The 72089-nt window shown below is 42.4% G+C and overlaps 1 long non-coding RNA gene and 1 pseudogene across 1 annotated transcript; both read right to left on the reverse strand.

The window, feature by feature from the left end:
- Nucleotides 1-8282: 8282 nt before the first annotated feature.
- On the reverse strand, nucleotides 8283-8437 carry LOC112840109 (U2 spliceosomal RNA; annotated as a pseudogene).
- A 32893-nt stretch (nucleotides 8438-41330) lies between these two features.
- Nucleotides 41331-50841, reverse strand: LOC141370787 (uncharacterized). Its single transcript, XR_012375127.1, has 3 exons — nucleotides 50689-50841; nucleotides 42654-42819; nucleotides 41331-41430 (listed from the first exon to the last, which is right to left on the reverse strand). It is a non-coding gene; the product is annotated as an uncharacterized lncRNA (long non-coding RNA).
- Nucleotides 50842-72089: the final 21248 nt, after the last annotated feature.

Here is a 72089-nt window from a genome sequence, read left to right on the forward strand (position 1 = left end):
TAACTGACACAACTATGTGGCAAAAATGGAAAAACTGAAGGGTGACCTATCGTGGAGTTGACCTGAAAGAGTCCTCTATGGTCTCCAGCAGTCTCTCCTGCTTAGCTGGGAGGGAATCATAGGGCGGCATCCTCTGTGCCTGCATTTCTTCCCTTCACCGTCTATCAGCCGGCGCCCAAGAAAGGATGCAGAACCGGTGAGGAGACAACCCTGTGTCAGCGGTCAGTGTCCTGAGTCTATGGCGACAGACGTGCAGGCAAGGCAGTATCACGTCTGATGCATGAGCGTTCAGGCTTCTTTCCAGGAGGATGAGGGAAAGAAGGTGAAAGCAGCCCCACTGATCTCAGATTGCTCTTTGCCGTCAAAGGAAAGTACATAAAAGGCATTGTGTGAGAGGCCAGGAATGCTAGGGCATTCTTCAGGGACAAGATAACTATGGGCACAGAGCACCAGCTGCCCTGTGAATAGGGCAATACCAGTGGAGCCGAGCGCGTTGGTGCTAAAAGTTTCAGTAATCCTGCAAGGGCCATTCGTTGGCTCTTTGAGATATTGGGCTTCTGGTTTTTTTGTTTTTTGGGTTTTTTTTTTAAGATTTATTTGAGAGAGAGAGAGAGCACAAGCAGGAGGGGCAGAGGGAGAGGGAGAGAGGGAATCTCAAGCAGACTCCTTGCTGAGCGTGGAGTGCAACGCAGGGCTTGATCTCATGACTCTGGGATCATGCCCTGAACTGAAACCAAGTGTCAGATGCTTAACCAATTGGCCACCCAGGAACCCCTTGGGCTTCTTTTTTTTTTTTTTTTAAAGCTAAGTTGGTGTGGCCTTTGGAGTCCACTGGAACTTGATTCAAATCTTGATGGAGCCACACCCTAGCCAGGAGGTCAAGGAGAAGTGACTTAATCTGAGTCTCAGTTACTTCAGCAGAGATGTGGTGATGATTCCTATTTCCTAAGGGGACTGAGATGAGATGGGTATGCAAAAGGTCTAGCGCAGGGCCTGGGGCAGAGTAAACACCTGATAACAGGTAGTCGGTGCCCTTCCAGGTTACAGTGGAATCGAGCAGGGGAGACGTGCCAGGCTTGGTTCAAGTATCAGGACTCAAATCCCGGCTCAGCTACTTAACTCACTATGGGATCTTGGGCCGGTTAACTTCTTCATATTTCAGTGTCTCTACCTATAAAATGAGAATTGTTATATATGTCCACTACCCATTATCCACAATTTCCAAATCCAAATGCTTCAGGGCACCAAAGAGTTTTTCCCTGTAACTCCGTTGCTGACAAACCCTGACCTCCACTGACAGGAGGCTATTTCCCAATCTGTTGTCTATCCCGCATGGTATAAATATTCACACTGATGATGGAGTGCTGCCCCAGACCGCACGGGGGTGTCACATTATATATAGCATATGAATTGCACTACCTTTCTAAAATTTGAAAACTCTGAATTCTGAAAACCATCTGGCCTCAAGGAGTCCTGGATAAGAGACTGTGGACCTGCGTGGAGAACCCAGTTCATGGGGCCGGAAGACCGATGGGAACAGCCGTGGAGAACAGTAGTCAGCACACAGAAAGGACTCAGTGAGTGTGAGCAGGTTCACAGACACCAAACTGCAAAAGTCAAAACCAAGTTCCACTGTTTTCCTGCATGACCCTTGATGAGCTACTAACTTTTCTCAGTTTCCCCACTGTGAAACGAGAATGATGATGATGATACTAACTAAATCAATATATGTAAACTACTTGGTAAATTGCCTCATACATAATAAATACTACTAAGTGTGAGCTTCGATTATCATTATTACATTGTTATATGTAGGTGAAAATCCCTTCTTGATAAAGGGCATTACAGCAAACAAGGAAGTTGAACTTGGGTTGGTATTCCAAGAATTTTACAGGGACTAGAAAGGTTACTCAGTGTATTAATCTAAGCTGACCTTTTGTGCCTTCTTTAATCAGATCAAAGCACTTTTCATTAAAATCGTTTTATTTTATTTGCACATAATGTTCTTGATGGATTTTCCCCCCTAAGAGTTCTGATAAGACAAAAAATAAGAACAAAATAGTTACTTCTTGCTTTTAGCAACGCCAGTTATTTCAGATAAACAGGTGAGGAGGAAGGCGCTGTTGAGGGACCACTGGAGGAGGGTTCTGTGGATTGTTGGGCCCAGTACCTGTTTCTACTGCCTTCTGCTGTGGTCACGGATGGGTGCTGCTCAGATTTCCAAGAGGGCTTGCGGTGGGGTTGGGGGACAGCATCACATGCCCCCCATTTGTGTCTACTACCTGTGTGGCTGAGACCACACTCCCCCCACGTGGCTGACGACTGGTCACTCAGTGCCTCATGGGTCCCGGAGCCAGCCCACACCTGCCACCGACTTGGGATTCCTTTAATGGGGAACTGTTGGCTTGGTTCTGCGGGGTGAGATCAATCCTTTCCCCTCTCCTTGTACAGGTGCAGGGAGAAGACTCTCCCTGCCTAGTTGTGCTTTACCCCCTTTATTGTTCAGAGACAGGTACTCTAGTAAACCTCTTGCACATCTAATCTTCTCTAATCCCATCTTGGTGTTTGTTCCCTGACAGACCCTCACCGACACACCCTGTTTATTTCCCAGACTCCTTCGCCTTGAAGGTTCAGGATGGTGTTTAGGTTCTGCCTCTGAGATGTTCTGGCAGGAGATGTGGAAAGGGGAAGAAAGGGAGACATGAATCCCTCTGTAATGGGGGTAGCTGACAGTTGGGCTGAAGCAGATATGGGTTTTGCAGTAGCCAGACTCTGCATTCCATCCTCTGATCACCAGCTTCATGGACTCGGGCTGCTGTGACATTAGCAGCAGCAGCAGGGAGTCCAGGGTCACAGCTACTGTGGCAGGATTTTCAAGCCAAGTAGCAGCTCCTTAGCTCCCTGCTCTTACAGCTATTCCAATAAATTCATAAGCACGTATTTCCCTGAACTGGGTTTCTCTCTGCTTAAAACACCTGAGGTGATTTCTGTTTCTTGCACCAAATGCTAACTGATACGGCAATGGATTTGCAAAAGTTGATTTTTTTTTTTTTTATACTCAGGGAAAAAAATATCATAAAGCTGTTACCTTCTCTAACTTGGAAGTGAAACTACAGATCCACCAAGCCAGTAGCTCAAGAAGAAGGGATTATAAAAAACTAAAGGATTAGTTTGTGTTGGCTGCTCCTCGAAAGGTGTCTCAAGAAAAATTGAGCTCCATTAAGGATTAGCCAGTGTGCAAGCAGAATGGAAGGGAATGGAGGGTCCAGGGATTAATAGGTCTTCACTGCATTGGAAAGGCACCTGCTTTTCTACCCAGTTTCCTTGAGACATTCAGTCCTGGAGATAGTCTTTCTTTACCCAAAGATGTCTGTTTAGATGATGGATTAAATGGCCATCCAATTTACGCCCCAGATAGCTGGAGAGAGGACAACCGTTCAAAGACCTATTAAGTCCTTCTGGTCAAAGTCAAACAAAGGCATTCATCACTGACCCAGGATGGTATTGAAGGTGTTGGCTTCCACCCTTACTCTTCACAATGTCTGCCTGCAGGCTTTCCTCTGTTCTGGACAGCCATATGCTCCCCAGCCTTTCCTTTTCTCTTTGAGAGTTTTTATTGTTGCCCTGGTCCTGCTCGTTTATTGAATATTGAGGGGCGGGGTTGCAAGTAAATTGTCTTTTTGTTTATAGGTTACTGAACCATGAAAAGCCGAAGTCAAGCCTGAGATTCTTAACTTTTGAGCTTAATTCAGAAACTGCTGGTACTTCAGACTGTCTCCCTTGGGTAGAAGTGATTGTGTTTGAGGTGTGGGAAGAAAAATACACATGGATATTTGGTGGCCAGAGGGGCGGGCTGTGTTGGAGACAGACTGTTATGCATAAAAATCCATTCCCACCCCCTTCTTCTCATGTATTTCGTTCAGGGTCCAATCAGGAAAACACAAACCCCACCAGGTCTTTCAATCGGGAGGGAATTTAACACGGAATTGGTTTCACAAGGGATGGAAGAGCTGAGAAAGCAAATGGGAAGATCAGATAACACAGAAATGAGAAGTGTCAGAAAACCACACTTACCTCTGGGGTTAAAGGGACAAAGTGAGGGGTCAAAAGCCAGAAGCATGGTGGCCATGTCTTGGGAGAGCTGGGACCATGGAGGGAGGAGCTGTCTGGCAGGAGGTGTAATGATGGCGAAACAGTGAAAGTAGATGAGGGGGACTGCCCAGCCTTCTCTCCTGCTTCCGCACATCTTCCACCCACTCCAACTTTACCCAAAGCCAGGAAGTAAGGAAGCATGGAAGATGGGGTTCCCTGTGACACATATCGGGGCATGAGCCAGCCCCTCGGGGCATCAGGCTGGACTGCATCTCCCGACATCCCTTACAGTGAGCTGGGTCACGAGATTAAGTTCTCTCCTTTGAGGGGTGAGCAGAAATCATGTGTGCCCTTTCAAAGCTTGGGGCTCCCATCAGTGGGCATGCCTCCTCCATGTGACCGTTCTCCTACACCCCGGCTGCCATAAGGGGGTTTTGGAAATCACTGAGCAGACAGTGACATGCCCTAGCAGAAAGGAGAGCAATTCATGGAACAAACTGTGTTCCCTGCGTGACCAAACCTGGAGCAGAGCTACCTAATGACATGGATGATTCACCTGGAAAAGGTACAAAAGAGAAATATAAGCCGTGTTCCTTAAGCCACTATATTGTTGGGTCTCTTGGCTGTTACAGCTTAGGTCTTTATCCTAATAGAGCTGTTTCTGTTCTTCATTTATCTGTTTATTCATTTATTCAAACTTCAATCATCACCCCTGATGTAGGCACTCAGGTACAGGAGATAAAAATACACACAAGTCTTTGCTCTCAGGGAGGTCACTACCTCCTAGGGGAAACTGAAAAATATACAGAAGGGGATAGCATAGGGTGGTAAGTGTATATAAGTGTGACACACTGAGGATGAAGAACGGACACAGCTTAGGAATTGTTCTTAAAGGACAGAGTTGACAGATGGGGACTTGGAGGTGGAATAATGACCAACATGATCAGTGAAGGCAGGTCCTTTATCAGTCCCTCAAACATATGATCACTTAAGGCTCACGACACCTCTTGAAACGTGTTAAGACTTCCGATTTTATGGGTAGAGAAACAGAAATTCAGAGAGTTCAAATTATTTCTCCAAAGCCACACGATTGTCAAGACTGAAAAACCCAGGCTGGCCTGACTTTAAAACCAATGCTCTTTCCACCGTGGTAAGTCATCTCTCTCTCCAGTGAGCTTCAGTTTCGTGATATGCTTCATAGTGCCTCTGCTGGATAGATGGCTGCTTGTCTGACCTGCCCTAAACATTTATCGAACACATCTTTCAAGCCCACGAGGAGAAGATGGACAGAAAGCATGGCGAGGAGGAGCTGCTCTCATTACTTGATTTATTTGCTTTATTTCTGACCAGAATAAGGTACTCACCACCGGCATGACTGCCCTCCTTATTTCATATCAGATTTGTTCTCAATGACTTCAGGCCGTTTCCCAAAAAAAAGCCGGAGATTTACCACCATGAAGGATATTCAAAAGAAACACTTCAGGCCCTGGCCACATTTAATAGCTCTGTCTCTGAAAGTTCCCGGGCAATTGAAAGGATAAGATAACCACTTTCCACTGAGTCTGAAGACCCTGTTTTTAGCTAACTGAAAAAGAGACATTTTGGCTCACATTAACTCTAGGAGACATCTTCCCATGACCAAGAAGATGTGACAAAGCCGACACTCACCTCCAAATCCTAGATTAATAATTGAACAAGATTACAACACTCCGTGGAGCACCCTTATCAAAAACTTAAATAGGACTGACAGATATTAACAGGGATTTTATCTAGGTGTCTGTTTGACATTGTAAGAGGCAATGAGACCTGTAGTTGTCTACCGGAAAGGAGCAGCAGAAGACTTTTCAAGGTCCCAAAGCTAATCTTGTCCCACTTCAAATGATGTGAATTACCAGTCTCTGCCCCTTTTGCAAGTGGTGGGTTTTTCTTTAAATACATAAAGATATTTTGAAGGCAGCCACGTTTGCAAAACAGGAAAAGGTAAATACCGTCTCAGAGCAACAGCGTCATAAATTATGTCCTGTGATAGCCTAGCCATGGTGTGCGTCTGCGTTCTTATGGAGAAGTCATTATTTTACAACAAATAACGGGTAGATCAATGTTTTCTTCCAGGAAGTTCGCAATGTTCGACTCGTTCTTTGTGCATACAGCATTCACAAAAAGAAGTATGTGCAGGGCATGTTGAGGCCAATTATGCAGGGACAGAGACCAAGACAAGAAGTGATTATGCCGAAGGTGACAGAGAAAACCCCCCTTGTGGGTACAGAGTCTAAATCTCCTGGGTCAAGAGCCCACTGAACATCATCCTTTCTCTCCTTGCCTATTAGGCATTTTTGCTAAAATTCAATAATGATCGGAATGACAAATCTAATCAAGATCGTACACAAACCTGATTGGATATTGAGCTTGCTGATAAATGTACAAAATAAATCAGCTCACAAAAAAAATAACACAAGAAATCAGATCTCCCACCCTCTTCTGGAACACTCCATAAAAACCAAACTAAATCAAATCAAGTCTGTTCACTGGGCTTAGATTATTAGTAGGCACAGATACATCCTGATTAGCTTCCTTGCTCCTTCAGATCCTAGGAATAAACTGAAAACTAAGAAGAAACTTTCTGTCCATGTGAAAATGTTCATCTTTTTTTCCGGCGTCTTGAAAGAGGCTTCAAGCCTAGTTGAGAATTTGGGGAAAAGAGATAAATCTGCCTGTTTTTTTTTTTTTTAAGAATGAGAATACATTGAAGATATGAACTGCCAGAGGCCTAGAAGAATGTATTTTGTCACTTGTCTGTGTTGCTGGCTCACGGCCTTCGTTTTCAAGGCAATCCCAAGAATGCCAAGCCCTGTGCTTGCAACATCTCACTGTTAGGATCGTCCTCAGTAGCATATCTGAGGACATCTATTATCCTGGGCAGTCCATGTTTTCCTAAATGCTTGCACTCCCAAAATGAGGTGATAGGGAGACATAGCAAACAATGTATTATATATCCTTGTGCTGAGATGCTCAAAATTTTCTAATTTTCACTGGGTGCCCTTCCTGTACATATCTTCATTGCACACCCAGCCAGAGAAGGCAGAGAAGAGGGAAGGAGGCCTGGAGCTAGTGTGGCAGAAGGCCTCCTCTGCTGGGCTGCTCTCTGCTCCCAGCAGGCAGCCTTCGTACTGTCCATCCCTCCTCACTGTTGGCTGGTCCCCCTGGCACACTGCCACCAGGGGAAGAACTGTCCCATCCCATCATCCAAGCGCTCTTTGTCCCCCCTTCTCCTCCTTCCTCATCTGCTCCTCTCCTTCCCTTTCTTCCTCATCAGCTCTTGTAACTCCCCAAATGTGGCCAACATGATCACCAACTCCCTCCACCCACACAGTGGTCTGGTGAATGTTTCCCACTCCCTGGGTTGCCCTCTACTTCCTCCCCCAAATGGTTTTTGTTTACCCACACCAGTGGCCATCTTTTTTAAATAAATTTTTTTTAAAGATTTATTTATTTATTTAAGGGGGGCATGAGGGGAGGGAGGGGCAGAGAGAGAGAGACAAGCTGACTCCTCCCCGCCTAACAAGGAGCCCGATGCAGGACTCGACCCCAGGACCCTGGGATCATGACCTGAGCCGAAAGCAGACACTTAACCTACTGAACCACCCAGCTGCCCCCACACCAGTGGCCATCTTATCAACAATGAAAAAATTGAGCCAAAGCAACCAAAAGACTCTGGAGGCCTGAGCATAGCTGTGTCTTAGATGTAATGTCCTCAGTGTAACTTGTAGACTCTTCTGGTTGTGGCAACTGGGGCCAGCATCCACGCCGGCCAGCATGCTACCGAATGCAGCTACTTGCCCCTCTCTGGAGGTAGAGAAAGTGAGCAGATGGGGACTTCCATTTCCTTCCTCTGATCTTCCATTATTTCTTCAACCTGTTTTCTGACCTTCAGGAGGTGGGACAGAGCTGTCATGTGGGCTGAAGAGGGAGGGAGCCTCACAGCTCCAATACCACCTGCCACTCTTTGCACCCATGGCCTCTCCCTTCTTGATTCTAGACCTCTACTCAAGGACCTTGCAAGCCCTTGCTTCACCAAGCCTCCTTCTCCACTCAAAGAAGAAAGGGAACAATTTTGGTCAGACCAAGAACAAGCAGCCAAGGTTGTGGACCTCACATTAGACTTTGCACTGAGCCCAGTTTTACTAGTTTGCTGTGATTCCTAACAACCTTTTGTGTACTAAGATGGTGAAAGTATGAGGTTCCTTAAGGATGAGTATTAACACCTGTCCCTTCTAGCACCTTCCTAAAGGATGAGGAGACAATTAAGATACTACCCTTGATCTTAGCCAAAAGGCCAAGAAGAGATTGGATGAGAAGACAATTAAGAGAGAAAGGTCTGAGATTTCCAATGGCTGATCATACATCAAGTAAATGTTTCAGGACAATAATAATCCAAATTGGAAATATGAATGAAGAACCAGAGCTATTGGTGAAAACAAGCTTTACGAAGACTGCTGAGCTGAGACATAAAACTTATTCCTAACAGAGAGAAAGGTTGCTGGTATCACTTATTAATCCGAATAGGTTATTTGTTTATTTTGGGGAGTTATATGTATACATTATCTACATATGTCATATCATCTGTAAACAAGAATCATCTTATTTCTCCCTTTCCAATCCTTATGCCACTTATTTCCCCTGCCTCATTGCACTGGATAATATCTTCAGCAAAATGGTGAACGGAAGTGGTGAGAGTAGAGGCTAATGTCTGACTCCTGATCTCAGGGGGAACATTTTCAATATTGTGTCATTAACTATGAGATTTTCTGTAAGGTCTTTATAGATACCCTTTATCACATTAAGGAAGATTTCCTCTATTTCTATTTTGCTTAGAGTTTCTATCATGAATGAATGTGAATCATACTGCATACATCATGCACTTATTTAAATAATCATGTGGCTTGCCCTATTTTACCATTTTGGGGAGGAATTGTGTCATGTGATTTTCTATGTAAAACTAACCTTGCATTCCTGAAATAATCCCAACTTAGGTGTGGTGTATGATCCTTTTTATACATCACGAGGTTCTAGTTGTTAACATTTTGTTTAGGACTTTTGCGCCTAAGTTCGTGAGAGAGAGGGAAAATAGGTTTTCCTTCTGATGTCCTTATTCAATATGGCTATTAAAGATATGCTAACCTCCCTCATAAAACAGATTGGGAACAAGTTGGAAAGTTACCTTCTTTTTCTACTTTTTAGGCATGCAGAAAGTTAGCTCATTTCTCTGCAGTCCTTTTCTCTCTGGTTTATTGATTTTTCCAATCCTGACTCCCTTCCTGGCCCTAAATCCCGATTTCATGTTTTCCCCTTCTGCAAGCCTTTGATCTCTGTACTCTGTACCACCATCATCTTATGCTCCAAGGGGAAAAGTGGTGGTGAACGTAGAGCTCACTTTAATTTGGTCTTTTAGTATCTCGGCCCCTCAAAACTCAGCTTCCTTTGTTTCTCTATGACACCTTCAACAGCTTTTTAAAATCCAGATTTTACATTTTTTGGTGCCATTTATCATAAGCAAAAGAGGAAATGCGATCCTCATCTTTAGGGTTGACGTCAGACCTAAAGATGAGGATGGTAACACAAAGGGCTAGCTAACACTGAATTAACATTATTATTTGCACTGATTTCTGTGTCCTTTTTATTTCTCTTTCTTAATGACTTTGAATCACTATTTTACCCAAATGTAAAAAACACTGACCTGCTTTTTCTTGTGCCTGCATATAATAGGTGCTCAGTTACTCAGTTAATATTTGCTGAATAGATTAATTGAAGGGATTTGATTCAACATGTTGAATTCAATATAACTTATTTAATTCCATTGATTCCAAAATAAAGGTGATTTCCATCAGCAGTATTAGGTCATGACTCATCAACCACTTTTCCATTAAGCCAGATGCAATCTCACTCAGTGAAACAATCTTGAGATGCCAACAACTTTTCCCACCTCTATCCCAAACAAAGTGGAAAGAAACCTAGTGCTTCTAAGGTAAATAATGGAGTCAACTACCTCTACGGGCAGAATCATAGACCTGTTAAAAGAGAAATAATTTTCCCTTGTGATTTTATATTGTATAGTCTTTAAGAAAAAATAAATGTTTGTGCTTAGATGATAAGTTTCATAGCCTGGACAAAGGGACCTACAGAGCATTAACTGAAAAGGACACCTGGAGAGAAGGATCTAGTCTTACTCTTGCCCACACAACTGAGCCTATTCTCACTCCCAGTGCCTGTGAAGTATTATCATCCATCTGGCTGGACCCCAGGGAATGTCTCAGAACCTGGAGACTGAGACCAGAGTAATCTACGAGGGTGGAAGATGAGATCTCTTTTGTGGAAGTGGTGGGCTTTCCCAAAGCAGGTGATGGGCTTGTCAGATAGCAAAGGCATAGCACTGCCATCCTGAGGGCAGAAGGAAAGATCAGGTCCAACTTCAGGGGGCAGTTCAAGATTTTAAAGGGTTTCACACATACAGTTTGAGAGTCATTGCTAGAGAAAATGATACATAACTGAAGACACAAAAATTATAGTTCCAAAGGTGATCATTTATTTAGAACGTGGAGAGAAATTAAAACAAATCACAAATTTTAAAAGCATTACCACACATATGTAGTATTTTGATTGTTTGACACCCCTCTTGAGTAGTCTTTACCCATAGCTTTTGATTACATACCTGGGATGATTCTGAAATATCTCCTTTAGAGAGAAGAGGAAGGTAGTCCAGCCTTTCTCTTAGCATGTTAAAGTTACTTTTTACTATTGAGAGTTTAGGAAATTTCCTTTAGCTTCAAAATTGCTTTTGATAATGTTATGTGCTGATTTTCAAGTTGTTATCAATTCCTGAGAAACCAGTATCTACTTTCTTTCTTTTCTCTACAAGCTGTTAATGTTTGGAAAAATTTTCCAGGCTACTATCTGACTCTGTGCATTTCTTGTCTTTATGTCTTTCCCCCAACTCCCTACATACTTGTGGTTCTGGTATGAGATTTTCTCATGATCTTGAGCCATACTCCTTTGGGTGACAGTGCTGAATGAGTCAGCATATTCTGAGAAGCCATTCCAAGACAGAATAGCTACTAGTAACTATACAGCAGTGTATAATGAGAGCAAGGACATAAATATTTTACATGGAAACACAAATGTCTACAGGCACTCTAATGGCCCTGAATCTGAGGGAATGTGTGACAGAGAATAAAATGGAATGGCAATAGCAGATGGTTCTTAATTGCATGTAATTAAAATATCTTATTTCTGCCATTTGTACAAAAACCTATAAGCACTTGAACACATTGCTAGGCCTCCTCCCTGGGCCTTTCCAGGGCTCATGCGGGTGAGGGGCTCAGGAACCAAAGCTTCAGTAGCTTCTTGCAAATACACCCCTGCCAGGACACACTCTTTGCCTGCATCTTCCTTTGTTTGAGGTAAAGGTCTAAATTAGCTGGAACTTTATTGTGTTTCCCTTCTGAAAATGTCCTCCCTTGTTCAGCAAAGAACTTCACATGGGCCCATGCATTAGTCTTGTGGAGATAGAGGGTAGACTTAGGAAAGGAATGAGGGATTTTTCCTCCCAATGAGCTTTCAGCCCATTGGGAGAACTACATCACCAAATTGCCAGTAGAGGATGACTTTGTGGAGTCCTGCATCCTGTAGGAGGGTCCCAGAGAGGGCATAGGTGGGTCACACCTCTCTACAAAGCAGGGTTCCCAGGAGAAGGTGGATTTGGAAGGTAATAAGTGTATTGTCAAGAGAACCCCTTCTTCATCCCATCCCCACACAGTCACCCCACATCTACCATTTAGCCCTCATGGTGTAGCCAAGACAAGGAATTCAAATTCTGAAGCCATTTGGCAAGGAGGAAAAAAAAAATGGAGCTGTGGTCACTGTCTGTAAAAATCCTATAATTTTTTTGTTTAGGTCATTTTTATGGTTAAAACATAGATTGAAGACTGCCCCCTCAAAATGGGTCCTGGCCAGTGAGCCTTTGGCCCCCTCCATCTCGAATACAATTGCTTTCATTGCTAATCAGCATGGAGGATTGAGGCTCTCCACTACTGACTGGACCCCAGTCGGCCCAGAAGATGGAGATTGGCTGCTGTCCCTGTGACACCAGTTGGGGTCAAGTGGACGTGGGAACTGAGGAGTTAAGATAACCCAGACACAAGGGTCTAACGGAACAATGTGTCCCTGTTCTCGATCTTAGGCTGAGGAATTTACCAATGCTGCATTGGACGAAGACCAGGTCCTTTCCCTCGTTACAAAGGCTCATTATCACTAGAGAAAAAGGCAGCTTGCATGAGCCCTCCTGGAATTCTATTTTTGCTTGTGTATGTGCGTGTGTGTGTGTGTGTGTGTGTGTGTATGCACACAAGCACATGCACATATATGGCAAATGTTGGGAAAATACTTTATGGCCTCATACTGGGTCACATTTACTTAGACGTGTTGCCTGATTCTGAGGTTCATAGTTATTCTCCTCCACAGCTGGCTGTCTCATTAAAGAGATTCTCTAGACTGGAAGAAAATAATAGCCTTCTAGAACCACTGAGCTATGCAGACTATGTGATGAGTTGAAATAAAATATACCATCATAGGAATACTTAATAGTTATTGAATGCTATTGACAGAAATGAATGATAGAATAGTAGAGCTAGTGGAAACCTTACAATGAATCACAGAATCAACGAATATTTATTGAGTACCTATTGTGTGCCATGCATTCTTCCACGCACGAGGGATATAAAAATGAATGAGCTATGCAGATTATTTGCCCTTGTGGAGTTTACATTCTAGTAGAGGAAACATATTAACAAGTAAGTAAATAAGATAAATTATGCTGATAGTGTTATGATGGAAATAAACTAGGTGTATGACAGAGAGACACTGTGACAGGTGGGAGATCTTCTTTAGGTAAGGCGGTCAGGTCATGCTCAATACCCTACATTTGGCCCTACAGATTCTACTGTCTGCCTTTCCTCACAAGCTCTGAGGCCCTGGAGGTTGATCACTCAGTTTTTATGATGCAGCAAATCCAGTGATATCTGAAGTGTCTGGGGCAGACAGGGATGCAGTAGGAAGACCCTGGGGAACCCCAACAGGAAAATCACCATGCTGATCCATAGGGCTTGGGAGTGAGGCCACCGACATGGTACCATTTCCTTGGGGAACCTGCTAGTCAACTGGTAACAGCATGTGATAATCATATCCCACATAAATGCCCCCAGGGAGTATCCACACTGGAGGAAGCTATCAACAATTAGATAGACAAGATTATCTGTCCTATAGATGTCAGCCAGGCTCTTTTCCGATCTACGCTGTTTGCTGCGAGGACCATGAACAGAATGGCCCTGATGGCAGAGATGGAGAAAACACATGGCTCAAAAGCCCGGACTTCCCCTGACTCAGCCTCATTCAGCTAGCATCCCTACTGAGAGCCCGGCCTCTCAATGGGAGAAGCCAACATTGAGTCCCTGACATGGGACCATTCCTTAGGGGGATCTGCCAGGCAGTAGAATGATTATATAAGGCCTTTTATGGTGGAGAGAGTAACCTTTTTTTTTTTTTTCACAGTAATAGATACATATTCCAGATATGAATTTGTCTTCCTTTCCTGCAGCAATTCTGCTGGCACTTCCCTTCAGGGAGTTCCAGAACTTCTTTTCCCTCTTGTTGGTATCCCTCACAGTGCCTATGCCAGCAAAGGAAGTGAGGCGGTGAGAGCTTACAGCCAAGACATGGTGTTTGATTCTTAACTGGATCAGTCCGCATCACAACCCCATGATCTAGGTACAATTATTATCCACTGAAATGAAGATTGGGAAGTTTAAGAAACTTACCCCAACTGGTCAGCCAGCTTGTGGCAGGACTAGGACTAAACTCTAGGTTTTCTGGCCAAGTCTGTGTTTAAAAAACAAGCAAACCCACAAACATTGTACTTCTTTGGAGAAATGGCTGCTTCCAGGGTTGGGGAAATGAAAACACAAGATGAGCCAGAAACTTCTTAGAATGTCAGAAAATAAAGAAGTGCCTCTCCCCCCACCAAAAACCAAAAAAACAAAACAAAACAAAACAACAACAACAAAAAAAAAAAAGAGAGAAGGAAGAGAAGGAGGGAAGGAAGGAGGGAGGGAAGAAGACAGGAGAGCTTGTCAAAAAAAATACAAGCCAACCTAAAAAACTCTCAGTGGCCAAAGCTGGAACAATTTGAGGAACAAAATCAATAACAGTAATGTTGGATTGTAACCCACAAAATAAAACAAAATTCCATGAATCCGTACTGATACACAGTTGACCCTTGAACAAAGTGCTTTTGAACTGTGTGGGTCTAGTTATATGCAGACTTTTTCCAACAAATACAGTAAAGTCCTGTAAACGTAATTTTCTTAAATTATGTTCTTTTCTCTAGCTTACTTTATTTTAAGAATATAGTGTATAACACACACAAAATATGTCTTAATCGACTATGTTATTGGTAAGCCTTCTGGTCAATAGTAGGCTATTGGTTAAATTTTGGGAGAGTCAAAAGTTATACGTGGATTTTCAATTGTGCAGGTGGTTAACCCCCCAACCCCTGTGTTGTTCAAGGGTCAACTGTGTAAATAATTGATTGGATAAATAAATACATGGAGGAAAAGGGATAAATCTTTCTTACAGAGGAATTACAAACAATGTATGTAGACTCTCCCTCCCCTAGGACGTGGGACTTCATCCCTCTCCCCTTAAGTTCGGGCTATACTTAAAAAGTAGCTTATAGAAAGAGGAACACACTAACTTGACAAGTGGAAAAACCAAGGGACCAAGGTTAACATCACCAGTAATAAGTCACGTTGATATCTTGCATTGTCTGATACAGCGTAGTGAGAAGGGCACAGCAACTGTATATTTTTCTCAAAAACTCTCAACCTCTGTCTAATCGTTAGAAAACATCAAACAAACCCAACCTGAGGGATGTTCTGCAAAATAGCTGACCGCCACTCTTCAGAACTCTCAAGGTCATGGGGACACACAGAAAGATTGAGAAACTCTGGTGACATATGGCTAAGTGCACTGTGATGTCCTGAATTGGATACTGTAACAAAATAGGGCACAAAGTAGGAAAACTGGCAAAATAAAGTCTGTAGTTTAAAGTACCAAAGTGAGCTTCTTAGTTTGGACAAATATAACATGGTTATGGGTGATAGCAACATTAGGAAAAGCTGAGCAAAAGGTATATGGGAATTCTCTGTACCAACTCTGCAGCTTTTCTGTAAATCTAAAATTATTGCAAAGAAAAATGTTTTTGCAAAAATTAAGAAAATACAAAAGACAAGACCATTGTACTAGATCACCTCTGAGTCATAGCATTTGATAGAATTTCCTGGGTACTTTCCACTTGGGAATGTTTAGCCAGGGGCCAGAGGAAATTTGCCTCTCTGTTCCATTAATAGATAAAATAAAGAAAGGATAAAAAAAGAAACATAAAAAGTTGATTAAATTCTCCAGTTTATAAAAACTATGAAGAGCCTGCACTATTAACAACTGTGCACAATTTAATAAATCCAGTGATGCTACCATCAGCTGCCAGTTCTGTTGTTGAAAATTTCTCTAAGTAGTCATAAAAACCACACGTCTTACATCTTTTGCTAAAATATCCAACTTGACCAGGAAAATGTAGTGTACCACCCCTGGTGAATAGTCACTGGGATAAATCATTTGAGACAATCAGAAGCTCCATTATGCATTTGCCTGAAAAATTGGCCTCTTCGGTGAATATTTCTGATGCATTTCTCAGGTCTGTTTCCCTGCAACTCACCATTCAGGTGAAATCAGCAGAGACAGCAAATGGAGACAGCAAACAAAGGAGGTGAAATGTGATTACTGAGAAGTAAAATCAAGGGCGGTGTCTTCTCCAACGCAGGGGGACTTTCTTTCCTCACGAGTTGCACTGGGACCTACAACTCTTCAAAGCAGTTGGCATGTAATAACTGCGTATTTATTAAACACCTGCCTCTGAAATTCAAAGAAATAACCCCCACCACGGGCCAGCACTGTGCAATCATTATTTTTCCTACCAACCCTACAAAATAGGCATTATTATCATCACTGCTAGACGTGAAGAGATTAGGACTCAGAATCATGATGTCACCTTGTTAACCGGGCACTGAATCTAGAGTCCCCTGGCTTCAGACGTCAAGCATTTCCCCAGACACAACACTGCTTATTCACAGGGAGTAGATCGCCGCTAACCGCGCAACACAGCACACAGCCTGCACACTGCACCCCCGCACAACAAAGGAGAGCCCGGAGGTCATGGTTCAAATAAATCTTTTTTTTTTTTTTTTAATGGGAGATCAGTTAAACCACATTTGGTTATTCCTTGACTCCAATCTTCTCTATTTTTTTCTTTGAAAGGTATGTTCTCCGTTCCACGTAAACATTGGAAGGAAGTGAGAATTCTCAAGGGCAGAGACACCTGTTCCTGATCGAGTCCAGGGAAATATCTTTTTAACTTTTTCCTCCACTCAAGTCACAAGAACCTGCTTTCTTCTTTTCAAAAACAGTAACAACAACAAAAAAGTATGTACGTTATATGAGAGAATAGTCTCTTGAGCAGACGCACAAACAGCAGGTTCAGTGCAAACCTACAGCAGCTTCTCCCAAAAGACACATTAAACACATTTACAAAGGTGTAGGGAGAAGCTTGGTAAACAGAAGCCTGCACAGCAGAAAGCCTCGGAGTCACAACCCTATGAATACATTCCAGAAATGAAAACAAAATTCGAACAGGCAGAGGGGGCACTGGGTGACCGAACTTCGACTCTATTTTTTTATATATATATAAATATTTTGGATTTGTAGATGATATATAATATAAAAAGGCATACAATGTAAAAAGACGTATATATATATATACACATTTTTAAAGAGATTTTATTTATTTATTTGAGAGAGAGAGAGAGCACAAGCAGGGGGAGCTGCAGAGGGAGAGGGAAAAGCAGGCTCCCCGCTGAGCAGGGAGCCTGATGCCTGGCTCCATCCCAGGGCCCTGGGATCATAACCAGAGCCGAAGGCAGATGCTTAACCAACGGAGCCACCCAGGTGCTCTTATATATACATTTTTATATTTTGGATTTGTGTATCTTTATCTCTATATATCCATAAATATGGAATTATAGATAGGAAATACACAATTATATTTATGTATCATATATAATAAATCCAAAGTTTAAAATAAGGCATGTTGTCTTAAATAATAATTTTTTTAAATGAATCCACAGTCTCACTTTTCTTTTTTGACTTGGAAGTCAAGGGTAGGGGCAACCCCCTAACTGGATGAGGGTACCTCTTCAGGACAATGGTATATAACTGGGTGGAAGTTCTGACTCCTTTGAGAATATGATGGAAGCTATAAAGCATCTTCTGTGAAAATTAATACATACCCGTCAATATGGGTGTTCTTTCTGAGATGTCCATGGTCACCTGGTGACTATCCCTATGGAGATCCCAGGGGCCTCCCACACCTGCCATGTTCGCTAATTAAACTTAGAGAAAGAGATTCATAAGCCATCAGGAGTTCTAAAAAATAGCCCATGAATCCTTTGTTAAAGGAGGTTTGAGTCTTATCTATGTGCACATGTGGGGTTGATTTCTCTGCCTTCTGATTTCTAGGTAATATTCCAAGAACACATGCCCCAGAATAACTGAAGTCAGGCAAACAATGAAAGACCAGAGCAGGAGACCAAGCACTCTTAGGCTTTGGTGCATTCACAAAGGTTCCCAAAGCTCAGAGTCTGACGAACATCAGCCAAACCTTGACGGCCAAATAGTCTGGTTCACAGAAACACGGCCAGGGGAGCCAGAATGTTGCCCTGGCCCTCTCCAGGTCCTCTCCAGAGCAGAGTGGAAACAGGTGGAATATGGTCTTGGAGCTGGGATGTTGAAATCTATGTGCTGATCCCAAATAACAGAATGGAGTTGTATCATGTGCACATTTCACTTGCATTAACTCAACTGCACCAACAAGGAAATTAGGAGGAAAAAGCATAAGTAAGGGCAACAGAAAGAGTGAATAGCTTAAATAATGCAGGCTATGAGGCCAATCCATTCAATGAACACATGCCAAAAGGCAGTGGATGCAAGGCTGTTGGAAAAACCTAGAAGAGTAAGAACCTGTGAAGGATTTTAGGGATTTCTTGGCCCCTGACAAGGAAGCAAGCCCATTGTTCATCTAGACCAATGAGTGTTGAAGAAAGGCAAAGAGAAATTAGGGACCAAGGCCACAAAGAAACATTAGCCAGCACAGGATGAGATAAACATATGGAATCATCTGCAAAAGATAGAAAAACCTAGATATCATGTTTGGTAGTGGAGGGGGATAGGCGATGAGTACCCTCTCTCATAGAAATGGACTATGCAATAGTCAGTCTTGGCAGAAAAATAAAAAGGAAAACAAAAGTATGTGTCAACAAAGAAGTATGGCCAGAGACCCAGAGTCACTAGCTGGTTGTTCTTGAGTCAGGCTGGTACATGGCTGGACTACACATTTGTTCCCAGGTTTTGTCACTGAGAGATATTTGAAGCACTGAGTAAATAGAATGGAGATGACGTCACACCTGACCTTGAGCAAGAGAAACGGAGCAGGGAAGTCACTGTCATGGGAAACACTAAACGGAGCCCCTCAGGTATCCATGAGTGTGTGAAAAGCACTCGGTCCACATGACCTCCTGCCCATTACCATCACCGACTGAGCCCCAGTGATGAAAGACTGGGGTCACAGCCCATGGGGGAAAAATTTAAGCCTGAGCTAACATTTCATTTCTTAACTCTCCCCAGGAGTTACTTACCAGAGTGTTCCATGGGCCTCTGCACTTGTCATCCACAATTAAACCTCAAAGAAAATCCATCCCACGAGAGTCACAGTACATGAAGAGGCCATTTCATGGACTCCCAGAGCAAGTGGAAATTACGTTGGCAAAGATCAAATGCAATTCAGGGGCGTTTTCTAAAGGTGAGAAGGGGTAAAGAATCCCTCCTTATCATTGTGACCTACCTTAGAGTTGGCAGAAATGGATCATATTGGCAGGTACATTTGTCTATAAAATTCTGGGTTTTTTTTCTGCAAAATTGCTAGAAAAAGTTATCACTCTCACTCATGTGGTACTTTCCAGTTTACGATATGCCTTAATACATATTGTTTCATGCCATGGTTGGGGCGAGGAGCCTGTGGCTCAGGACATTTGGTGACTTGCCAAGGTCCAGACCTGGAATGGGAATGCCTGTTTGGTTGCAAAAGTGAGGAACCCAATTGAGCCACTAACAATGTCTTGTACTGAGCTACAAAGGAAAAGAAATAACTGTTTGGTTGTCTATTTTCTCAGGATAGCAACTTGCAAGGTTCTAAAAAACCAGTGAGGCTCTTAGGGCACTGGCTTCTCAAATTCCATCACTAACCCAGGATGAGTGGATGCCCAATTTTACAGGCTTCCCTGGAAGTAACACTGGCTCCCCACTCTTGCCTATACCCTTGCAATTCAGGGCTGTTATTCTGTTATTTTAGATTCCTTTCCTCCCTATATTTATTATAAAGTCCTTCCAATTCTTAAGACTCTAACTGTGTGAGTGCAAATGCAGGAGGCATTTGTCATGCACATAACCTTCTGCATGGCTATACCTTCCTCTGGACGATGTCACAAATGTGTGTTAGTCTTCCAGTACCTTTGTAATGAGAATTTTCTCATTATAGAAAACCAAACATGACAGAAGATGGCTTATTTTGCATATAATTTAGGCAGCCTTTTATTTATTCTTGTATAATTGTAATAATGTCTCTGGAACTCAATATTATATCCAAACCTCCAGATCCCTAATGCAGTTGAAAATAAAACAGAAGGAACAACTTCAATTTTAAAGAGGAAAACAAGTGCTGAGCTCATAGAAGGTAATTATAACTCCAGGAAAGTCTCAAGAAGTTTCATGCACCAATGCTTCTCAAAATGGGCCCTCTTCTCCCTTCCGAATCAAAACTAAATCCAGTCTGCTCTCCGATAGCTAGAGAGAGGACAAATTTCTACCTATGAATAAGGCTATCGGGGTGAAATTTTCAAAGTATTCATTTTCCACATGATGGAACATTAGGCACACATTCAAATGAAATTTTCAAATCATTTGTGATGTCATGGGAAGCAAAGATTAGACTATCTATGTTCTGTAATCTCATTGATACAAAATATGTAATATAAAATATACTTTAAGTGGCTGGGAAGAAGCACATGAAATGTTTATTATTAATGATCTTGGAGTTATGCAATGATGACTGACTCTTGTGTTCTTCTTTTTCTTCTCTTAGGTTTCTACAGTGGTCATATATTGCTTTTTTTTTCTTTAAAAAAAGTATTTGTTGGGCGCCTGGGTGGCTCAGTTGGTTAAGCGACTGCCTTCGGCTCAGGTCATGATCCTGGAGTCCCTGGATCGAGTCCCGCATCGGGCTCCCTGCTGAGCAGGGAGTCTGCTTCTCCCTCTGACCCTCCCCCCTCTCAGGTGCTCTCTCTCTCTCTCTCTCATTCTCTCTCTCTCAAATAAATAAATAAATAAATAAAATCTTTAAAATAAAAATTAAAAAAGTATTTGTTCTTTAAGCAGCCCTTCCCATTTTAGAGCAATGATGTGTCAGTTGGCACTCCTGTGATGAACTATTTCCATAGTCAGCTCATCCTACGCTCAGGACTTACTCTAGATGCTCTACCAGCCCCTCTTCCTTTCCCACCCTGTGCGCTCTTCCTAGGCAGGCTTGTCAACTCCAAGGGCTTCTATTACAATCTGTATACTGATGATTTCCAAATGTATGTCCACATTCCAGAACTTTCCTCTGAACTCTAAACCTGTGTGTGCGGTTTCCCATTTGGCACGTCCACCATGATCACTCACTGGCAACTTAAACTCAGTGTGTGCAAATCAGAACTCAGGGCCCTTGCTCCATGCCCAGCCCCCTTCCACTTTCCCATGTCAGTGAGTGTCGCCCCCATCTCCATCATTACATAAGCCAGGAACCTGGCTTGCTGTCTCCCTTTCCATCATACAGCATATATCTGATACATTGGCCAGTCCTAATGCTTCTTCTTACAAAATGTCTCTCAACCTATCTGCTTTGCTCCGTTTTTTAGGGCCATTCCACTGGGTGAAGGCATGACCTCTCCCCTGGAGCACTGCAACATTTCCAAGTTGGTTTTTCTGTGTCTACTCTTGCCTTTTTCCAGTCAAGTTTATCACTTTGAAAACACGAATTTGGTCATGTATTGCCCCAAACTTTAAATCTTTCAATTCTTCTCTCTTCTTTTAAGATGAGATGTAAGATGTTGGTCAAAGCCTACAGGACTCTCAACAATATATCCACTTCATTTTTCATCATCCTCATTTGGTTCTGCCCTTCCCTTTGATCTCTGTGGTCTGACATTATGGAGGGAAAACCCCACAGAATTTGAAAACAAGGCTTCACCTTTTATAAAAACTGCACTGCAGGAAAGAAGAAGGAGAAGTCCTACCTGTTAAGGGTCAAGGACAACCTCAACCCATCATCAAAGTGACAGGCTTTCTTTTTGATCTGGGTACAACAAACAATCCCTCCAAGACTTGCCCTATAGTCAGCGAAGGAGAGGACCTTGTGATGCTCAGGTAGGGAAGAAGAGACAGGTGATGCTCACCAGGGAGTGAAAGGTGATCCTTGACGTAAGTTGTCAAACAGCGAAAGGCTATTTATATAGGGGCTCTGAGAACATGTATTTAAAGAAAGTATTTGTCCAGTACAGCATTTACGATCCTTAAGGGATTACAGTATTTGTCCAGGAGAGTGAGGCATTTAAGCTCTGTACAGGATTCAAGATGTTTGCTCAAGGCAGTCAAACATTAAGGATCTCTTTGGCTGATATTTGCAGAGAATGAATCAAGAATATCTGTTCATCATGGAGAGGCTGATTTCCTCATCCTCAACAGCAACTTTCATTCCATGCCTTGAGGAAGGAAAAAAGTGCCCTTCCTCCTCAGCTCGATTTCACATACTGCCCACTCTATTTGAAACACTCTTCTCCTTCCCTCCTCCCCTTCTCCAGGATAATTCCTATTCTTCCTGGGGATCTCACTTCAACATCACATCCTCTGTGACAGCTGCCCTGCTTAACTGATCATCAGCTGTGAAATGATTAACTACTTCCCTGATTAACTCTTCTAGAGCTCCTGACATGTTGTTCAAGTACTTAATTAATTGACTGATTCATGTTAGCATCTAAGCTCCAGAATATGGCCATCAGACTCATCATCATCGCCCCCACTCTCAGCACGGGATCTTACACATTTTAGAAATATTTGTTGAAAGAGTAAATTAATTCTTTGTGTCATTTAATATTCATTTACAAAATAGTAACTCCCTTGACACGAGGATGTTATCGTATTTCTCTTTGTACCTCCTCATATATGATTTACTTGGCCCACAGTAAATCTTCAATGAATGTTTTTATACATACCTAAATAAGTAAATAAAAAGGGAGGAAAATACATAATAGTTTCTTTTATCACACCCTTATGAGATGTAGCAAAAATCTTAAATTTTTGGTTGCAGGATCCTTTCATTATTTAAATTCATTTAGGACCTCAAAGAGCCGTTTAGCTAATATGCACACACAGACACATTTACATATATACATATATATTTTCATATGTACATTTTATATATATACATATGTGTATTTATCAACTAAGAATTAAAACTGAAAAACTTTTTAAAATATCAACTTCATAATTTATTAAAATAACAAACTCATTACATGTTAATAAAAATACCACATTTTTATGAAAAATATTGTATTTCCAAACCCAAAACAAAGATTTAGTTAGAAGAATGGCATTATTTTGCATTTAAAAAAATCTCTTTAATGTCCAGTTTAAAGAAGACAATTAGCAGAATTCTCATACCTGCAGTCTGCTGCAATACGTTGGTTTGTTTAAAGCATATGAAGAAAATCTGGCACCATATAGCTATGTAGGTGGGAGAGATTTTAATAGCCTTTTCAATAATTGTGGATATTCTTCTTTACTACTACACCAACACTCAACAAGTGACAATTTCTTAAATATTAGTTGCAATATAGAATTTGAAACATTATTAATGAACTTTTAAAATATACTGTTACATTAAAATCTATCAATTTATTTTGTACTTTGAATAGATATTCAGCTCATGCATGTCTTTGTAACATGGTGTAGCAATCATTTGGAAAATATTAATTCACTGAGTTATGCTGATCCTCTAAGTGTCCTATTTCATTATACAATATGCAAAATTACATAATTAACATTACCACCAGTCTCATCAAAAAAGTTATTACTGGAAAGCTGTCAAGCTCATGATGGCAAATACAAATTTTCCAGAAGTCTGATTTTCACCTGAAACCTTAAATTTCATTATTGGCAACAAAAATTCAGTTGTTTTACTTAACGTATACTAAGCTTCATATATGTTTAGAAAAATGTATTCTAAATAACCAAGTCCAGACAACCAGAGTTTATCTATCAGTCATTGTTTCAAGCAAAACTGCCATTTTATTTTTTTGTAAATGGCTACTTTAGCTCTTAACTTTGATAATTATACAAGTGCTTTCCCCCTAGAAAAGCATCATGCTCCGTATGCAGCAGAACTGTTTTATGTGTGCTTGCCTTTTTACCGTGCCATACTCGAGGGGGGATTTCAGTAGCTGGCTCTTAAGAGGTGTCCACTGGCAATCAATATTCCATCCTGGAGTTCAGCCCTCATCCCCTGTTGACTCAGATGCAAAGTTATGCTTTCCAATACCTTCATCTTCCAGACAATGCCATCAAATTCTACATCTATGAATTATACCTCTAAACCTAGGTGATAGTATTGTTATCATTATCCCTATAGGCATGCCTTGTTGTTCACAAGGGGGATTAAGCAAGAGAGGCCAGTTAGGAAAAAACAAAACAAAACCAACTCAAATTCCAGGTCCTCTTGCTGGTGAGTGGGACTATTCCTTCTATATTCATCAAGAGCACATGGAAGTAGGAAAAAGAAAGCTGAACAACCACCTCCGGGATGTCTGGGGATCAGGGAGGATGATGCTGGTACAGAAGAGAAGTAATCAGAGAGCAAGAGTCTGGAGAGGAGGCTTGAAGATGGCATGGAGACTGGGGATCATTTTCTTCCCCATTAAATAATTATAAGGGTTTCCAAAAACACTTACCTCATTGATGCAGTGATTTAGCCAAGAAGTGCAAAACCACTGTCATTAGGGAACAAGTAAATGGTTCAGGAAATTAATAATAGAGCAACCACCAGGAGCCAGAGAGCCCCCTCTGTCCCCAGAAAAGCAAAGTTTCTCCTCCTCATTCCTCCTCCATTGGTTGTCCTTTTCACTGTCAACAAGTGCTTGAAAACATTCCTGAGCATTTTGAGATTAGGTTTTGGAGAGATGGTTAGCCTTGAAATGTATTTTAGAAATTTGGTGTTTGCTGTATATCTACTCTGTGAATTAAACCTCTGTTAAGAGTAGCTTCAAGGGGATAAACCATGAGAAGGAGGGATGTCTTAGTTTCGGGGACCTAATGAAAGAGGCTACTCAAGTGAAGATTCTTCCAACAACATCATTTCTATGATTTTCTTTGTTTTACCAAGCAAAAAGTAGAATTCAATGCAGCTCTGCATCCTTGGACAAGTTACTTAACCTCTCTGAGCCTGTTTTCTCCTTTGTAAAATAAGGATAATAATAGTATTTATTTACAAAGACAGCTATGAGGGTTAAATAAGATACTGCACCCAAGGTATTTAGCACTGTTTGGGACATACTAACACATAATAAATAGTGGCAGGGGTGACGGTGGTGGCAGTGGCCATGGCAGAAGTGGTGGTGGTGGTGGTGGTGGTAGTGACTCTGGAGGTAATGAAGATCTTAGTGTTGGCGTGGCAGTGGGGGTGAGAATGGTAGTGGAGGTGGTGGCAGCAGTAGTGATGGCCGTAACTGTTGTGATGTGGAGATGGTGATGGCGGTGGTAGTGGCAATGCTGGAGGTGGAGGGGGTCGTGTTGGTGGTAGAAGTGCTCGTGGTGGTGGAGCTGATGGAAGTGGAAATGGTGGTGATAGAGGTGATGATGGTGGTGGTTGAGGTGATGGAGGTGATGGTGGGGGAAGATGACAGTGATGGTAGTAGAGGTGGTGGTGGAGGTGGAGGTGGTGATGGAGGTGGTGTGTTGGTGGAGGTGGTGGAGGTGATAGTGGGGAAAGATGACAGCAAGGGTGGTGAAGGTGATGGTGGAGGTGGTGATGGAGGTGGAGGTGATGGTAGTGGAGGTGGCACGGTGGTGGAGGTGGGGGTAGAGGTGATAGAGGGGATGGTGGTGGAGGTAGAGGTGATGGTGGAGGTTGAGGTGGTAGTAAAGGTGATGGAAGAAGTGGTGGAGGCAATGGTGGTGGCTGCACTGTATTTAATTCTTAAAGCCGGGGTGGTTACCTCAGAGGGAATATAGCCCTAACTAGCTTGGTCATCAGAGTTGATCAGGTCTCTGCAAAGGCATTCTCTTAATACATGAGAAGTGTGGAAAACCATCTCTTCATGTAGGACTTCATTAGTTTTCTAGCCCTGCACCTGACATCATGTTCTCCACTCATGACCCTCCCTATGGCTGCAGAAAGTTGAGTAGAGGAACTAAGATCACTGAAGATGAAACCCGTTTACTGGAGGAGCTTAACTTGATAGAGGCTTAAAAGATCAGTTTAAGTCTTTTTCCTTCTGCCCCTTCAAACCCATCTTTGTCTTCCATTCCTGGACAAAATCTCAAGACAGGATTTTCTGTTTTTAAGTTATGTTTTTAGGGATGCCTGGATGATGCAATGGGTGAAGCACCTGACTTTTGTTTTTGGCTCAGGTCTGATCTTGGGGTCCTAAGATGGCGCCCTGCATTGGGCTCCACACTCAGTGGGAGTCTGCTTGAGATTCTCTCCCTCTCCCTCAGTTCCTTCCCCCCACCCTGCTCTCTCTCTCTCTCTCAAATAAATAAAAAAAAAATTTCTTTAAGATTGATTTATTTATTTGAGGGGGAGAGAAAGGCAGAGGGAGAGGGACAAGCAGACTTCCTACTGAGTGCAGAGCCCCATGCCCCATGAGATCATGACCTGAGCCAAAACCAGGAGCTGGATGCTCAACTGACTGAGCCACCCAGGTGCCCCATAAATTGTTATTTTAGATAATAAATAATCCCTTGGTTTTGGCAACAAAATGTTGGATCCAATGTAATAATTGCCTAATTTTAGTGGAGTAAAGTACAATAATCACAACACCGTAAATTCCTCACCCAATGCAAGCTTATTTCGAGCTGAATGCCTGGTCTCCTCATACTGGGCAGGGCCAAGAGGGTGGGTGGATTAGGGGAAAAGGGAAGTGTCTTCCACACTGATAAGTTGTCATCTGGGCCAGTCTCTTTGGATGGAAGGTGGATGGTACACATTTGCTGGGTTTGCCCTTGTAGGCACTTTTACAAGGTCCTTGCAGATTCACCACACTTACCATACACACTCGGTGCACACACACACACACACACACACACCATACTCATATACCACACAGACACACCACACACAAATACCATACATATTACCCACACCATACACACACACACGCACACTACATACACACCACATTCACATACTGCATTCATACACCACACCCACATAGCACACACACCACACACTCACATAGCACACTGCACTCACTCACACACACTCACCACACCACTGAGAGCAGCTTTCTCAGCACAAGCAAGACTTCTCTCCTCAGGCTCTGGACATGTGATGGCTCACTTCTCTTGTGGGATCAGATTTTCCCTCCAGAATGTCTTCTTGGGTCCCTTCACCAAGTTCCCATCTGGTCCCTAGAGAACATTCACACCTTTGCTCTTTATAGTAAGACGATTACAGCATCAGTCACAGACACTCCTCTTTGGAGTCTCTTGATGATGATAAGACTCATGTTTCTGTGGGCTCCAGATGCCAGTGGGCTCATGTGGACTCTCTGGGTAGGCCCATCACAGTGCTCTCACTTGACTTAGGGTGACCCAGAAACCCCCTCCACCCACCCAGGGGACAGAGGGTGGAGCACAGCCCCTCCTTCCTCCCTTGAGCCTGGAAGTGCCTGCCCAGGGCCAAGCACCTATTGTGCTGTTCTAAGGCTTTAGGCCCTGCTGAAAGCCTCAGACAGGCTGAGTGACATTTTAACACACTCCCACGATAGGGTTGAAGTGCTGGCAAATAGGGACGGAACAACAACAAAAAAATTATGAACATATTGGTCCAGGAAAACAAACACAAAGAGAAGACCATATTAATAAGAAAATACCCCACATTTGCTGAGCAAAGCTTTTCCATGTATTGTTATATGCTTTTCAAAGACTAGGCAATGGGAATGGGGGTCACAGTGATAACCTAACATTTGGATAACATGGCAAAGTTTACAAAGAGCTTTCTCACATACTGTCCCATTGGGTTCTCGTAAGAAGCCTGTGAGGTTGGTGCTGTTCGTCACATTTTACAGAAGAAGAGTCAGGGTCAGGAGTGGCAAAGGGAGTGAATCTTACAAGCTAACCCACATTAAGTGAGACCTGCTGCCTAGGATAGGGCCATCAAAGTATAGTCCAAGTGCAAGAAGTAGGAAATAAGCATTCAGACACTCGTCTAGCAATTTAATGTTGCCATAACATCTTAGAGTGTGATCAGTGGACTTGATTCATGGGGCAGGGTATGGACCACACCAGGTATTATCAAACTCACATGGCAAGTCTCATGTGGCATGAGCTATGTACTAGTCATGGGCAGTAGCACTGCATTTCCAGTCTGCTACGAGTTGGAAATTAAAGAGAAAAAAACCTGGTTCTTCACAATGGATAATTTGAAAAAAATCATGCCCTACACAGAGTAGTGCATGTAGAAGCATCCAAAGCCCAGGCAATAATGCTGTGGTTGATTAATGATGTCTGCCATGAGCACGGAGGTGGGAGCCAGGGAGCCACACTATGCCCTCTCTGCTAGGTCACGGGGTCCTAGAATAGTAGAACATGCCTAGATTTTGAAAAGATACATATTTGCGGTAAAGGAAGCTAAATGTGACATTGATAAACCTGATTACAGAAACACCTTCTGTTTTCAAAACTTCAAAGACATTTCACACATACTACCTCATTGATGCTTGGGTTGAGCCTGATAAGAAGACAAAGAAAAGAGTATTAATCCTGTGTTGCAGAGAGGAAAACTGTGAGGCAGAATTTCTAAGTTCCCGCCGATAAGCACAGAGCTGGTGAGTGGTGGTTGGGGGACTGGAGCCCAGGACCCCTGCATGTCAGCCACCACCACCTCAGACTGCCATCCTGCCCATGTGACAGTGAAATAAAGTGACGTACAGGAAAGCTCTGAGCACAACAAAAATGTCATATGATAGCAGTTTTGTTACAGAAAAGTTGAGATAATTTCATGGATGACATTCCAAGATGGCTTTTAGATTGACATCACAGAAGACAGGCCGCCCTGGTAATAAAAAACAATTGCCATATTCAAACAAATATCTTGGCTGGAAAGGAACATGGGCTCAAGCTCAAGATGACAATTTCTCCCTTCATTTGATATCTCAGGACTTGTTCCAGGTAGGGCCACTTGCGTGTTATTGTAAATAGGTCAGTGAAAATTTTCTTCTGTCCAGCATACGGCTATCAATCATTTGCCGTGTGTTGGAGACTCCACTAGGCACTAAGGGTGCAGACAAGAACAGAAGTGAAAGATGCCAGGCAAATGTTTACAGTTAGCTGTCTCACGTGTAATGCTAATAAATATGTAGGAGATTCAGAACTGCTTCCAAGGAGGGAGTGATTCATTGTACTGGTGGAGAGAATAAGGAAAACAGACTAGGAAAAGGATTCACAAAGGAGATGACCCCGCTGGTGGCATGTTTCGAAGGGTGGATAAGCAGACAATCCATGAAAGGGTGTTCAGACAAAAGGAACAGCATAGCAAAGGCACAGAGGCTCTAAAACCACATGATGGGTTTGGAGAAATACAGATGATTTTATGCATCATGTGCGTGTGTGTGTGTTCATCATGGTAAAATATATACAAAATATATACAACATAAAACTTGCCATTTAAAGTACACAGTTCAGTGACATTAAGTACATTCACACTGTTGGAGCCATCTGGAGACGGATGGTTGGACACATCTGCTTTTTTCAAAGATCTGTAACCGGGGGGAGGAAATCAAGATTTGACCTTCACCATGCAGTTTTTAAGAGACACTCATTTGTTGTTTACGTGAGAGGTAAACACTTTGCCTTATTGAAACTAGCCCAACACTTAACCTGGCAAAGACTTTAGTTTCTTCTTTGATAACTCAAGGATACTAACAGAACCTGCCTCACTGGATTGTTGTAAAGGCTCACCATTGTAGAGTGGTTAGAACAGTGTTAGCACAGAGTAAATGCTTCCCATTTTATTGTTGTTGATGACGATGATTGGTGGTGGTGATGGTGGTGGTGATGGTGATTTCCACTTGTCTTGGTCCCTCACCCCCCACTGCCACACCCTGGCTTCTCAGACCAAACATGGAATGAAAGTGCAATCATTAGATTACGATATAACAGTGTGGAGTACAGAGTATTGAGTGAAACCACTAAAAACTTCTGTGCTTCGTGTCTCAGGGGCAGGGGGTGGATGAACTGCGGGTCAGAGGTTGTGGATGCGCTGAGGGCAGTGTCTTCTCTCAGAAACCACGCCAGCACCTCCAACCACTTATGCAAATACAGTCGGTGTCGTTGTTCACAGATTCCAATCTGGGAATTCCCCTACTCGCTGAAATGTATTTGTAACTCAGAGTCAGTACTCATGGCACTTCCATGGTCATTTGCAGACACGCACGGAGCGGCAAAATATTCAAGTCGCCAAGGCACACACCACTCCCAGCTAGGTTGAAACAAGGTGCCCCTCTGCCTTCTTGTATCAGCTCGCATTCTATAAACAAGTGCCCTTTTCACGGTCTACTTAGTGGCACGTTTTTCACATTTCCGTGCTTTTGGTTGGCGATGTTGCTGTTTAAAGTGGCCCTCAGGCATAGTGCTGAAGCGCTGTCTCAAACTCCGAAGTGCAAGAAGGCTGTGATGTGCCTGACGGAGTCAATAGGTGTGTTAAATAAGCTCTGTTCAGCCGTGAGTGATGGTGCTGTTGGCCGTGAGCTCCATGTTAACGAGTCAACAACATCTATTAAATGAAGTGTCCCTACACAGAAACAGATGGAAAAACAAGCTTACGGATTGATGGATTGATGAAAAGGTGACCAGAGGCTCACAGGAACCCAACCCCGCTCTTCCCCTAGAAACAATGGTTCAGAATTTGCTATTTCCGTGTTTGCGGGGACTTTTACGAACATAACTACCCCGAATTACAGGAATTGGCCACACAAGGAAGAGAAGGGCCCAGGGAGGTCCACGGTGTATAACCACATTGGTGGAGAGAAGAGTACAAGGACAATAAACCTCCTCCTGGGGGCCACGTCCTGGAGGAGGAAGAAAGGCCTTCTGCTCTTTTGTTTCCTGACCCAAGCAAGACAGGAGAGATTCCCACAGTGGCTTGGGCACAAGAAGTCTCCATAACTAGTAAAATAAAGGTTTCTGAGAACAGATTTTTGGGTTTGGGGTTGTGGCACATGAACTTGCCTTTCCAGAAACCTGCCTGTGTAGACCCAAAATGGCTTAAATTCCAATTTCCCTTTCTCCTAGAACTGTAGTGTAACTGGAGAAATGAGTCCACTCCTTTCCTGGCCAGACCACCCTGTGTCTTTCCTTCTGAGTAGTACTCAGAGAGATATGAAAATGTCCCAAAGATGACTGCTTTGTATCTGTCCTGGCAGATGAGGACATCCACCTCTGGGATTATACCAAGCCCTACCCAGATCCAGAGTAATGAGATCCTGAGTTTGCACAATTAAAAAACATGTTGCTCCCCTCGCCTCTGTGGGTCACATCTAGAGGTAAGTAGGAGGCATCTGGTATCAAGATGACATTCTGGAGGGGATGCCAGGAGCTGAAAGGCCTAGCGGAGGTGGTGCTGAGGGAGCCGAGGACAGACACCTCGTTGCTCATCATCTATCTGCAAAGCTGCTATGCAGAGGTGATGCAGGGGTGATGCTAACTACCTGGTGCATTGGAGGAGAGAGCCTTTGAACCACTCAGGGCTGTACTTCCTTAGGGGCTCACCGGCTCTTCTCTCTCCTTCCCTCATCTCTTTCCTTCCTCCTCTGCTTTCTCTGCACCCTTCCTCCCTGTCATCTCTCCATCTGGATCAGCTCAAATGCTCTTTCATACTAATCAATATCACGCCCTTGTTCATGGTGAATGGAATTTAGAGACAGACGTCTTGGGTCTGAGCCTTTCTTTGTCACTCATCAATTGCATACACTTGGTCAGCTCCTTCATCAACTATTGCGTGTCTGCTTGGTTCCAGGCACCACTCTGGGCCCTCGGGCTAGTTCGGGAAATAAGCAGAATAGGCAGCTATCCTCATGAAGCTCAGAGTCTAGCAGGCATAGAAAGACAATAAATGGTAAATGCAGTAATCATGTAAGTTAGGAAATGATAAATGTTAGGGGAGAGAGAACATGGAACAGGATTAAGAGGATGCACACTTCGGTATAAGGGAAGACCACAAGTGGTTGACCACTCCACAACCGCATGCTCCACGGGTAAATATGGGCGATACCCCATAGCTCTCCTCCCCAGGATGCAGTGAGGTGACAGGAACATATAAATCATAAACCGTTAGATGAACACTTACTGTTTGAAGAAGAATCTTCTCATCTGCATGACCCGAAGTTTAAAATAAACTCCTCATTTGGACATGAAACTGATACGGGAGGGAAATTCACATGTGTTGAGCGCCTACCTTGTACCATTTACTGTGTCAGCTCTCTTCTCCAGAGACCTCCTCTTGTCTCCAAGCGGAGCATCATTATCCCAGTTTTGTGGCGGAGAAAAGCAAGGCTCAGAAGTGAAGTAACCTGCCCAAGGTCAGGGCACAGAACTGGGGGGAAATCTAGAGCTGGGCTGAGGATCCATTTCTGCCATTCCGAGACTCTTTCCCCAGGGGATCCAAAGCGTTAACCCGGCTAGATGACCTCTAAAATTCCTCCAATTCCAAGAGTGCTTGGCGTCTCAGTGATTACTCTTCTGGGTGAGGATAATTGGATGACCCAGAGAAAAACACGTCTCTGAAGGAAATGTGTCCCTTAGTTTCTAACAGGAAGGTCATTTCTCAGCAATCCTGGCAGCATAGACCTCAAGGGAAGCTGCCATCAGCAGGCTGGTGGGGGAGGATGGATGGGGGGCTGCAGAAACTTGACTCAAGGGGATTCCTCCACCTTGTGGGGTCCTTGCCCCAAAAAGAAAAGAAAAGCATGAGGGATTTTGTTCATACCTACAAGCCTCCTAATAGCAAAATAAGAAGGATGTGCCACAGCTGAAGAAGCAGCTTCTGACAGGGAGATAATTATTGGAAGGCAGAAAGCTTCTTTCTTTAAAGACAGAGTACTGCATGCACAGTTGAAAGCACAAGGTGGCTTAGGAGAGAAAAAATATATATATATATATAGATATAGATTTTTTCTTCCAGGTTCCGAGCTTGTGCACAGAAAGAATTGGCAGGCATATTAAATACTGCTCACCAAAAAGTTGACCAGGAAAAATGTTTTTTTCATGACATTTTTCCCAGTGTTTGAGGTTTTGAGATATTAAATCACTTAATATTATAGATAACGTAGTGTTTTTTTAGCCATTATCTTGTGTCTGATCCCTGCCAGGTTATGAATAAAGATAGTCTGATTTACATATTTATTAGCTACATTTTACAAGAAAATAGCAGCCCTGCGTCTCCCATGGTCCATAATCTGCACTGACTGGGCAAGGACATTTAAAATAAGTCCCTGTCACAAATTCTCATTTTATACTTGTCACAGTAATAGCTGTGCATAAAATTATAATAGGGAGACCCTCCCAAGTCTGTGCTGAATATCAAGTTTAAATGCAATGAGGTCATTTGGTGAGTCTGTGACCCTTCTAATTAGGTAAGGGAGTTACTGATACCCCTGAATCCCCACCTTGGGAACACTGTGGCCTGGATCAACTCACAAAACAAAGGTTCAGATTATGACATGCTCTGTCTGGAGGAAGTGACACCAGTGCCCTTTGCAGAAAGGCCTCTCACCTCGAGGAGGCATTAAATGGAGTCCCCTGTGTCTGGGGCCCTAACATCTATGATAGTTTGTCTAGAACCACTCAAACCACTTGAACAGCCCTACAGACTTCCAATCATTCTGGGGACACAGGCTCCTTCAACCAGAAAGCACTGACCACAATTAGTCTCTTAGTCCGATTTCCCTTATCTTGTACAAAAATATGTGTATGTAAAATTTTAACAAGGATTTCTCTTCTCAGACATAGAAGCACCTGCCAAGTAGAAATGATTTGGCAAGGAAGTACAGGCATCTTGATTGAAGAGGGGTCTGTGAAGGTAGAGCTGGGCTGGTCCACTGAGACCTGTGGTATCTTTTTTATTTCCTACAGCAGAGATGCTCACCCATGTTGGGGATTGATGAACAGCCCCCCCCCCCCCCCCGCAGGGGGGCACAGGAGAATAAGATTGTGAATGAATCAACATTTTCATTTTCTGACTACACCTTTGGGTTTAATAAAATTTGTAACTACTGACATCATCAAACGATGATTTATGTTAGGGACATGGTCTGCACTGGACCCACATTTACTATGAAAAAGGAAATCTCTTTAAGACGCTGCTGCCTAACTGTTAATCCAACCTCTTGCTCACTTGCTGGTCATGGGAAGGACTATAAACAACATGGACATTTGGCACAGAGCTTCTTTAAAAGAGGCATTTATTCAAGAGCCTGGAAAACAACTTTATACCCATTCCAAGGGCAGGCATCTCCTGAGAAGTCACACCAAATGTAATTTGCATCCTTATCAAAGGAGGCCATCACGAGGCCGCTTTAGAGATTTGCTGACCACTCGGAGATCCTGTTTCTGGGCCATCAGTCTTCTCTTAGCTGCTTTAGTTAAAGATTTATTCGTTTACTCTGAGATTCATTCATTTACCCAGAGATTTATTCCCATACAGAGAAATGATGAGATACATAATGTACATCTAAAGATCACTGGTTGATGTGCCAGGGGGAAAATGTTGATAGGTAGGAAAGTGCCTTCCTTCTGACAAGTATCCAACAAGTTTTTTCTTTGCTTCAACTATCTTGAAACTGGAATCTTCCAAACTGAGCTTGACTGTCTAAGGTCAGGGACTTCCTACAGACATGTGGCTCTTGTGGAAAATAAGATGGATTCTTATCTAATCTCTCCAGGACCTTCTGGGTGCTGGCACACTATTTGGACAATGTGGCTTTCTCCTTGAGTGGTTTAAGCAGAAAGGCTGGCAACTCCTCATGGTAAGAACAAAGCTTTCTCTCCAACACTTAACCTCCCAACCAGAATCAAGACACTTTCAGGAGGGACTTTATGCCCCACTTGACCCATCAGGGATTTCCCTGAGATGTTCCGTTATAGCCTTACAGGGACTCAAGGGATGGAGACCAAGCAATGACCAAAGGGATGCTGCAGGACAAGATGAAGGTGAGCCGGCGGTAGGAAAGCTGGCCCTGAGAACAGGAGTGTCCCACTACCTCGGTCTCCCCTCACCCTCTCCTCCCCACCTACCAGGGAAGATTCTCTCCGTGCCAGTTGTCCCCATTCACCCCTCAAAAGAGTCATCAAATAGGCAACTTGGAAATTGTGCATATGGATATGTGTGTGGGGATGAAAGAGAGAAATAACGAATAAAGAAATGAAGGTGATCAAAAAGGCAAAAGATAACAAACATTAGTGAGGATGTGAAGAAAAGAGCGCCCCTGTGCACTGTTGTTGGGATGTAAATTGTTCAGCCACTACAGAAAACAGTATGGAGATTCCTCAAAATATTAAAAGTAGAACTGCTGTATGATCCAGAATTCTACTTCTGAGTATTTATCCAAAGGAAATGAAAAGAGTACCTCAAGGAGATACCTGCACTCCCAGGTTCTTTGCAGCATTGTTCACAATGGCTAAGATATGGAAAGATGCTAAATGTCCATCAGTGGATGAATGGATAAAGCAAAGTGGCATATATATATACAATGGAATACCATTCAGCCTTAAAACTTAAAAAAGAAAGAAAAGGAAATCCTGTCATTTGCAACAACATGGATGAAACTGGAGGATATTTTGCTAAGTGCAATAAGCCAGACATAGAGACAGATATTGCATGATCTCACTTATGTGAAGAATCTGTAATAGTTAAACCAGTAGAAGCAGAGAGGAGAAAGGTGATTGTGAGGGGCTGGGGGAGGAGGGATCTGGGGAGATGGTGGCCAAAGGGAACAAAGTTTCATTGGTACAAGATGAATGAGTCCTGGAGATCTGATGTACAGTATGGTAACTATAGTTAAAAATACTATATTGTATACTTGAAATTTGCTAAGAGGGTAGATCTTAAGTGTTCTTACTGGAGAAAGAAAAAAGAAAGAAAGAAAGAAAGAGAGAAAGAAAGAAAGAAAGAAAGAAAGAAAGAAAGAAAGAAAGAGAGAGAGAGAGAGAAAGAGGGAGAGAGAAAGAAAGAAAGAAAGAAAGAAAGAAAGAAAGAAAGAAAGAAAGAAAGAAAGAGGAAGAGACATAATTATGTGAGACAACAGATATGTTAACTAGTCTAATTATAGTGACTATTTTACAATGTATACATATATCAAAATATCACATTATATACCTTACATGGTACAATTTTTATTTGTCAATTATACCTCAATAAAGCTGGGAAAAATTAAGGTAACAAATTCTGGTGTACTTACTAAACTGCTGTACCAGGCTCCCTTCAACTTGACTTACCCTGCTCTGATGATGAGCACCACACTCACTGTGGGTAGGTAGCTTCCCTCCAGCTAACAAAAGCCAGGTTCTTCAGGAAAAAGGAAATTCCAGAATGACTGAAAATGTCTAGGCTGAAATCTGTAGATCAACCAATCAGAAGAGAAGAGTAATGTGTACAATCTCTCCCCGTATAAGTTTCCTCGGCATAAAATAAAGATACTATTAAATCTGCCCCATGGGATCATCATGAAGATGGAATTAATTCATTCATGAAAATCTTTTAGAACGTGAGTGGTCAATAACTGCTAGCTAGCATTCATATTATAGCAACACAATACAGAAAAGATAAAAATAGGGTCCTGCATCCAGAAATTTGCCATCCCGGGGGGAAGGGAGAGGTTAAAACAAACAGATGGAACTAACAGGACAATTCTTTTTTTTTTTTTTTAAAGATTTTTATTTATTCATGAGAGAGAGAGAGAGAGGCAGAGGGAGAAGCAGGCTCCCAAGGAGCAGGGAGCCCGATGCGGGACTCGATCCCAGGACCCCGGGATCATGACCTGAGCCGAAGGCAGACGCTTAACCATCTGAGCCACCCAGGCGCCCCAAACAGGACAATTCTTATGGCGGAAGTGAGTGCATCTGGGAAGCCTAGGGTTTTCCCACATTTTCTGGAGAGGGGAAAAAAAAAAAAAAAACTCCCCAGAGGTGGCATTTGACCTAGAATATCAAAGATAAATAGTAGGGGTGTTTTCCACACAATGTAGCATTTTTTTCCTCCAAGCCAAGGACATAGAATGCGCCAAGGCACACGAAGGCAAAACAATGATGGAGCGGCAGGAAGTGCAAATACTTCAGACCTTGTACTCTAAGGTTGCTCATTATGAGTCAGTGTAAAACGAACCAGTGATACGATTTTTTTTAATGGCCAGAGATTTGAAAACTCAGGGAGGCAAGAACCAATTCACACTTCTTAACTACAGGGAAGTTGATACTATCAGGCTTCTTGTTTAAAGGAAAGCATCAGATGTTTCTGCTCCTGGCTCTTATTTAGTTCCAGAGCAATGGAGTAACACTGTGTATATTCTCTGGAAATTATCCTAATTAAGTAAACAATACACAAGATCTGAAACAGATCCTGAGGCAGTGTTACCAATGTGCAATTTAAAGTTGGAAGTACGTTTTTATTTTAAGTAGCCTGTTTGCCAGGTACTGAAAAGCATCATGACCCTCAACCAGACAAAATGTCATTTCCTGTTGTTATTAGTCAAGTGTTCTCCCCGAGAAACAAAACCGTAAGATACCCATATCTGTATCTGTATCACATTCGTTTCCCTCTATCTATTAAAGACATTTATTGTAAGGAACAGGTAAATTGGTTCACACAATTATGGAGGCTGATAAGTCCCAAGATCTGCAGTCAGCAAGCTGGAGACCAAGGAGAGTCAGTGAATTGCAGTCTGAATCAGAAGGCCTAAGGAACAGGAGAGCAGATGATGTCGTTTTAGATCGAAAGCCTACAGGCTAGAGACCCAGGAAAAGCCAATGTTTCCATTCCAATCTGAAGGCAGGAGAAAACCAATGCACCAGCTTGAGGGCAGTCAGGCAGAAGAAATTCTCTCTTACTCTAAGGAGGATGACCCTTTTTGTTCCATTCAGGCCTTCAGCTGATTGGATGAGGCCCACCCACAACGTAGAGGCCATGCTTTTTACTCAGTCTACCACTTCAAATGCTAACCTCATCCAGAAACACCCTCCCAAGACATACACAGATTAATGTTTGACCAAATATCTGGGCACCGCGTGGTCCAGCCAAGCTGACACATAAAATTAATCATCCCACTTCATTGGTTTGATATACTACTATTTGGCATTTGCATTCCATGTGGTGGAGTTTTCTTTGGAAACTTTGTTAATTGCAGTATCAAAGATAATTATTCAACCCCAAACTTGATGCATAAGATTTAAAATCAGGAAAGGCTTCTTCAGAGTTCAGAAGACCCGATTTGCATTTCCTTAACTGCCTAAATTTCTTATAACTCTGCAGCAAAGTAAAATGTGATGGAGGATCAGCAGAAGGGGTCCAAATATTTGTAATTTATAACAACAAGCTCTGAGTACTCCCCTCATGAGAGAGGGGGAAATACTCTGACATCAGAGGACTCGACTTGGCCAAGTTTCCAAGGCAGTGAGTGGCTACTCTTTATAAAATATGTATCATTAAAATCTTGCTCCTAGATAGAGCAGACCTTTACAGTTGCCCACACAGCACAAACTAAAATGATGCTCTGGCAATCCCTTCTCAGACCCGATGTAAACAAGCAATCCTGTTAATTCAGAGCCGGGGTGATTTTTCTCTTGGCCCTTCTTTACCGGTCTTTATTCTGCACATCGATCACACTAATTGGTTAATGGTGAGCTTTGCCCTGGGCTTCCTGCTGCTTGAAATCCCCAGGGAGTTTCATTTAAGATAGAGAAATTTCTACACAAAACCCTTTTCCCAAAATTGGAAGAGAGTCAAGACTTAATTAAGATTTTTCTCCCCTTAAAGTGTCCACTTGACCACTCCCTTTTGCACCTCCCTTAATGCCTTAGGGACAAGGGTTCATTCTGGCAACACTTCTTCCTTGCGCTCTTGGCAAAACCTTCAATCTAGAAACTGAAGAGCCCTTGATTCAGTAGCCCTGTTTAGTGTCCCCACACTATGAAGCTATCTGTTGAAATTTGTGCCCTGGCCCCCTGTAATAGTGTGATTTATAAGAAATATATATATATTACATATTATATATATATATATATTTGGGCATTCATATGGCCAAATTATACTTCTCATATGTATTTCGACTTGTTCACAGTTTCTGGCTCACAACTCCCAAAACCCTTGGAATTTCCTAAGACTGAAAGATGTCTTTTGTTATGTTAATGGAGGAGACTTTTGGACACTGCCCACCTCCCTGCCCAGGGTGAGGTCCCTTGCCAGGATAACCAGCCCTGTATCTAGAGGGTTGGAACTTTCATTCCCACCCCCTGTCCTCATAGGAGGGGAGAGGAGAGGGGCTGGAGGTTGAATCAGCCAATGACCAATGCCTTAGTCAATCAAGATTACTCCAGGAAACCTCCCTTAAAAAACCCCCAAAAAGCTGAGTTCAAGCTTCTGGGTTGGTGAACACATGGAGTTTCAAGGAGAATGGCTTCATGCCCGGAGAGGGCGTGGAAACTTCATGCATTTTCTTCATATTTTGCTCTATACATCTCTTCCATCTGGGTGTTCATTCATATCTTTCGTCATAACCTTTAATAAACTGGGACACTAAGTGTTTACCTGAGTTCTGTGAGCTGCTCCAGCAAATCAGTCCAACCTGAGGAGGTCATTGGAACCTCCAATGTGTAGCCAGTGGGTCAGAAGCACAGGTGTTACCTGTGTCTTGCACCTGGCATCTGAAGTGGGGGTGGGGGCAGTCTTGTAGGACTGAACCCTTAACCTGTGGAATCGGATGCTGTTTCTGGGTAGAGTGTCAGAATTGAGTTGAGACACTTTGCTGGTGTCTGAGAATAATTTGGTGGTGTGTGTAGGGGAATCCCCCCCCACCCCATGTTGGAATTGGGTCTGGGAACCTTAAAAGACCTGCATATTGATCAAATTCTGTATAAAATTATTTTTAGAAGAGATGGCTTATTAACAGGAAAGAAGATTTTTATGTTACAATTGTAAGAATAGCCTTAGGCGTTCAGATTTTTGTTTTCAATAACAAGGAAGATTAAGCCATCAGTGGGATATTTTAGAACATTAAGGATATCAGAATGAAGTATCAGTTGTCAGATTCTTTAAACAAAAATGTCTTCATAGTTTTTGCTTCAATACGAGGAAAAGGGTTCATTTTCTTATTTCAAATCAAGGAAATATTCTGGGTGAAACAATTTACTTGTTTGCCTATGACCATTTAGAAAAGTTGTCTTTTTTAATATAAAAGTTATTATACATATTATTAACTGAATTTGCACTGACTGTGTTTTAGTGTATGAATAAATGGTGAACTCAGTTTCTGAATTTAAACTTTTTATTTGCAATAAAAAAAAAAAGTAGGGACTATTGCCCGCCTTCGAGCAGTCACCTTCTCAACTGGATTGACCTCTCTAAGCGCAATACCCCTACCAGCATTCAAATGCTAATTGTTTATTTTCAGACTGGTGGTTCCAAATCAGCATCTTAGGGGTTTATGAAGAGGCTCCTTCTCTAGGGCTGCCATGTGAAGGAAGAAGACTCCTCAAGGCAACTCTGCTTTTGTTTTACTTTTAGGTATAGAGGGCTGCCGAGGAAGACTGTTAAACAGAAGGGTCCATGATAACAAAAGTTTCTAGGCAATTAATTAGGAATCTTTCTCCCTTATTCCTCATGGCCTTTGTTGGAATTAATTACTTGATTTTATGTATTAATAAACTAGACTACAATAACAAGCCAACCGCAGACTCTCAGTGGCTTACCACAGCAATGGCCTATTGCTTACACATACTGACTTATTTGACCAATGCGGGTTGGCAGAGTTCTGTTCCACTAGACACTGAGGGACCCAGGTTGACCAATGCTCTAATATCTCCATCCAAGCCCTCCATGTCACTGGGGCAGGGCAAGAGAAAGACTGAACTTTATGCACTGGCCATTCAAAATCTACAGACTGGAAGTGATAAATACCACTTTCACTGTCACCATTGGCCAGGAGGGTCACACGGGGCCATCCAGTTGGAAGTACAGAATTCCCAGTCTCAGCAATTAGAGAAGAATGGGGTATGCAATGTCTATCAGAGCTTCTCTCTTTTTTCTGTCATCTCAGACTCCAGACTTCCGACTCCCTTCCAGCCTCTTTCCAATTTTATGACATCTTGGACATTTTTCTGGAATCTTTGTTCTCCCTAATGAACCTCCATACAAGTCAGACACACACACACACACACACACACACACACACACACACACACACACACGTGCGCGCGCGCAATGGGGAACAGGGTCTGACAATTAGTTGTGCTATTGCCAACACTGGTCTAGTCTCAGTTAGACATGCCTGTGCGCATGTGTGTGTGTGTGTTGGGGGAAGGGGATTAGCAGATTTATCCCCATCCAAATGCAGAAATAACAAAATTCAACTGAAGTGATCTGACAGAATTTTTTTTAATTATAATACTCTTTGCTGGCAGAGATACAAAAAGGCAGACATGCTCATACATTACAGGTGAGAGTAAACCTTGGTACAACATTTCTGAAGAACAATTTGGCAATACCTATCAAAAGATTTAAAAATGTACATATGCTTTGCTCCAGCACTTCCATTTCTAAATTGGTTCCTAGGGGTAAGCACAAAGATTTAGTTGTAAAGTGGTTCGGTATAGCATTATTTATTATTGGCTTAAAACATCCTGGATGCCCAACAATAGGGGATTAAATAAATCATTTCATATTACTGGACACTACCCAACAATTAAAATTACATTGTGGAAATATATTTACTGACATGAAAAGTTGTTCATAAGTTACTGTTATATGTTCCCATTTTGAAAACTACACACACACACTTTGTCTTTGCATAAGGGTCAACTTGGATGATTTTTTTCATCTTCTTTTAATCTGAAATTGCTTTCTAGCTGAGATATTTGTATAAAAATACTATTTTGAAAACATCCAAAATGTGGCATTTTTGAAGACCTGTTGGTGTTGACTCATCCATGAAACATCTCTACTCACCCTTAAAACCCACTGGACAGATCTCATAACCACTTGGCTAAAGCCCTCTGCTCTTTTATATTGTATTCACCTAGCAAACATCCTGAAACTTGATAAGATATACCCGTGGCTTTATGCTTTCATTGACCTCATTCTCTAGTTATTTGGGAATGAATCCCCATAAAAGCCTCTCACAATTCCTCCCCCAAAACCTTGAATTTAGGCCCCTTTTCTCTTGCACATGATTCTAAACTAGCTCCGTGGTTTCAAGCACCATGAGCTATGCTACGTGTAAGAGGCTTTCTTCAATCTACTTGCCCCATCCTTCAGAATCTTATCTCAGCTAATATTCTTTATTATCATCAAACCCTAAGGGCCAATTCTCATCCCTTTGTACATTCCCATCATTCCAATCATGGGAACGAGACTAGATACGAAAGCAAAATTGTTTATATTTGTATAAACACAGAACTCATGAAAACCTCTGACAGCCATGAAACTCACATCAACAATTCAGTACGGCAAGTCATAAACACAGAAGAACACTATTAAACCAAATTCCTGGTAAGGGCTTGTTTAGCCTAACAGCTAGAGTCCGACAATTTTAAAGGTTTTGAATAACCTTATATGTTCTTCCAACATTTGTCATGGGTATTTGGCTAATAGGCAGCTAGGCAAAATTCTATGCAAACAAGCTCTTCTGTTTCAGTGTTGGAGTCCATGACTGCCCTCACAAAAATTCCCTCTTGCTTAGAGTATGCTGAGTATACCAATAAGCGTTATTTATGTAACAGGTGCAAATAGAGAAAATAGAGTCTGTTCTATTGAATTGAAAACAAATACCCACCTTTCCTTCAGATCAGCCTTTGTTCCTATGACTTGTGCAATTCAAATTCCTGTTTCATTTGGAAACAGTACTGCATTTCTGCGTGGTGGGGCAATTTGTCCTCTGCCATGTCAGAATCAATGAGCATTCTTTATTGGTCTAAGAGTGCTAAGTGAGAGGCATTGCACTGGAAGAAAGAAAAACATGACTGCTAAGAATTTTTCAGCACTTTCCAAAGTACTTCTCGCTAATTCTACCCTCTGGTGGGACGACAGTCCTGAGGAAGGCATCTGTGCAAACACACATGGAGCCTTCCCAGGCCAGGCGCACACCAGTTATTTCACGACCGTGTGTGTGTGTGTGTGTGTGTGTGTGTGTGTGTGTGTGTGTGTGAGAGAGAGAGAGTGAAAATTCTCCTGCTGGGTATGTTATGGCACATCATGGTGAAACTGAGGAGCAATCCATCTGGATCGCCATTATACTCTGAAATATAAGGTTTCAGAATCAGATGAAGTGTACATTTATTTTTTTGAGGTAGCTCGTTAGGAAGAAGGAATGGCTGCGGTGGAGGTCAAAGCCACAGAGACATCGGGATGTTGATACCTAAGTAGATAACGGGTGGTGACCTAAGAGGATTTGTTTCATTAGGTGGTATCTGCAAGCTCCCTCTAGGAGAGTTGTTTATTTATAGATGCATATGCCCCACCCCAGCTCAAAATATACAATTTAGATGGGAGCAAGAGGCTAAGCCTGTAAGGATAAGATTAGGAACCGTAATATGACTCGCAGTATAAACCCAGTGTCCTCCAGGCTAACTGAGGGTCCCTTTTAATATAATATTACTACTTGTATATAATCTTGGTAGAGGCATCATCAAGTTTACTGTGACGTTTTTCAACAAGATGGCTAATCACTATTGAAATAAAAGCTCTTGATTAAATCAGCAATATATCAAACTCACTTACAGCTCCATATTGCACAGTTGGTGAGAGGGCCAACACTGGGGAGAGAGTAAGCACCATGTCAGCTGTTCTGCTGTCAACAACACTCACTGAGTTAAAGTCTCATCTTATTTCATCAGCCAGAGGGACTGAAGAAGAGGAAGTGCATTTCGGAAGGGATAGACTGGGCTGACAGTTATGGATGGCGATGTCCTCAATGGTGTACAGCCAACTTAAAGGCCACAGGCTCTTTCTACTCTTTCTGTGAGCTTAGGACTCAATGGGGAAGGACAGAGACCTGTCAGGATGGGGTTGATCTCCAACAGCAGGTAGATGGCATCAAGAAGTAACGAAGTAGGCTGATGTTGCAGAGAGAGACCTGGATTAGAACCAGGAGACCTGGTTTCACTGTGGGGCTTTGACAAAGAACATGAGCTCTCTGAGCCTTGGTTTCTTCCCCTGAGCCATAGTGGTCATTCCAAACAGAGCGTTTTCCAGGGCTGCCGTAACAGTTTACCACAGATGGAACAGCTGACACAACAGTTTTATTTTCTCACAGCTCTGGAGGCTAGGGTCCAAACTCAAGAGCAGGTTTCTCCCGAGTCCTCTCTCCTCCACTTGCAGATGGCCACCTTATCATTCCAGATGTGTCCTCATATGGTCTTTCCTTGGTGTGTTCCCTGGCGTCTCTCTGGGTGTTCAGATTTCCTTTTCTTATAAGGACAGCAGTCAGATTGGATTAGGGCCTGCCCTAACAGTCTCATTTTAACTTCATCACCTCTTTATTTTATTTTATTTTATTTTTTAAGAGAGAGAGGGTATGTGTATGTACGTGTATGAGCGGTGGGGGGAGGGCCAGAGGGTGAGGGAGAGAGAGAATCTTAAGCAGGCTCCACACCCAGTGCTGAGCCAGATGCGGGGCCCTATCTCACGACCCCCCCTAATGACCTGAGACAAAATCAAGAGTCGGGCACTCAACTGACTGAGCCACCCAGGCACCCATTCATCACCTCTTTAAAGCCCCTATCTCCAAATAGAGTCATATTCAGAGATATAAGGAGTTAGGGCTTCAACATATGCATTTGTGGGAGGGGGCAGGGACACAATTTAGTCCATAGCACAGAGCAAATATAAATATGCAATGAGATAATAGATATTAACTACCTGATATATTGCAAGGTGCTATATGATATAATGCATTATCACGTGGAAGGAAATGTCAGAACATGCTGCCTCAGACCTCTTCCAGGAGCAATTGCTCACGAAAACCACTTTCAAGATTTCCTGTTGTGATGTACTGTATGGTGACTAACATAATAAAAAAAATTTTTTAAATAAAAATTAAAAAAAAATAAACCTTTGCTAATCTAAAGAAAACGATTTCCTGTTGTGAGGTAGTTGAAGAGGTTGGAGGGGAATCGGGGGAAAGGCATATAGAATATTTTTTAAAAAAATTTTGTCCACTGGGCATCCATTGTCCTTCAAAACTGGACCTCAATTTCCTTTGGGAATTGACCTCCCCAGCTCCGTACACTGGGTGCAATGCAAGTGCCCTCCATGACCACCAGAGAAGCCAAGAGGTCCCTGCAAAGACCTTCTGCTAGACTCCTCCTTACTCGAACTCAATCTGTCCAAGGTGGCAGAGCACACACCTCAGTGGGCTGATGGGTTACACTCTCCCAGAGCTGCGTTTCCTATCCGAGGGATGGGAGGACAGAGAAAAATTGCTGGGTTTCCTTCATTTTATCTGAAAAGCTCTGATAGTCCCACGTCTCATGATGTCGTGCTCCCACGTGTGGTTCTCTGACCTTATTGCTGGTTCTTAATGCTTCCCAATATCCTTTCTCAAAAGTTTCTGCTGCCCAAAGTCAAGAGGGTTTGTGTTCGACTGTTTGCAAAGAGTCATTGCTGGTCAAGAAGAGTGAAATGATGGACAGAGGGAAGTTTGCAAGAGAGGAGGAAGGATGGCAGAAAAGGAGGGTGGACAATTGAAAGGAAAGAGGTGAGAATGGACAGAAGAAAGGGGCAGGTGGAAGGGATGGAAGAGAAGGAAGGGGGAAAGTATCAAAAGGTCACGAGGCATAGCTACTGACATCTTCCTTGAGTGAAATCAGCTCCCTGCCCAGAGAAGAGAATGTGGTCTCCCCCTCATGCTCCACACACAGAGTTACCACTCAGAAGATCTTTCTGTTCATGGAAACTAGTGCTGCCCTGGTCCACCCAGGTCACTTAACACCAAAAGTTTTCACCTCCTCAGGCAGCCTATGGTTATGAAGCCTTGTATGAAGCTGAAATTTGCTCCCAGGAATCTGTACTCCGTGGAGCAACTCAAAACAGGTCTTCTGACAAACTTGCTGATATTTTAGGACTCGTAGAAGTGAGATGAGGTGGAGATACCACAGAGAGAAGCTATCCTCAGCAAGGTCATTCTACCCCAGAAGCTGATCCCCAGCTTTGTAGGTCCAGAAACCCAATTTAGCCAGGAGACCCGGAATGGACTGCTCAATTCAAACAAATTCACCATTTGATTCATGGGTAGAACAGGACCCCAGTTTCTCAATACAAAAGCGCTATGATAGAATCAGATCTGGATCCCACCTTGGCCCCTGTATTCTTAACTGTGGGATTTTGTGCAACTTCATTAACTTTGCCGCACCTAAGTAACATCCATGGTTGGTACAAGAGTTGCATTAGGTATTACTTGAAAAGTGCCTGGAGCATTACGGGGACCTAGCACATGTCACTTGTCTTCTCTCACTTTCTGTACCAGACTCCTCTTCTGAAATCTTCAGATGTTCTCAGTCTAACCTGTTCGTGATCCACCTACTACAGCAGCAGCTGGCTCAGCATGCGCTCTAACTCCACGCAGGCACAGCCTGGAAGTGTCTTCCTCTTACCTCTGCCTGTCTCTCTCGATCACAGCCCTCCCTGCTGACTTGGAGGTGTGGGAGGATGCATGCAGAATGTTTCTTGGGGCCCACCTGTGCACAGCCTTGAAGGGTGGGGGAGTTACCAACCTGGAGCGAGTCTTTGACCAAGGAGAGACAGACTCAGGATAAATCCTTCCCTCTTTCTCCCCTCCATGGTCCTGAGACCATTCATAAGGCTTCTCAGTGGACTGTCCCTTCATCCCTGGGACCCTGGACCCCTCAGATTTTGGTTACCAGCGGCACTTGGCCATGGTTAACTCAGTAAGTTATCCTCATATTGGCTTTGTCTCCTTCTCTCCCTTATGCCCTGAGACCCCCACTCCCTGCCTAGTAATAACACAAAAGCCTTTTCCTCACACCCTGGCCAAAGTGAATTCTGACTCCCTTTCCCTTTCCAATCACCAGAATACCCTCATTGGTCTGTCCATTGTCTGGATCAGACAACTTTCATGCTACCCAGGAGGTCAAATTAATAGTTAGCAGTTTGCTGTTATTGGTATATCCATATAATGTAATATTATGCAGCCCCAAAAAGGAAGGAAAGGCGGGCATGCGCTACAGCCTGGGTGAAACTTGAGGCCATTATGCTAAGTTAATAAGCCAGTCACAGAACGATGAAAACTGTATGGTTCTACTTATATGAGGTACCGAGAAAAGTCAAATTCATAGAAACAGAAAGCAGAATGGTGGTTACCAGGGGCTTAGGGGAGGGATAAATTGGGAGTTATTTTTAATGTGTGCAGAGTTTCATTTTTACAAGTTGAAGAGTTCTGGAGATTGCCTGCACAACAATTTGAATGTACTTTATACTTTATACTCCATTGGGGCCATTCCTGCTATAATTTGTAAACCATACTTTAATAGAGTGAAGGATTCTGCTAGACTTAGTGTGTATTAATTAAACTGTAAATATCATGTAAGCTATGATTTAGATCTTGAAAGCCCCTTATTATGGGTTGGATTGTGTCTTCCATCCCAAATTCATACACTGAAGTCCTAACCCACAGAACCTCAGAACGTGACCTTATTTGGAAATATACCCAAGAGACAAAACTTCATTTATATTTTGTATAATTTTGTTTCAGAATACATGCCATCAAAATCACTGTGACTCTTGATTCTGTAATACTAGATTGCATTTGCATCCCTTCAAGGTTTATATTATCTGCAAACTGAACATTTAGTCCCTCTGGGGTAAGGACTGTGTCCTCCTTCTCCGGGAATTCAGAGTGTGACTCAACGGCCCTTAGAATGACACTGGCCTTACAGGAAGATACATATTCTGCCTGGCTGAATGACACTGGTTTTCTTATTGATGTCACTGACATATTTATGTGAGTGGCGGATTTCCCATAGGCCAACTAAAGTCAGCAAGATGGAAAATCATATCCCTTTCTATTAAAATGTCTTGGTGGTAATATAATGAAAGATTCACAATTTTATTATAATTTTGTTTAAAAAAATAGAAGCCACTAAAAACCAATAATTTAGCCTGTGTCTCTATCTGCTTTCTTTCTTTCTCTTTAGTGGTGGTTTGCCTCACCCCCACCATATAGAGGGATGATAGATGATAGATAGAGAGATAGATAGATATAGAGATATCAATCTAGTGATATTTCTCTCTCTCTCATTTCATATGCATATATATATATATATATATATATGGAGCGACAGAGATATCACTAGATCTATCTCTCTATCTAGATCTAGATGTAAAGATATTGTATATATCATACACACACTCATGCAGAGAACGGATGGCTTGGCTAAATTCAATATAGAGGAAGGGCAGCGTATGACTTTTGTATGTTTGTTATTTTTGAAATAATTTACCCCCAATTCTCTATTTGGTTTGGCACAGTTTCCAGTTTTCATTATGGGTAAATCTTGCTGTTTGATACTGTGGCATATAAAGAAAGCAGCTTGGAAGTTCATTTTTCTCTTTCCAACCCATCGCGCCAGTGGTCACAACACCTATTGACATACCGTCTTGCTCCTTAGTTACCATTAACTCTGAGAGGAGATCTCGGATGCATCACTTCCTTTTTCTGGGCAGCTGGGAAATAAGAGCCTCGGCGCAGCTAACCTCTGAGGTCCTTTTCAGTTCAGCCCTGATTCAGGGATGCTTTGGGGTGATTGGGGGTAGGGAATTCCTCATCATCAATATATGTTTTCAAAATGGCAATCCTCATCTCAAGAAAAGCAATTCCTGCTAGCAATTCAGAGTTGACAGAGACAGAATTGGAACAGGGTTAGTAATCATAATTTAAATCTCTCTCAAGACCCTTTTTCTAATGTTTGTAAGTGAAATATGTCAAAAGCATTATATTCATTGGTGTGAATTTTTATTGAATATCAAGAGTAAATAATATATGAATTGGGAGGAAGTTTCTATTAAATCTATTTGGGGCCTTTTGTAGATAAAGCTATTCAATTTGTGCTTCGCTTCAATATAGATGCAGCATTAATATTTATCTAAAATAAGCTATAGATATTATTTTTACAGGTACGTAAAACAATCTATGCCTTTGAAAGACATGTGGGGAATCAGGAGCTTTTCCAAACCTCCAGAGAGCACCCTGATAATAATTCTTCTGTGATGTGACCAACCAGGCAATGCCAAGCACTCTTTGTGATCACCGAAGGCAGCTACAGGTCCCATGAGAAGAGAAGGCAAAGGATCTTAGGGGAATGTCAAAGGGCCAGTGATGAAGGAGCAGTGAGTTCCCATTAGTGCAGCAGCATATTGGGCAAATGTAGGAAAGAAACAGAGTTAATTTTTTGCATTCTCCCTAAAACATAACCCCCACTAAAATGTTCTTTGAGGAAATAAACATATACTGGTGGTCAACTCTTCATAGGAAATGGTACCAATGCAATCTCATGAAAGCCCACAATAGCCCAAGGAAATATTCATGTCAGCCTCTGTTTGTAGATTTGTTAGGTGATGTTCAAGGGCTAAGGTAGGGCAGGAAAAAACAGCATTTATTCAATATTTATAACATTCCACACATTGTGATAGATTTGATTAACCCTCACAAGAATCCTTTGAAATATGAGTCCACTTGGCAGATGAAGAAACTGAGACTAGCGGAGGTTATGTCTCTCACCCAAATAAAAACTGCCAGTGTTGGACTTGGCACCGTAGACTCTTGAGTCTTAACGCTTTCCATTCTACTCTGCTGTATCATGGAGTGTAGCTGGAATTTTATATTTAAAAAAGTTAACAACTCTAAAAACATTACATTTCACTAAAATTCCCACAAATCTTTAGGGCAATGGGGCATTTGCCCCCCTGTCCCAAGTGTAGACATATTTCAATAGGGTAAATCATTCTCTAATCTTTCTTCCTGAATCCTTCAACATGATAGTGTGGTGTTAACTCAAGATGCACAGATTTGCTCCAGGGGTCAATGAACCTCCTGGAATTGTATGTAAAATTGTGTGTGTGTGTGTGTGTGAGTGTGTGTCTATAGCTTTCATTTTTAGAAAGATCTCAATTGCAAAGAAAGGAATTAATGGAATAGATTCAAGGAATTATTATTAGCCTCCTGGCCACTGGTGCTTTAATAGACCATTGAGAAAATGGATAATATAAGCCACAGAGAAAGTGGTTGCTTAAAATGAAGTATCTTAGATGAAATTCACTGACAAGCTGAAAAGAGAATGTAACCAAGCTTTACATGGATTAAATCATAGGCAAGTGCATCCCATTCAGTCCTGAGTGCCATAGCTAGGAAGGACCTTAACCCACCAAAGAGTAACCAGAGGGGAACACCTACAATGAGTGTTGCATCAGGAAACCACATAATGCACAGAACAGTTGGAAGAACAAGGGGTGAAAGAAACTCTCAGACATCGACAGCAGGTATGTAAATTGTACAACTTTGCAGAGTACTATGGTGATATGTAATTTAAAAACATGGATATTCTACAACTCAGCAATTCTACCTGTCCATAGAGAAATTCTAACCATGTGTGTAAGGAACCACGTAGAAGAATTGCATTTGAGTGTTGTGGATAATAGCAGAAATAAAAAGAAAGGAACTAAAAGAAGAAGAGGGAGGGGGAGGGGGAGGGGGAGGAAGTAAACAGCAGCTAAAATGAATGAACTAGAAACACATGTACCAATACAGACAAATCTCAATGCAAATTCTCAACACTAAAGTAAAAAAGGTTACCTACCATATGATATTCTCCATATAAACTTTAAAATCATGCAGGGGCACCTGGGTGGCTTAGTTGGTAAGCATCCGACTCTTGGTTTGGGTTCGGGTGGTGATCTTGAGGTTGTGAGATTGAGCCCCGCGTTGGGTTCCGCGCTCAGCATGGAGTCCGTTTCAGATTCCCTCTCCCTCTTCCTCCCACTCACTCTTTCTCTCTCTCAAATAAATAAATAAATTAATTAAATATTTTTTAAAAAACCTTTAAAATTATGCAAAATAATGAATACCTTGTTTATGTATACATATATATGCGGTAAAAGTATAAAAAGATGCTCGGAAATGATTCTACCAACTTCAGGGTGGTGGCTATCTCAGGGGATGGGGTAAGGGATGGCACTGCTACTACTATTATTATTTATACATACGTTTGTGCTTGAGATAATTTATTATATTGAAGCACAAACTGACATGTGAGCTGCCTTCACTGGAAGGGCTCAGCTTGAGAGGTGGCATGTCTTTTAGAGGCAATTCCTAAGCAGGCTAAAACTGAATGAGATGGTGGGTCTTTTCAGGGTAAAAGCCTGGCAGAGTCTAGTGCCCCAGCAGCATCTTGGCATGCCAATAAGAAGCCTGTGTTTATTTCTTGACCTGCTTTGTGTTACGAGCTATGCCAGAATCCCCACTGAGCAGACTCCTAGGAAGATGAGCGAGCCGTCCTGAGTCTCCCCCGCCCCACCAGGAAGACCCCCATCGGGGACTTCCAACCCCGCGCTTTGCCTCTGTTCCTCTCCAGAGCAGGAGGGTGCAGTGGGCACTTCCCTCCTGTGTTCCGATGTGGTCCCATCACCCTCGTCCCTGCCATGCTGCTGAGCCAACAACTGTAGTCCTCCTTTTGCCAAGTTCTATCACATTCCAGAACAAATTCGTGATCATACCGAACATCGCGAGCCCAGCTCCACATAAGCACTTCGAGAAAAACCAAAGTCTCTTTATTCTTGCCTTTATCACGCAGCTTTGTTCTCTATCAAAACCTCTGGGCCTTGAAAGTGTTGGACGCGCAAATGTGAAGCAGCTTAGGTTGTTGAGGGTTTGTCACTTCCTGCTCAGCTGGCCCTGCTCTGCTCTGGCCTATTCGCTCCCCACCCACTGCTCTTCTCTGCTGTCAGCTCAGCACCCAGAAGACCTGCAGGCCAGCACTGCAGGTCATCTCCCTGCTTCCCCTGTGGTGCTTTGGGCCTCCCACTTTTGTACAAGTTATCCCCTGCATCTACGATGGCTTTTTCTGTGTGACCATCCCTTCTTCCTTCTTTAGAACACAGCTTAGGTGCTGGCTTCAGGAAGCTGGGCATTAATTCCTAAGCCCTCGAGTAGGTGCAATAGCCCTTTTACTGTATTCTATTGAAATGTCCTGTTTTGGATGCTCGCCTCCATCATGGGGCTTTCTCCAAAGGGGACCCAGAGCCAATGTTATTGGCTACAATTTACTGTGCGTTGGGGTGCCTGGGTGGCTCAGTCCATTAAGCGTCCAGCTCTTGATTTTGGCTCAGGTCATAATCTCAAAGGGTCATGAGATTGAGCCCTGTGTGGGACTCCATGCTGCGTGCAGAGTGTGCTTGAGATTCTCTCCCTGCACCCCTCCCCGCTCATGGGTGCGCGTGCTCTGTCTCTCTCTCTCTTATTTATAAATAAATAAATCTTTAAAAAAAATTATTGCGCATTATCTCTTACCCACCACCCCAAAAGCCTAGGCATTATTTTTATCCCCACTTTGCAAAGAGGGAGAGCAAGGTTTGGGAAGGTGAAGTGGTTTTCTCAAGGTCATGAGGTTAGAAAGAAGCAGAGGGAAGTTTCAAATCCAGTCTGTCAGACCCCAAAGTCCATGAACTTAACCATTCAGCTAGATGGTCTTGTTCATCTTCCTGCCCGGCTCCCTGCCTCAGCCCTCTACTCTCAACAGGGTGCCTAGCATGGGGTTGGTGCTCAATCGAAGGCTGTCTAAAACAACTGAATTGGACCCAGTTTGTAGGTAAGGAAATTACATTCGTACTGCTTACATTAGAGCCGGGAGGAATGAACAGGTATTTTTACATGTGTGGATTTTAAAAATCTCATTTTTTCCTAGGTGACAGGATAATCATCTTTCTCAGTACATGCAAGTGCAAGGCAAATTACAGATAAAAGGGCTGTATATTTGCAAATGCAATTTGTTGTTGACATAACCATCTTGCATTTACGCGCCTCTGGACTCACCTCTGGACTCACATCGACTAGGTTAACAGGCATTTGTAAAAAATTAGAGAGAAAGAGCTTTAACTATATTTGCAAAATGTACAGTAATTTATAAGATGGCTCTCAACTTTTGCTAAGTCAAAGTTGTTCATGGATCGTGTGTCACTATCCCTTTAAATACGACTCTCCTGCTCTTTGGGAAAAGGGGAATGATGTATACTTCTAATTATAACGGACCAGGCTCTTCCACACTCTGTTTCATTCCCCGCAGGTTACGCTATTTGCCAATATCTATTTAACTGTAGTGGTAACAGGCAAAACTTCCCAGTCAAATCAACTAGAAATTCTTTGGCTCTCTCCCTCTTTAGTGGAATCATATTTCTGCACCTGCGGTCATCTTTATATAGGAGAGAGGGGCAAGGCTGGGAGAAAAGTGGTATTAAAAATAGAGCAAAGTTCCAGACTCTCTCTCCAGAGCTCATGGAAGATTCTGGCCTTTTATTATTCATGCTCAATGCTGACACCATCCCCCCTGCCTCAAGAGCATGCCAAGGATCTTTACAGCACCCTGGCTTCTTCTCGCCAGCTGCTGGGGTTGGTATCCGTTGAAATGTTTCCTTTTCCTCCCACCTGTCACATCTAAGGACTGTGGTAGCAGGACGGGTCAAGACAGATGGGGTGTCCGTTCATCCCTAGGCCTGCTCCCCACTCTGAAACCCTGACTATCTCTCCCACTTCACCCACCTCATCCCCATGTCTAAGGCTGCCTCAGCCCTGGACATCACTTGCCCCAAGGTTTACAGTTTAGGGATGAATTTTACCAATCAGTTAGTTCCCTAAATTAAACACTGAAAATACGCTCCCCACAAAGAATTCCTTTTAGGCAGAAAATTCAACTTTTATTGATAATACCCCTGCTTGTAAATTTAGTTCAAAAGTCACTACAATGGTAGCATTCCAGAATAGTTAAGAATATATTTTAAGGCAGATGAAAGGTTTTTAGAAAATCTTGGGTTTGACTACATCATAACTGGTGCTGGGAGACATAATTAAATGAGCAAGCAAAGGGGAAGGAGCATTGGCTGAGAACTGTCCATGCCAAGCACTGTGCTAGATTCTGAACTCAGAATATCTCGTTTATTTGTTACCATCACCCTTTGGGTAAATATAAAAATCCAGGGGTGCCTGGGTGGCTCAGTCAGTTAAGCACCTGCCTTCAGCTCAGGTCATGATCTCAGGGTCCTGGGATCGAGCCCCATGTTGGGCTCCACACTCAGCGGGGAGTCGGCTTCTCCCTCTCCCTCTGTGCACACGTTCTCTCTCTCTCACTCTCTCAAATAAATAAATAAATAAAATCTTTAAAAAATCTAGATTCTTGTAGTTGAGAATACTGATCCCCAAGGAGGTCAAATACTCTTCCAATGTCACACGCCTGAGTGCAAACTTAAACCCTGGCCTGGTGACCTCCAAAGTGCTGATTTTCCCTCGACCCCACACTGGGAGACCAAGTATTGGCCCAGGCCAGATGAAGGTGTAGAATCTGCACCTGGAATCAAGACAAAAGAAGGGTGCATGGCCCTATGGGCTAAATCCAATGCTTAGATTAGGGGCTGTGCCCAAGTAAGGGCAAGCTGACTAATAGAGAAAATCCAAATGGCCAATGGATGCACCAGATGCATTGGCGAGGCAAAGCAAGCAGAAAAGAGGTTCCAGGGAGGTAGAGAACAGGCCCAAGGGGAGTGATGTTCAGCACCAGGGCCTCTGTCTGTTTGGAAACTGAAAGGCAGAACAGAGAATCACAGAGGACCGAACACTCAGTCACTAGACCAGAGCCTCAGGATTGGGGAGGGACCAAAGGCAAGCTTGGCCTGATGCTGAGGTGCTAAGGAAACAGCCCAGGACCTGTGTATGCCCAGAGCAGGGATGAGGCTGAGCCCTCAAGAGGGTCTCTGTTACCTTAGGTCACTGGGTTGAGAGACCTGCAAAGTTGTGGAGATGTGAGCCTCATTGACCCTGTGAAGGCCTCAGGCAGAGCCCAAATATGATCATATTTCACCAAAGCCAACAGGATTACCAGCCCCCTCCACGTTCAGTCAGTCAGCACATCAGTCACTGAGCCACCAAATGCTCTTTTGGGCCCTTTGATTCTTTCACTCCTCTGTGAGCTGGTGCCACTGCCCTACTGTGCACAGGCCATGTTCTGCTCGGGGTATAAAGAGATAAAAGCCAGGTTCTGTGCTAGATATCTTAGGAGCCGAGTCAGCAAGACAGCCGCAGGCTCTCACTAATGGAGCTTAGAATCTAGTAGAGAAGATGAGACACGCCTGGACTAGTTATAACATCAGGTCACATAAGATGAGGACCTCAGTGGGGGGAGTGAAGAAGCAGCTCTCACATCAGGAGAGAAGGTAGAGGACTTCCGGTGGTAGGAGGAAGAAGGAGGGCAGCCGGTGGGATTTCTGGGAACACAGGATGTTGGCTATAAAGAGTGCAAAGAGAGGTGTGGGGTCAGGAGGTTCAGGCTGCAGGACTGAGCTTCAGGATGGGGTGACCCTCTTCCCCATGATGGAGTCAAAGCTCCTCGTCATCCACCCTACCCGCAGCTGACTTCAAAATGCCATACCCCACTCTCCCTGTTTTTCCAGTGTGTGAAATATGCTCTCTCCCTAAAGATCACTGACAATCTTTCCACCATGACATGGTCCAAGATCAGATCCCTCAGGCTTGACTTTATTGTTGAAGCCCCTTTCCCTTGAGCATAGAGGGTGGTGTGCTAGAGTTCGCAGGCCTTTCTTCATCCGGGCACACCTCCTAAAAGACAGGGTAGAAAGCCAGGTTGTTCTCCAGATCATATTTGAAATATGCATATGGCAGCTTGTTATCACCCAGTAGGAAGTCTTAATTAAGCAAAACAATCATCTGGAACACAAATAATCCCACCCTATGTGTCTATTTCCTAAGTAGGAATTCTGCAGAGGGCAAGTTTTCTGGCCTCTGTATTTATGGGTTCTTTGGGTATGTATTTCATGGAAGCTTGACGTAACTTAAAATTGTCTTTCTCTTCAAATGGTATGAGAATCTTCAGATCAAAGAACTCATTTTTTAAACTCATTTTCCCAAAGGGTCTTGAACAGTGACACTCTATAAGGCTTGACTGTTGGCCTGGCTGGCTCCATGATGGTCTCAATGGGCCTAGGGAAAACCTCGAGGGTGGACAAGTGGCTTACTCTGTGTGGATGCTGTCTTCTGGCTGCACCGAAGGAGGCTGCAGGGAAATCAGCCCTTCTCTGGGGGAAATGTGGTTCAGGTCTGTTCCGCAAGGACTCTATGATCTACCCATCTGAGGTACCAGAATCCTAAAGCCTAGGGCATTATGTCCTTTGGCTGAAGGCCTCTCTCTTCAAAAGGAAGCAGCAGCATAAAATGATAGAAAAATGACCCCCAAATCAGGCAAGCTGAACTCAAATAGCACCTTTGGTAATTAATAGCTGTGTGGGCAAAGTACTAAACGTAACCTCTTTTAAGGCTCTGTTTATTTTTATGATGAGATCAATAGTACTTACTTCAGAAGGTTTGTGAGCAAGCAATGAGTCTGGGTAGAGTAGGCCCTTCGTGAATGATGGCTGTAGATAACATTCCTTCTTTGAATTTCAAAATTTTAATGAGAATGACTTTTAAGAAAAACTGAATCCATGCCCTTTTTAAAAAACGATTTCAAGTGTACAAAATTATACTTGGTTTGCTAAAGGGGTGACAAGGCAAAACATATCTCCACAAAATAGGTTTAAGCACATATACCTATTACATATCCAGATACTATGTACCTGAGGGTGCATAGATGGACACACACGCACACACACACATACCACACCTCAAATTACTTGCAGATGTGATGAGTATTTGCTTCCAGCATTAATTTCTAGTCCCTCCTCACTAAGGAATTATCATTGCCAAACTGAATTAATATCACTGTCTTGTTATTGTAAATACACTTGCTTACAAGAGTTTCCCCAGGACTCCTTAGTTACCAGTCCCTAAACTTGGTGCTGGCTGGGTTGGACCTGTTGCCCCAGTTCACCTGGTTGCCATGGAAAGAAACAGCACAGTCCTTTGACAGAGCTAACAAGCCCCTTTAGGATTTGCGCCTGCCCTCAAACAAGAGATAGAATGCCACACCCAGCTCTGGGATTCCGGTGGGGGTAAGAAACATCTGCCGCACCTCAGGGGTAACACCCACACCTTGCTTGTCTGACGTATTTGGTTATTAACCAGATCGTATCACTAATGGAGTTTCCATGTAATTACTCATGCAGCTGTCTTTGTCATGTGCAGGACTACAAGGTTTTTTGTGTACGTGGAGTATGCGGTATTCATTTGTGTGTCCCAGTGTCTAGCTGGCTTGTGTAGTTCCTGGCATAGACTTAATTAGTTGGATGGATGGATGGATGGATGGATGGATGATGAACAGATGGGTGGGAGGGTGGCACATTTGCTATTTTAGCTACCTATATCAACCTTGATCCGAGACACGGAAGTTTTTCAAATTAATCATTTACCCTATTTTTAAATGTTGTCAATTAGCATCTCCTCCATGATCAGAAGCTGAGTCTTTTGACAATCAGTAGCATGTGGTTATGCTGCCCTGCACCACATCCTGTATATATCAGCTTCTACCTCAAGGCCATGCTTCAAAAGATCTTCTGACCTCCAGTCTTTCCCCTTGAAGGGGATTAGACTATGCCATCTCCAAATATGCCACTTTGACATAAGAGTTATTTTGAGCTGATGACAACTGAGAAAAAGCAGATGCAGGAAAAGCTCCCCCTGCTTCTACTATGTGCCTCCCTTTGAGGAGGTTTCCCCTCTCTCATGTCAGGAAGGGAAGAATATCCTTTATCACCAGAAATGGAGATAGCACTGAGTCTGCACAAACAAAACTTTACTGAAAAACCCTTATCTTCCTTTCTTATCCCCCCAAATATTTACCTCCTCAAAATGTACCTACTGCACATAGAAGCCCAAAGCCCTTTCCCCTGTCTAGGCCTATCTCCACAACTTGACATCCTCCATTAGACTGGTCCATAAGCCCCCAGGTCTAATGCCTTCCAGCATCTTCACTTCTTTTCCATGGATGCCTCCCTGGACATGTAAAAGTCAACATCAGATAAAATGTGTGTGCCTCTTCCCCTGTTCCCCTGTTCCTCTGTCCGGTGTCAGTTTAATTCACAGATCCCAGGAGCAGAACATAAGAGAATGGAGGAAAAGGTTTTTCTCTCCTACAAAAGGTTTACCTCTCTCCCGGCCTGACTTTAGACCACTGGGGCTCAGAATAAACTGTAACCTAGGTGTCCCCAGAAGGCACTGGAAAGCTTATAAATGAGTACCTTATCTAATTAATATACAAATACCTGAGAGGTTTACCTGCTTGAAAAGACTTCTCTGATAGTTGGAAGTGGTACTTCACAGCTGCCAGTTCACGGTCCTCGAGAAAAATACTTCCCTCTCCCTCACATCTCACCATCCCCCTCCCTCCTCCCTGACAGCGCTGCCAGCTCTCCTTTCTTTCTCCTTCCCCTCCCCCTCCTCTTCATCACTCCTGAGGGTCCTGTTAGGGACCTCAGCTCAGTCTCTAGGACGTGCTAGTACGCTGGCTGGAAGATCCCCTGGCCCAGGTGGATTTCTTCCTCAAAAAGTCATCCACCCTGATTTAGCTTTTTTAATGGCCCAATCCTTCCAAACCAGTGTGACTGCTAAAAGTCACAACCTTTGACTAGCCTTTTTTTAAACATCTTATTAGGTTAGCAAAAAATTAGGTAAAGAAGGTCCAGCATCTCAAATCAATACCTGGGGAGTGGCCCCTCATTGTTGTATTAGCCACCTGCCAGTCCTTGAAGGATCTTCAGAAAACATTTTTAGCTGTGGTCTGTGAAGGGCACTGGGCAGTAAATGGCAACCCCTGCCATCCGCAACATCTTTGTGGCCACCAGCCCTGCCTGGGCAGAACCTCAGAGCTTGGGACAGAAGCTAGTGTTCTCTGAATATCCCTGTGCTCCTGGACACCTCCTATCTGCCTTGTTATTGGATGAGCCCCAGTTCAGAAAATGAGTTGGTCTTTTGGGTTCTCATTCTCCTCCATAGTTCTGTTGATTTATAGCAAGACGGGGGAGTAAGGGCAACATCAGAGGTGGGGAGGCAACTTTGCACCATCATCTTCAAACCAGATGTCGTCCTGTGAGTATCAAAGTGACAACACGGAGTTTAACCCTCATACCCATTTTCCAAAAACTGGAGGAGGGGCTTTGTTTCCATGTTGTTGGCCTTTTATCTTGATCTATCTGACTGTCTTCAGCAAGTGCCAGAGTTCCCACTCGCCTGCTGCCCTTGGTGTGCTTCATTTTGTGTGATCAAGTACGGAGGCTTGGAGTGTCCAAGCCAGGGAGTGTCTAGAGGAGTGTCAGCCAAATGGGCGTGGGATTCCTGGTAAGCTTCCCCCCAGGACCCAGTTTCTTATTTAGGTGTACAGTTTAGAAGGAAAGAGCTTCCGGAGCTTTTTTACCCACTTTTATTCAAGAAAAGGGGCAGTGCCCACAGTGAGTGAGATTGCCTAAGTCTGAGCCCCAGGCCTGCCACTGCCATGATGAGGCTTAGCACGGACCACCAGCTTCTGTCAACCCGACTTGTCACAGAGAGCTGTGGGGAGCCAGACTGAGTGTATCCAGGCTAAGGCCTCCTGTGCAGTGTGAGCCCTCAGTGTCAGTGGCTAGACCTCACGTCCACTCCTGTGTCCTGCTGCTTCTCCCCAAGTTTTCTTAGCCCTCCGCAGAAGATCAAGGCAGGAGGCATTTTCCAGTGTCAAAAGTGAATCTCCCAAATCATGTTGCCCAACTCCCCAGCAAACTCAAGAGCCCTTGGCCCCTCCATGTCTGATAATTTTATAATTTGTTTCCCCCACCCTGGAAAGGGACAGCAGGGTGGAGGCAAAGTTGTGTCTGGGTGGATCATATTCACTTTGCTTTTCCTTGGAGTAGAAGGTCCTTATCTTTGTAAGTTCTTGATGACCTCATAAAGGGGGATGAGGGGGACTATGAAGCTGTCACATTCTCTTCTTCCAGAGACAGAGCTATAGGGATGGTTTTGGAAAGAGGCATCTCCAGGACATTTTATCCCAAGACCATCAGCATAAAAGGGATATAAAGAAGATAATCCTGAAAATCCTATAACATTGTTGATGAGTTATCAGATAGGAGGGAGTTTTGTAGAACCTAGAAAGGCAGGACAGAGAAGAACCTGAACAATGAGTCAGAAGACATGAGTTTGAAGACACCCCCTGACCTTGAGAACTGTGGCCTTGACCAAGGCCCCTAACTTCTGGGACCATGACCTCCTTGACCCTCAATCAGGGCTAATAACTTCTTTTTTTCATGTTTGGGGATTTGTTGGAAAGCGTTTGAAAATGATGATGTTCTACACAATACTATTATTACAAATATGAATAATAATGATAGTAAGAAGGGGAGTCTAAAGGTCAGAGTTCCTCAGTGTTTTTCAGAATTTTAAAAGAAAAGAGGACTTTTTCTAGGTCAGTGTTTTTTGAAATGTTATTTAACATGACCCTCAATAAGAAAAAACATTTTACATTGTGAGCCAGAATCCATATACATATGTCTGTGTGTATACATATGTACTAGGGTTCTCCAGAGAAACTGAACCAACAGGAGATACATCTATAGAGATTTATTATAAGATATTGGTTCATGTAATTTTGGAGGCTGAGAAGGCCCATGATCTGCCATCAGTTGGCTAGAGACCCAAGAGAGACAATTGCGTAGATTTCAGTATGAGTTTGAAGAACCAGGCACACACCAAAGACAGGAGATTGATGTCCCAGCTCAACAGTCAGGCAGAGAGCAAATCCAACCTTCCTCCATCTTTCTGTTCTAAGCAGGCCCGCAACCAATGGGATGCTCTTCACCTGCACTGAGGGGAGGGCAATCTGCTTTATTCAGTTCACCTATTTGAATGTTAATCTCTTTGGGCAACCCTCCCATAGACACACCCACATACGTTGACCAGATATCTGGACATCCCTTGGCCCAGTGTGACAGACACATAAAATGAACCATCACATGCTGGTGGGCCTTCAGGAGCCCAAGGTCCACCTTGTTAGAACTGTATGCCCCACCCTAGCTGGACACCCAGCACTGCTCATAACAGGCAAAGAGAGCCTATGCAGTGACTGGACTGAATGAAAAAGTGCCCAGGGCACAATAGCTGAGTGCATGCAACACACACAGGAGACATCCCTGATGCACCAGGTTCTAGTGAAGAGGGGGCACTGCACTGCAGAGCAATAAGGACCTCTTCTTTGTAAGGCCACTACTTTCAATAGCAGGAGACGTAGCTGATCTCCCTAACACACAGAAACAGACACAGAGAGTTAGACAAAATGAGGAGAAAAAAAAATGAACCATCACAACATACAAAAACAAAGGTTTCACAAAATAATACTTACCTTGGGAAAAAAAAAAAAAGGACTCTGATCTTTTCCATTATTTTTTATTCTACTTGAAATAAAATGCTGGTCAGGGGCGTCTGGGTGGCTCAGTCGGTTAAGCGTCTGCCTTCAGCTCAGGTCATCGTCCCAGGGTCCCAGGGTCCCAGGGTCCCAACATCTCTCTCTCAAATAAATAAATAAATAAAATCTTTAAAATAAAAATAAAATGCTGGTCATAATTTCTGAAATTGATTCAAAAACCACTATTAGGTCACAACTGCCGCTTAAAAAACTCTGGACTACTAGATCAGGAGTCAGTAGACCCCTGTAAAAGGCTGGGTAGTAAATCTTTTAGGCTTTGCAGGCCATAGAGTTTCTGTTGCAGAAAGCCGCCACACCCAGTGCATAAATGAATGGGCATGGCTCTGTTTCAAAAAAACTCCATTTACAAATACAGGTGGCCAGCCCACTGGCCACAGTTTACTGACCCCAGGTCTAGATGAACTCAAGTTCTTTAGGTAGAAATGTACTAAAGGACTAGAAGACTATAATGCAAATAGCCTTAAAAACAATCTGGGTTTCTGAGTCCATTGCAGAGCTGCTAACAAGCTCAATTTGGCCTCCTGTATCAATCCGCCCTCACATGGAGAGAGAGAGTTCTTCCAACAGAATAAACAGCCAGCCCTGGGTCCCATGACAAGTTCTTCTCCCAGTGCAAATTAACAAACTGGCATCTGGTTGTGAGTTGAAAATTACTGTGAGTCATTGCCCAAGAGCCTGATCAGACCAGAGTTAAAAGAGAAGTCATGTTCCTGCTCCTACAGTACTAAGGACCAGATTCCAAAATGTCACATCTCACAATGAACTACCTTCCCTGCCCCACTCCTTCCCCTCTGCAGCAGCCTAGAGAAGCAAGATTGGCAGAATATTAACTGTGGAAACCAAAACAATCCTACAGTGGAAGGCACAGTTCCTTTATCATTAGGGTTTTCATTTGACATTGCGTGACTATGAGAGAGGAAACTGCAATGATCATTCTGGTGAAGAGTACATTTTTATCTGAAATTTTCTAATATGCAATTTAAATTATTTTAAAATTTGAATATTCCAGAAAAATCATCTTGTTTCTGTTTCAAAATGAGCAAAACCCATCCTGGACACCCCTGACACAGACAAGCTGTCGTTCTTGCAACTTGCTATATGGGGAACCAATGACCTTGAACTACTTCCTTTTTGCCCCTTGCTTAATGCCTAAAGGGCATAGGATTCATTCTGAGACCACACAGGGGCCAGTAAACTCTTTCATAAGAGACCAGATAATAAATGATTTAGGTTTTGCAGGGCCAGAGGCAAAATCAAAAGCATGATGTAGGTATTTATAGAACCATTTACAATTTAATCATTTAAAAAATGTAAAGATCATTCTTAGCTCAAAGGCTTTACAAAAATGACAGTAGGGCTACATTTAGCCTGTAGGCCATAGTCTGTGAACCCCTGGCTTAGAGAGATAGAGGGCAGAACTGGACCAAGGCAGCATTATTTAAGTAGAAAAAAACGTGACAGATTTAGCGTTTGGAATTTATGCTTTCAATGTCATTTCCCTTTTTGAAAAGTAGTATTAACCAAAGAGAATTTCTTATATTGGAATAAAGATATTGACTAGGTTAAAAATTAAGTACACATGGGGCACCTGGGTGGCTCAGGTCGTTAAGCGTCTGCCTTCGGCTCAGGTCATGATCTCCAGGACCTGGGATCGAGCCCCACGTCGGGGGGGGGCAGGGGGAGGTCCCAGCTCAGAGGGGAGTCTGCTTCTCTCTCTCCCTCTGTCTCTCCCCCTGCTGTGTGCTCTCTCTTTCTCTCTAATGAATAAACAAAATCTTTAAAAAAATAACTAAGTACATAAAATACATGTGGTTAGAAGATTTCAAGGTACAATGAATGACATGGTTAAATTTGCTTACAAATATTCTTTATGATATGATGTAGAAATATGGTATTTTAGTATTGTGGGTTTAGGAAAACAAATCTTCAACAATCAGTTGAAGACACTAGTATGGTGCTACAGAGCAAAATTCCATGAACATTTCATATTCTTGAGACCCACACAATGAAGTGAGAAAGGGAAATGTTTAGAATCTGGCTAGTAGAGCAGAAGTCACCATGAACATTGCACTGGCATGTCCTGTTATGCGACCTTGAGCACGTGCTAAGGACATATAAAAAGCAAAACCACATGAAGATAAGGTACAAAGAAAATCAGGGATGAGGAAGGATTATAGTAGAGGTGGATAAAGAAGAAAGAGTGAAATAGTGGAGAATCTGACTGAAAAATACAAGAAAGAAACCCAAGTCCTTGTGAACGAGAGCATTTGGGACCATGAGCCCTTCTGCTAAACCATCCGCCTTCATGATTCCGTGTGGTCCCATCTGTTCTGCCCATTCTGATTGCTGAGTAACCTGAGGCAGTGTAACAGGGAAGAGAATCAACTGGGAAATTTTAGTCAAGGAGGGAAGCATGGTCTTGGCTAGGAAGACAGACTCAAACATCAGGGCTAAAGGATGAGGTGAGGCTCAAAAAGCCAGAAGAAGGAGCAATGTGTAGGCATGCAGATGTATGTGGTGCCATATAGGGATGCGTACTGCACAGGAAAGTGGTGAGCCTCAAAACTTAAATGACACAAGGAATACTGGCTCCAGATGGTTAATATAAGAAAAACAGAGCCAGAAATTATAAGAGCATATTTCCCAGGGGATTATCTCAAGATAATTTTGATTTTTCACCATTGTTATGCTTATAAATATATCTTTGTGTGTGACATCTACATCACAGATGGCAGACACTTAACAAAAAGTGCTGTCAATAAAAGACAGTCACTAGGTGCTCATAGTTCTCTTTTCCCCTGAGCTCAGATACAGTCTCAAAATTCTTCCCAACGTGGTCCTTCAGTATTTCACTGAGAGTTAATTGTGGTTGTTACATGAAAGGAAACACGTATGCCATCCTAATATGTAGCTTTAACTGGTGAGTTTAAATTTTTAGCACAGCATCCACCAAAATTTTATTTTAATTACCACCTTGATTACTTATTAAGTTCAGTTCAAGAACTTTACCTGAGTTCAGCAAGAACTGGTGCCTGGTTGACTTTTCAACAAACATTCACACTGAATTTGCCATTTGTTATTCCATTTGGATAAATGACATAGAGTTTTCAGATATTGTCAATCATTATTAGTTTTATTTCCAATGTAAGGATTCCCCCTTCCCTCAAATGATATAGATGCTTAGGATTAAATTGCATTCATCACTGAGGTCTGGAATGGTATTTGAATTAGGGTTGGTTTTATTTTTTTTATTTTTTTTATTTTTTTTAGGGTTGGTTTTAATTGATTAAAAATTCACTAGAATTCAGAATCTTTTTTTAATTTTTCTTTTTCTAAAAGATTTTATTTATTTATTTGAGAGAGAGAGAGAAGGAGCAGGGGGGAGGGTCAGAGGGAGAGGGAGAAACAGACTCCCCACTGAGCAGGGAGCCTGACATGAGGCTTGATCATGGGACTCAGGGATCATGACCTGAGCTGAAGGCAGACACTTAACCAACTGAGCCACCAAAATACCCCTAGAATTCAGAATCTTGATGATATTCTTTCTTTGATTATTTTTATGGGTTGCACACATTCTAAGACACTCTAGATTTTTCATTCTCCTCACTGAAATACCTGTCACTGAGATAACACCATCTAGTTGCTAAAATCCCCCTTTACTGAATAAAACTTAGGAGGCAAGATGTTTTCCACTTCTGGTAGAGTAGTTTGTTGTAGACCAGTTTTGACTGTAAGAATAACTAGAAAATCTGGTCACAATTCAAACAAAGTCCAATTTTAAGGCACTGGAAAGGTATCAAAGCAGCAGAGAAGAGTAGTACGTTAATGTGAGCCTGACATTCTATATGTTTTTCCCATTGAGGCATTTGCTAAGTGTAAAGCAGCTTAGAACCAAGAGGCTAAAAAGCAGAGTATAAAGTGGCATCTAAGAGACTGAAAGTTTAGGCAGAGATTTTGGTAACCTCATAGAGCTTAGAAGACAGATATTGAAGGTCGGAGCTCACTAAATAGAAGGATCCCTGGTAAACACCCCAGACTTTCAGTTAGAACTATAGAACGGATAAACACTAGGAGTAAAGGTAAGCTGGAAATAGACCATCCCCCACAAAAACTGAAACCGTTGTTCAAACCACTCAATCCCAAACTGGATTAAAGAGATCTGACCCAATTTTAATTGGCTGCTGGAAAGAAAAAACAAATCCTCTATGGAGAAAGATGTCAGCCAGAGATTCATACGATCTTGATAATATTCCACTCACAATATTTGACCCTCAGTAAAGAAGTGACTGAACATGCGAGGAGTTAGAAAAGGTAATTAAAAATCAAAAGAGAAGACAGAATAAATGATAAGCTGAAAGATTTCATTAGAGTTTTTTTAAGAGACTAATGAAATCCCCAAACTGAAAATGTAAAAACTAAAGACTCTTTAGTTGAGTTAAGCAGTAAATTAGACACAGCAGGAACAGAGGATTAGTGAACTGGAAGATAGGTCAATAGAAAATATTCAGACTTGGGGCAGCTGGTGGCTCAGTTGGTTAAACAACCAACTCTTGATTTCAACTCAGGTTATGATCTCAGGGTCATGAGATCAAGCCCCACGTCAGGCTCCATGCTGGGTATAGAGCCTGCTTAAGATTCTGTCTCTGTGTCTCCCTCTGCCCCTCCACCCGCTCCCGCTCTGAAAATTAAAAAAAAAAAAAAAAGAAAGAAAATATTCAGACTAAATAATGGAGACAAAAAAAGCGTCAAGGTACATAAAAGATCTTATACATACAGGTTTCATTAATAAGATTGAATATTTAAATAATTGGTGAATAAGAAGAAAAGGTAGAAACATATGGGACAGAAGCTGTATTTGAAGAGATGATAACTGAAAAAAAAAAACCACAGAAAACTGAAGAACTCAAAAAGTTATTTGACCTGTAAGCAGAGTTAAAAAAAACAAAAACAAAACAAAAAAACCTTCCCACAAAGAAAATTCCAAGACAAGATGGCTCCCAGAGCACATAGACTAGATTATCTTCAGTGATAATCCTAGTCCCAAAATTCTGACTATAAATAATAGCTGCATTTTTTCTTATGCATCATAGAGAAGAGCTATTTCTCCGGTGCCTTGCCTGCATTTTTGACCCACAAAATTACAAAGTTAATAAAATGATTGTTGTTTACACATATAAACACACACACACACACACACACACACACACACACACACAACCTTCTGAAGAAAGCCCCAAGACCAGATATCTTCACTGATAAATATTTCCAAAAATTAAAGGAAGGATGACAACAATCTTAAACAAAATTTTCAGAGAATAGAGTGAACACTTTCTAATTAATATTATGATACCATTATAACCTTGATTCCCAAAACAGACAGGGCATTCTAAGAAATTAAAATTATAAGTAAGTTTCTCTCATGAACATAGATTAAAAAAACATTAAAAAGCAAACTGAGGTCAAGAATATATGAAAAAGATAATACGTTAGGGCTAGTTTAAAGCTTATTCCAGGAATTCAAGGTTGGTTTTAAAACTCAGAAATCAATTCATTATTAATAATTCTTCCCACTAATATAATAAAGGAAAAAAATAAAATAATTATCTCAATAGATATAGAAAGAAAATTAGACAAAATTCAACTCTGATTCATGATTTAAAAAATTAGCAAACCATCTATAAAAAGGAACCTCCTTAAACTGATAAAGAATGTCTACAAAACACCAATAGTAAACATCATATTTAATAATCAACTATTGCAATTTTTACCAGAGACTAGAAGTAAGACAATGACTGTTCTTTCTCCATTCCTATTGACTTTGTATTAGAGGCTGTGACCATGCAATATATTATTAAATAAAATTCATACAGACATACAGACATAACTAAAATAAATATACATGGATTAAAATGGAATAGAAATAAAGCTGTCATTCACAGACAACATGATTGTATACATAGAAAATTTAAAAATCTCCAAACTATTAAAATTAGTAGGTGAATTTAGCAAATTTTTTGGATACAAGGTCAATATCAAAAATAAATTTCATTCCCATATACCAGCAACAGTTTAAGAAATGAATTAAACAAATAATACCATGTAGAAGAACACCCCAAAAATTTTTAAATGCCTAAAACCAAACTGATGGGCAAGACCTCTATAATATAGAAAGAACAGTATCAAAATAACTTAAATAAAAACTAAATAATGGGAAGGTTGTATTATGTTTCATGGATTAGAAGAGCCATTGATATAAATTTGTAGATTTTTCCAAGTTGACTTAAATTCCAGTAGGCTTATTTGTGTGTGTGTGTGTGTGTGTGTAAATGAACAATTGGAATTTTGAAACTTGTATGGAAATGCAGTGATCCATAGGTAGCCAGATAAACTTGAAATATTTCTACCATCAGATATTAAATTATTATAAAGGTATTGTAATTAAGATATTAATTCATATGAGCATAGATAATTGGACCAATGAAACACAATAAGAGTCCAGAGACAGACCCATACACAAAGGGGCACTTGATTTATGAGAGAATGAAAAGCGGATGCTGTTAACAATAATGATGCCAAATAAACTGAAAATTTATATGAACAACAACAACAAAAACCAACAACAAAGGAAACCAAAACTTGAGCCTTACCTTAACCCCCATACAAAACTCAATTTTAAATGAATTATAGAAGATACAGGAGCATATTTTCAGGACTATTCAGTTTGGCAAAGATTTCTTAAACAGGAAAATATAAGCACTACTCATAAAGAGACATTGGACAGTATTTAGAGAATGGAATTATAAATCACAGATTTGGAGAACATATTTTAATTCATATTACCAGCAAAAGACTCACATCCAGAATTTAGAAAGAATATACAAATAAGGAAAAGATCATTACGAATAATAGAAAATAGAAAAAATCAATAGAAAATGAGCAAAGGATTTGAACAGGCATTTTAAAAAACATAAAAACCAGGGCACCTGGGTGGCTCAGTCGGTTGAGCGTCCAACTCTTGGTTTAGGCTCAGGTAATGATCTCAAGGTCCTGAGATTGAGCCCCATACCGGGCTCTGCGCTGAACCTGAAGCCTGCTTAAGAGCCTCCCTCTCCCTTCCCTCCCCTCTGCGCTCTCTCTCCCTCTCTCAAATAAATAAATAAATAAATCTTAAATATATATATATATATATATATATTACACACCCCTAGGAAAATGCAAATGAAAGCCACAGCAAGATACCACTATACACTCAGAAGAATGAGTAAACGTAAAAGGATTAACCATACCAAATACTGATCAGTTGTGGAGAAACTGGATTCTTCATACATCCACAGTGGGAGCAGCAATTAGTGCAACTACTTTGGAAAATTATTTGGCATTCTGCAAAAGCTGAACACACTTGCACCCTGTGATCCAGTAGTTCCATTCTCAGGAATAGATGTACCCAGCAGAAACAAACACATAGCTTGACCAACAGACATCTGAAAAATATTCACAGCGGCCTGATTTATAATAGCCAAAAATTGGAAACAGCCCAAATGTCCATCAGTAGTAGAATGTATAAATAAATGGAATATTACAGAACAATGAGATGAATAAGTTCCTTCACGCAAAATATGAGTGAAACTCACAAAGGTAATGAGCAAAAGAACTGCAGGATTTCATTTATAGAAAGTTCAAACACAGACAAAGCTAATCTATGGTGTCTATAAATCAGGAGGAAGTACAGTGGTACTTGGACATGCAGTAGCCAACTGTCCTGATTTTCCTGGGACTGAGTAACCACTCAGGATTTTCTTTTTTGTTTTTTTCTTTTTTTATATATATTTTATTTTATTTAAATTCAATTAGTCAGCATATAGTACATCATTAGTTTTTGGTGTAGTGTTCAATGATTGATTAGTTTCGTATAATACCCAGTGCTCATCACATTATGCGCCTTCCTTAGTGTTAAAACAGGGTCAATCCCATGCAAACTGGGATGGTCAGTCACCCTAACCGGCAGGGTCCCAAGAGGTGCCTCTGTTGGGCTGATGAGGTTCTCTCCGTACATCTGGGTGGTGGTTACAAGGCAATCACTTTGTGGTAAGCTGTCTGGCTAAACATTTATGATTTGTCATCTTCTCTTTTTTCATATATGATTCATTAATTTATTTATTAAGCAGTTCAACCTACCTATTGATAAATGCAGAATGATGTAGGGATATGTAGAAAACGAATTGTCCCAAAGTTGTTTGTCGATTAATGTGTGCTTTTCCTGTTGATTGGAAAGGCATCAAGCTAATACTTACTATATATTTGATTGGTGCCTACCCCCAGGTAGGCACCATTCCAGGGGCTGGAAATACAAAGGTGAACAATGCTCCAGTTCTCAGGGGACTTCATTCAGGCAGCAAGAACAGGCGATAAACAAGCCCTCGATTATATAACATACTATTAGGTAGATAAGTGTAACAACAACAACAACAACAACTGTGAGTAAAAAGGTCAATGTAGAGGGTGACCAGGACTGAAATTTAGGAAAAAGAGGTCAGAGAAGGCTGTTCTATGTAAGTGACATTCAGTGAAAAGACCCGAATGAAGTGAAGGAACAAGCTAATAATACCTTGGGGGAAAAGAGAAGAATTCCAAATGGAGGGAGCAATGAGTACCAAGTTCCTGAGATGAGAGCATCAGATCCATGGCTTTGGAGACTTACGACAAATAAAACTATTTGTTTAAAGTCTGCTTTCCCACCACCACTGGTGGCTCCGTTAGGGCAGGGATCATACCTGACTTCTCATACACCAAGTTTTCCCACTATCAGGCACTGTGCGTACACTTCCCCAATACATATTTGTAGAAGGAATAAATTACAGAACTGCGTTTTTACATATCCTTCAGTTTGTTCCTGGGCTATCCTTTCTGTCCCAGGAATCTGTGTCTTTGTGCATCAGTTCCACAGTGATTTAAACCCTGGGACTTTAGAGTTTGTCTTAACATGTGGTGGGACAGTCGCAGGAGGCATGATTCAAGCAGTGGGCTATGCCCCGTAGATATAACTGTAAGTAAAAATAGACAGATGGTGTCATTGTTCTCATGAGGGTCACATCCTAATAAGATCATGGGGGAAGAAGAGCGTAATTTCGCAGGAGAACTTGGCAGCGTTTTCTAGGTCTGAGGAGTAAATGCATAAAAGCGGGAAATGGGTAGAATATCTTCTCAAGATGGGTAAGCAGGTTTGCAGATCAGACGTCTACATATCTCCGAAATGAGGCTCAGGTCTTTTATTTGAGGTGAGCTTCTTGGGAGGTCTTTGTAGGTTCTAAAACGGGTATGCTATTTCCAGTTCTGAAACCAAGTGGTGAGTGTTAGTATCTGTGAAACAGAGCCCAGAATAAATTCCTGCTGAGATTGTATGACTAGTGTGGTGCACGGTGTGATCCGTTCATCTGATCCTCCTGAAGTAGCAGCAACACAAACAGCTCAGATGGTTCCCTTGTGCCCTTCCTTTGAACCAGTGCAGGTCTGGGGCCCAAGGGTTAAGGGTGGATTTAAAAAATTAAACAGCTATCTGAGAATGTTCCAGGTGATAACCCAGTTGTGCCCCTTGGCGGGGGCTCGCTTCTCCGCTGCCCCAGTCGGGGATAGTGTTGCAGGCTGCCCCAGATTTTGGAGGGTGAGATGGCCAAAGGTAAAAATGTCACTGTCCCTGGCTAAGTGAGGATGCCAAGGCAGATTTAGAAACCTCATCAACCCCGTGCGCAGGAGAGCAAGGAGGCATGTATTTTAGTCTTTGCACCTCGGTTGCAAATATTTCCAATATTTTGAGTTTATGTTGTGCTCTCTCACCACAAGCTCCTACTCCATTAGGTGAGACTGGGCTCGCTTTTATTTTATATTTCATAGTTTGGTGTAAAGTTTGATTCTGACCAAATTTTCATAACCCAAATCCTGCCCCATATCATCTTCAGAGACCATTTAAGTCAATGGAGCTGTATTACAATGCAAATTACTACCCAGTTTTGCATGTTTGGGTTTTAAAAGCCCAGCTTTTGTAATGCAAGATATAATGGCAATGAGGCCTCACCTCTCTGGTTTTTGGGGGCAAGCCTGGATGCTCCATGGGGGGAGGGAGCGGCCCATCAGCTGAGATCTCAGGAAGGTGGGAAAAGAGACTGGCTGGTTTATGCATTCATCAGCAGGCTGTTACCCTGGTGTGGACTCATTATCTGAGCTTCATTGTCCTCTCCATCCATTTATGTTCAGATTCTCATCTTGCAGGAAAAAGGGATTTCTCCCAGGGTCTTGGGATGAAAAGCATCCTTGGCCCTTCCTGGACTCTCTCCCTTACTCCTGGAACAATAATACTTCCATGGAAGAGCGTGTTGAGTATTAAGCGCCTGGAGGGCTTCGAGCCAGCAGACAGCACTCCCAGAGCACCATGCAGTCCCCATCTTCCTGACCAGAGCCTGTTGCTGGACTTGCTCTTGTCAGATACCAGGCTGTGACCTTCCAGAGGGCAAGAAATCCTGTGTATTTCCATTCGGATGCATGCCCATTGAAGTGAACACATTAGGCAGATGAGATTTGGCTGGTGGACAATGAAATGGAGC

The sequence above is a fragment of the Callorhinus ursinus genome, unplaced genomic scaffold (genome assembly GCF_003265705.2).
Source record: "Callorhinus ursinus isolate GAN/ISIS: 27379988/994484 unplaced genomic scaffold, GSC_fseal_2.0 scaffold45, whole genome shotgun sequence".
Classification (NCBI taxonomy): Eukaryota; Metazoa; Chordata; class Mammalia; order Carnivora; family Otariidae; genus Callorhinus; species Callorhinus ursinus.